General features: G+C 39.4%; 3 protein-coding genes and 1 long non-coding RNA gene across 4 annotated transcripts; 2 read left to right on the top strand and 2 right to left on the bottom strand.

The window, feature by feature from the left end:
• The first annotated feature begins 19,908 nt into the window (after positions 1 to 19,908).
• LOC134644591 (cytosolic 5'-nucleotidase 1A-like) lies at positions 19,909 to 24,276 on the top strand. Its single transcript, XM_063497678.1, has 6 exons — positions 19,909 to 19,935; positions 22,379 to 22,474; positions 22,714 to 22,837; positions 23,288 to 23,419; positions 23,523 to 23,701; positions 23,962 to 24,276. The coding sequence occupies exons 1-6, from the start codon at positions 19,909 to 19,911 to the stop codon at positions 24,274 to 24,276; spliced, it is 873 nt and encodes a 290-aa protein (XP_063353748.1).
• A 2,601-nt stretch (positions 24,277 to 26,877) lies between these two features.
• Positions 26,878 to 28,850, bottom strand: LOC134646222 (uncharacterized). Its single transcript, XM_063500018.1, has 3 exons — positions 28,668 to 28,850; positions 27,709 to 27,801; positions 26,878 to 27,344 (listed from the first exon to the last, which is right to left on the bottom strand). The coding sequence occupies exons 1-3, from the start codon at positions 28,770 to 28,772 to the stop codon at positions 27,024 to 27,026; spliced, it is 519 nt and encodes a 172-aa protein (XP_063356088.1). The 5' UTR covers positions 28,773 to 28,850; the 3' UTR covers positions 26,878 to 27,023.
• Positions 28,851 to 35,359: 6,509 nt separating this feature from the next.
• LOC134645623 (uncharacterized) lies at positions 35,360 to 42,465 on the bottom strand. The gene is made up of 3 exons (XR_010096574.1): positions 42,293 to 42,465; positions 41,781 to 41,927; positions 35,360 to 35,669 (listed from the first exon to the last, which is right to left on the bottom strand). It is a non-coding gene; the product is annotated as an uncharacterized LOC134645623 (long non-coding RNA).
• Positions 42,466 to 43,040: 575 nt separating this feature from the next.
• Positions 43,041 to 65,805, top strand: LOC134644590 (cytosolic 5'-nucleotidase 1A-like). Its single transcript, XM_063497677.1, has 7 exons — positions 43,041 to 43,103; positions 46,780 to 46,825; positions 47,348 to 47,479; positions 47,583 to 47,755; positions 47,959 to 48,200; positions 63,551 to 63,563; positions 65,665 to 65,805. Exons 1-7 carry the CDS (start codon positions 43,041 to 43,043, stop codon positions 65,803 to 65,805), a joined length of 810 nt encoding a protein of 269 aa, XP_063353747.1.
• The last annotated feature ends 6,284 nt before the right edge of the window (positions 65,806 to 72,089 follow it).

The following is a 72,089-nucleotide window of genomic DNA, read 5'->3' as shown; positions in this document are numbered from 1 at the left end:
CACCAAACACTGATTTGATTTAGATTTCTCTTTTGTTCATTCGCTGCATTTTGTTGATGTGTGAAAATGAATGATTAGCACTTCAATTTTTGAAAGCATTCTTTGCTTGCAGCATTTTTTCATGCCTGCCTAAAACTTTTGCACAGTACTGTATGTCATATGTGACCTGATGGAAACAAGCACTTAAATTTATTTATTTTTTTTAGAAAGTTTCTCTTCATAAGAAATGGTTCTTGTAGTTGCTCTAGGATAATGCGGTTGTCACACCACTGCAATGACGACAGCAGTGAAATATGTTATCATGATTCCTGACTCATACTTTACATATGTGTGTCATACTTTACATTCAGGAATGTGCTGATTAAAGGATTAGCACCAGGTAACCTTAAAAAAGTATTTTTGGCATTACTGAAACAGCAGAAAGTAGCGTGCTGCTATAAAAATGGCGAGAAAAGGCCAATCAATAATGGAAGAGAGACAGACCATCACAGCACTTCATAACGTTCACAGGACCATAGCTTCAAGCAGAGCTGTGGTTAGAAGGAGGTTCATTTTATTTGAGCTTAGAGCTTTTTGAAAGATTCAGTTCTATCAGACAAACATCCAGAAACATGCAGGAGTTAAATTAAATTTTTAATATGAAGCTTTTTGGGAAATTGCTCATTATTAATTACTTACTTAATTAACTTTCGTTCTTGTTTGCAGGGCCGGAAGAACTCATTACTGTTTCATCTGTCAGTGAACATCAACTTGTGAGAGAGTTACACAGAAACAATACCCACCTGTACCTGTCTGCTGAACCAGGGTTGAAGGTTCAAGAAGCAGTTAATGAAGGTAAAAGTTTTAAATATGGTGCTAACTTAAAGGGATCCATGTCTTTATCTGCTCTGCGTCTGCTCTGAAATGTAGAAATGGGCTGATTTTTATAGCAAGCAAAGTTTCCTTTCCTCCCAAACAAAACTTTATGTTCAGAGCTGAACAACAGAGGGCGACAGAGATCAACACAAACTGTAGAGGGATTTCTCTGTATTTTTGTGTTTTGTATCTTTGCTTATATTGGTAAATGCAGTGCTGCCAACAGGATTTACGAAGGGGTCACATGTATAAAATAAAGAAAACAGCATCTTTGTGGCTATAGCTTCTGTTCTTTATAACAATAAATAAGTAAATACATAAAATAAAAAGGCTTTGATTTCATTAATGAGAGAAATGCAAAGTCAGTTTTTGGCAGACAATCTATTTATAGTCAGATGGAAAGATGTCACTTTGTTATCAGTGCATAACAATGCAGTCAGAAAATAAAATCAAAATAGTTTATGCTTACAAGCAGAATTTGTATCATGTGCGACACTGTCCGTGCATGTCCAACTTTGTGTTTTCACTTCAAACTTTGGTTATCACTTTATTTCTGCCAGTTATAGAAAGCAAATATGTCAGCCTTGAGACTCAATTACATAAAAAATAATGATCCATGTCTTAGTTTTCTCAGATAACAGATGCATAAATAGAATAATAAAATATAAACATAATAATCAAAAATAACCAGAACACAACTTTAAAATGCTTGTCATTACTGTATTAGGGCTTTATTTAAAGTTACACAATTTGACTGTGTTCATGTGTTTTGTTATTGCATAAAATAAAATAAAATAAAATAAAATAAAATAAAATGAAAAATGCTTTGATTTCATTCACGAGAGATTTGCATCAGATTAAATGCCAGTACGTCAATCACAAGTTTAAATGTCGGAAATCGGTTTTTGGCAGACCATCTATTTATAACCAGATGGCAAGATATCACTTTGTTATCAGTGCATAATAATGCTGTGAAAAAAATAAAATCAAAATAGTTTATGCTTACAAGTAGAATTTGTATCATGTGCGACACTCAGCGTGTGATCACTTTATTTCTGCCAGTTATAGAAAGCAAATATGTCAGCCTTGGGACTCAATTACATAAAAATAATGATACATCTATCATTATTTCAGATAACAGATACATAAATAAATAATAACATATAAACATAACAATAAAAATAACCAGAACACAACTTTAAAATGCTTTTCATTATTTTATTAGGGCTTCATTCAAAGTTGCACAATTTGACCGTGTTCATGTGTTTTGTAATAAAACACCACAGCATTACCAGCAAACAAATTTCAGCCAAGCTTTACTGAAGCATGACGCTGATACTATCGCAACTGTTTCCAATTGGCAGCAGTAAATATATCATTTATTATTTTTTCTTTCTGATTATCATAATTTCTTGGTCTCAGATGAGAGCAGCCAAAAATCCTCCAACAGAGCCCACGGCTGCGGTGGCGGTCCCAGACAGACCTGCCATACCTGCAGAGAGAAAACCGGCTTCAGAATACCAGACAGCTGATCGAGCAGTTAGATCAAGTAACTGAGCTACAGAGAAGACGGGGAGGCTTTATCCTACGATGGAGTATTAGAGCCACAAGAAAAAAAGTTGTTGATATGGACATTACTGTTTGAAGACAAACTGCCATATGCACTATATCCACTAAAAATTTTTTTATTTGGATGAGTTAGTAAAACAAATGGATCGTACACAAGGGTGTAACCATCAATAACCTCGCATCTGTCCATTACCAGCTGTGTCTTTTTGTACAACCTAATACTTATCACCACACTGTGTTTATGGGACAAAAGAGAAATAATTTCTTTCTTTGTTACTAAAACTGATTCTGAAGCGCAATTTCACAAACTCAGAAGAGATATAGTAGCAACTGTGACAGCTTGTCTTGAGACTTTATTCTCAAAATGATCGATAATACTTTTCTTAACGTGGCCCTAATAGTCCGTCGTATTATCGTCACTGCAGCACAGTCGCATGTTATTGTTTCTTGGATCTTTCAGGTTTGCAATAATAAAGGTTTTGAGTAATGGGAAAATTATTATTTATTTTTTTATTGCTGACTGCTGTTAATATCAACACTTCACCGAGTTCTTTTGATTCTTCAGAGGCATCCGATGGAAGACAAAACACTGCTCAGTAGACCATTTAACACTTTATTTCTCTTTCACAATACTTCTAGAAGGGAGATGCATCCTGCATGACACGTTGCAGGGGGTCTCAAAATGGTGGTGTGCCCCTGACAGTTTTATTACAGAAGCTCTCTCATTATATCTAAACAACAGTGTCTCAGTAACTTTCCACTAGAGATGGTCCCCTCTTATCTACATTTTTCCCAGGCAAGTGTGAGTGAGAGTCTGCAGCTTTCTACTCCCCAAGGACACATGGTCTCATGCCTTTATTTTTCAGGGCTGTGTCCACTAAATACTACACTATATAACTTTATAACACTAATCATTAATAAAAAGCATAGCATTATTGAGGCACTGCAAATTATTTAATTCCAACACTGCAAAACAGCCACTGCACTACCTGCTGCCACTCCTCCTCCATTGGCTATAGCAGCTGCAGACAGGAAGGAACCAGCTGCTGTTCCAGCTGAGGTGAAACCTACAGCCCCCAGGACAATAGGAGCAGAGACCACTGCTCCACCTGACAGCAGGAAGAAACACCTGATTACTGATCATCAGGATGCTTCAAAATGAATACATGTATGATATGTGTTTTAGAGACAAAAATAAATAAATAAGCAAACAGGTTTGTTACCTGCCCCGGCTGCGATCGCTGCGGCTGTCACTGAAACACAAGAAAGAAAACAAAAAATCTTACCACAGCTCAGCTGGAAATATTAAGACATTTTCTGTCACACTAGAATCATGAACTTATATGATGTAGAGTAGATTTGAAAAAGGCAGCTGTACTCACACAGACCCATTATTTCACTCAGGATGAGGAGCCTATAACTGGACTGCGTCTTAAACAGAAGTTTGAGGATCAGCTGTTATTTCCTGGGAAATTAAACTCTTAGAGTGGACGTCACTGGGTCTGTAAAGTAAATAAACTTTCTTTAGTCATCATGGAACAAGTGATTGTGAGGTTGGATCTCAGGGGGTTTGACATATCTGTTTATCTGTCATTTTTATTATTATGCATTTCTTTTTGTTTTACTCCTTCTGTTGAATCATCTTGCTTAAAAAGGAGGTTATTATATGAATATTACTTGTTACTTAAGTATAAATGTTACTTGTGTCACTGAAAATGTGTCTGTATTATGTCTGGCAGCAAAAATGATCCGTGGCAGAGCTGTAAGGATGAGAGATGTATTGCACGTCTTTAAACTTCTGACCTACCTCAGAGAAAATTAAGGACAAATTTAAAATAATTAGAGGCCAAAAAGATTCTTCCTCGTCTCTTCTTCCAGGTTGAGACAGACACCAACATGCATCCAAACACATTTTTCAAACTGCTGGATTTTTCTATTTCACTTAAATGCAGCATTTTATATCTGTACCACTAATAAGCAGTGTCCTAGTTACTGTTTTCTCAACAGCAATTAAAATGTCTTTTTTCAGTCACTACTGGAGCAGCTCCTGGAGACCAGAACAGAAACTTCTTTATTGCCTTACTGGAAATGTCTCAGGTGACCTGATTTAAACAAGCACTTTTTGTTGTTAGGTTAAAAGGTTCAGTTTGTAAGAAATGGTTGAAATGGATTTGTTCAAAAGTAACACAGTGGAAATGTGGATTTATCTTTTATATTGGTTTCATTCTGATTTTTGGTGTTTATTTATGAGTGTAGTTTTTATTTGCATGTTTTTATTCTGTTTGTATTGCATGTTTTTAGTGTGTTATTTGATATTGTTTAAATTCACTATGAATTGGATGGGCATGGGACAATTAGCTGATGGTGATCACCTGCTGAGGCATGGGTGTGTCCAGAGGTGACCTATAAGCTGTCTAAAGACCTATTAAAAGGAAGCTAGCTGAGCACTGGAGGAGAGAGACCCCAGACAAGAAGTGGAAGTGGAAAAAGAGGGACCCGTTGCCTGATCGTGGGGGTGCAATGCCTCATCTGGAGACGGACCGGTCAGCGTGACATGGCGACCCAGTCCCGACACCAGCAAGGGCAACAATAGGAGACAATGCGTGTGATTGACAACAGGGCAGAGGTATACCCCTACCTGCATTTGTGAGTAGTGTCTCCACTGTTATTCACCAGGTGCAGCCGTATTGAGAGAGGTTTGGCATGGCTATAAGCCAGGGCCTCTTCCAGGACGATGGTTCTGGCCCCTATTTGTTTATTTACAGGACGCTGATGCAAGGGGAGCCGTTGTGGCATCCCGCGACGGACTCCGGTGCAGGATGCGAGCTGGGCTGGAATGTGATGGGCGCAGTGAAGGGACGAGAGGGGGATAGGAGGCTCCTCCTCGTCTGCCCGGGACGAGGCTGGCATGGACCCTGCTTTGGAGGAGGAATTTCTGGCCTGCTGGTGGACCCATATTGCACATTCATCCTGGGTCGTGGGACAATTACATCAAGGGATCTTAGTGCATGCAGAGATTTGTGTTTTTACCAGTTTTACAATTGTTTTATCTAGTCTTGGTAGGAATTTTAGCGTATTGACAACATTTTATAGTATACTTTTTTCTTATTATTTGGTTTGTTTTATTCCTGCTGTCTGCCTTGGGGAATAAACTGTTTCTGATCAGACCTACATCATCTTTGTGCCCTAGATTGCTGACTCGCTCGCCTCCCCCCTTGTATCTAAAGAACCCTCCTCTTTAGTGAGACATTCTGGCACAACAGCTTTAGTGTCTACACAAAGATAACTTCCTTATTGCCTTACAAGGAATGTCTTAAGTGACCTGATTTAAACAAGCACTTTGGTTGTTATGTATTTGTTGCACAAAAGCTTCAGTTCAGCTGAACTGCGTCAAGAAATGGTTCTTGTAGTTGTTCAAAGAGTTGTCACACCACTGCAATGATGACAGCATTAAAATATGATGTCGTGAAGCCTCACCCGTACTGTACACATGGGCGTCATACTTTACATTCAGGAATGTGATGATTGAAGGACTTTGCCTTTCTTCTTCCAATACAAGTTGTGTGAATTTATTTTCTCATGGTAGCAAAGCTCAAATTCCTCCTCATATCAATGTGAATCAACACAGTGTAAGTTTAAAACATGTCAACCTTTAAATAAATGATGGTTTATAGGCTGTAGCTCTGCCTCGTGGTGCTCTAACAACCTCATCTACAGACTTACATTTATCACAATATCATCATAATTAAAAACATGATTAAAGGTCACTTGATAGCAATCTGCATAATGACTTCAAACTGTTCTATTTATAATGTAGACAAGAGGTCAAAAGTTATAAACAAAAGGGTGTAAAAGTTGTGTTAGAACACATTTTGGTTCAATATCCTTGTGAGCATTATTTAAAAGGTACTGCAGTGTAGAAAGTAGTGCTGCTATAAAAATTTTGAGAAGAAGCCAATCAACAATCATAACTATCACACTGAAAACATCATAACACTTAAAGGTTGAAGACTTTGCTACAAAGAAACTGCAAGTGTTTCTTATCTAACATGCACACACATTCATAGTCTGATGGATGCATCCGAGAGCAACTTGGGGTTAGTATGTTGCCCAAGGATATTTGGGTTATGCTGCTGCAACACTGCAGGTAAGTTTAAAAAAAATAGCCTTTTTGCATTGTTGTACTCGGGGTTACTAAAGGTCATTGAAATTCTGCAGATCACAGCTTTGTAGGGAGGGATGCTACAGTACAGCACTTGGAGAAACTTGAGTTATGGCATGTTAAACAACATCAGGTATGAAACACGTATATGTTTTTTTAACTACATCCCTGTGCTCCCCCTTCTCTGCAGATATTTGAGAAATGGGAGTGACAGTTCATGGGGAAAGAAAGTAAATAACATACATCAGGTTTCGGCAGTTGAGCTCTTTGTGTCATCTGAGTGTTATCTTTGAAAGCACAGACATGGAAGAAGTATGTGAGTCTATATTTTTGTTATAACAGTGTTTTCCCATTATATAGTGGAGTTAAATTATTATTAAGATTAATAAAGATTAATATAAGATTTCATTCATCTTTTTGTATTTCATTAACAGGCAAGGCAGTCCTTGTGTTTGCAGGTATGCCATCACATTAACCACGGCATAATTTTCATATGAAAATCTTTAATATATGTTTTGTTTTGGGGGTTTTTATATCTAGGAGCTAGTGGAACTGTGATTCTGACTCCTGCCATTTTGGCACTACTTGGGTTCACTTCAACTGGAATAGCAGCAGGCTCCATCGCTGCCAAACTGATGTCATTTGTTGCAATCGCTAGTGGAGGTGGAGTTGGAGCAGGAACTCTTGTATCAATCTTGCAGTCCTGGGGTAAACTGAATAATTTGTTATATATTTTTTCTCTCTCTAAGTGTGTGTAAAACAAAACAAATAGGCACGTTTTCTTATAGAGCAGGATCACAACCAGGTCAATTCAGATAATTTAGTCCAATTTGGCTTTTGATTTTTTTTCTAAATGTCAAAAATATAAAATGCTGTATAATGGAAATGTCTTTTCGTTTATGTATTTGGTTACATGCTTTAGTAATTTTGGGTCATTTGGCTTTTGGGCAACTCTCTTATCTTAAATGAAAAGAAAACCGAAATTGTGGTTTTTGACAGTCATATCCCCAGCTAGTTGATACCTTTGGATGCCTTGCCACTTACGTACCACATAAGGATCTTGAAAAGCTTATTCATGCCTTTGTGACCTCTAGATTAGATTACTGTAATTCCCTTTACTTTGGTCTCCATGCCGCTCTTCTCCATAGATTGCAGCTTGTCCAAAATGCTGAAGCGCGCCTTTTGACTGGAACTGGAAGGTTTGCCTCTATCACCCCTGTCCTTGCTGATTTGCACTTGCTTCCCATCAAATACCGCATTGAATTTAAAATTTTGCTGCTTACCTTCAAAATTATAAATAATACAGCACCAGCTATCTCGTCAAACTTCTTAGACCTTACACCCCTGAGAGACCCCTCAGATCATTATCCCAATTACTCTTGGTATAGCCTAGATCTCAGCTTAAGACCAGAGGTGACCGTGCGTTTGCCCTGGTTGCACCTAACCTGTGGAACAACCTTTCCATTGCTATTCGCTCATCTGACTCCATCCAATCATTTAAATCACGATTAAAAACTCACTTATTTAACCTTGCTTTCCCGGTTAGTTAATGCCTGTATTTTATACTTAATTCCAATTTTATCTTCCTATATATCTTTGTCTACTTAATACCCATGTGTTTTAGCAAGTTTGATTTAATATTCACTTTTATTCCTGTGTAATTAGTGCCATCAAACTGTTAGCATATTCAGTACTTTGTTAATGGTCTTATATTCTTCATGTTTTTGCCTGCTGTTTCATTGTGAAGCACTTTGGTATACCGTTGGTTTTTAAGTTGTATTGTATTTAAAAGGTACACATGTGGAAGAGCATTCAGGTTTCACTTCAGCATCCTGAGAAAGTTAGTGGGGGAGAATTCCACAGGTGGTGAAGTCTTTTGTTTGTTTAAGAGGAGATAGAGAGCTGTAAAAATCTCTCCCCTCCCGAGAGGCTCAAGGGGGAATACAGCTGTGGAATGCTTTTGTTCTGACCTGTATTTAAAGAGGACTGTGCTATTCATCAGTAGAGAGAGTGCCCCGCTGAATGTCTCTTTCACTCAAGCGCTCAAGCTTTAACCTCTTAAGCCCCAATGCCCCCTGATACGGGGCAAAAAGCAGGAGAGGCACCTTTAACCTTTAAGAGGTTAAAGGTGTTAAATACTGCTCACCATGTCTGTAGATTTTGTTAATTAAATTTCCACAACAGCTGTTATTGGAAACGTCTCTATAGATAAAGGTTCATATGTAAAATAATTTCTGTACATCAAGGAGATGAAGATGAAAAATAAAAGCTTTTCACATGTTGAACAAGTATAACAAACAGCTAATGGCGTCTAATGTGATTTCGTTGTAGGTGCAGCAGGTCTGTCATGGGCTGCCACTTTATTGTTTGGCAGTGTTGGAGCAGCAGCGGCTTCGGTGATCTCAACTGTATGTAACGTGACTGCGATATATGAAGATTAACACATTAAAACAACCAGACCTATAAAATATTTCCTCCTGTGACAAATTTCAACCTCCTGATTGACACTTTATTCTTATGTGTGAATGTCAAACACTCAGATTAAAGTATGATTGAATGAAGTTACAAAAAATGGTTCATAAAAATTTCACTCAGATTTTTATCCATCATTTTGAAATAAAAAAAGACTGATATAGTGCCTTTGTTCTCTTCATGAATTCAATGTGAAAATTAAAACTCATGCAAAATAAGTTAAGAGTAAGTTGCTTTTATTGTAAACAGCCTAATGTAATGTACAGTAACAATATCAAATATTTCTATAGTCCCTAAAGGTGTCACTCTTATGGAGCCACAATTCTGCCTGGAGACTACATAGGAGACCAAGATAAAACCAAAAAACAAACAGCAAATCAGCAAATATCAACTGACAGAATTTGACTTACTCTTTCCTAACTTCTGAGAGAATCTCATAGATACTGGCTGCACTAAGTGAAAATCTATCAGCATTTTGGAAACTGTTCCACAAGACAAGTGAAAGCAAATGCCAACCACAAACCAACAAAACAGACGATGAAAACAGCTCCTGAGACGTTCAGAAATCTTTCAGTGTTATCTTGGTCTCTTGGGTCGCTGTAATCATGATGATGATAATCTGTGAGGTGACATTAAAAAGGCCAGTCTTCCTTTTAACTGTGAACTAAAAGAGAGAAAAAGTAAAGAGATGCAAGTTATGTTCAGTTCTAACTACACCCTTAAACCTGCCTTATCAGTCTTAAATCTTTAAGAACTTGTACTGAAAATTGTGTTGTCCTTTTATTAATGTTTAAGAGAAGAGTTAGCATTACTAATGCTTCAATACAATATTATAGCTGAGGTCACCTGGAGTTTAAACCTTTGCATTGTTATAATACTTAATTTGAAATAAGACAATGAGGTAGTAATGCATTTTTATTGAAGCTAATATAATTTTCTAATAGTCAAAACACAATAATGAGCATATTAATGAAGACATACCATAATAATGAAAAAGTGTTTGCATAAACTGGTGGGGAAAAAAAAACTTCAGCAGAATAACAAGACTTCCAGTTTTAGCATAAAACAAATATATGAGTTCTTCATGATTTTCAGCTGAAGAAACTCGCCAACCATCCCACTGCAGCACCAGCCACAGCAGCACCAGCAGTAGCTGACAGACCAGCTGCACCTGCAGCACCATGACACAAAGAAGCTGATAAATACTTATACTTTGTGCCTAATAATTAAATATCACTTTAGTCCTGCTGATATCACAGTGTACTGTATCATTATCATCATCATTATTCACAGTTATCGTGATATGATATAATTGATAATTTCATTCTTATATTTATTATCATAATGATACAGCATAGTGTCATTATCTAATCTAAAATTGTGATATTTTCATGAACTTTTTCTTTTTTGTATGTAGTTGCAAATTAAAATCCGAATAAAACGTCTAATTATTAATTTACCTGCTGACTGCAAAACAGCCACCACACTTCCAGCTGCCACTCTGCCTACATTAGCAGCTGCAGCACACAAACTGTAGAGTGGTTTCTCTGTATTTTTGTGTTTAATATCTTTGCTTATATTGGTAAATTGGGTGGTGTTAATAGGATTTACGAAGGGGTCATGTGTCTAAAATGAAGAAACCAGTATGTTTGTGGCTATAGTTTCTGACAGAAATGTTCTTTATTGCATAAAGTAAAATAAAATAAAATAAAATGCTTTGATTTCATTCACGAGAGATTTGCATCAGATTAAATGCCAGTACGTCATTCACAACTGTTTAAATGTCGGAAATCGGTTTTTGGCAGAACATCTATTTAAAACCAGATGGAAAGATATCTCTTTGTTATCAGTAGATAATAATGCTGTGAAAAAAATAAAATCAAAATAGTTTATGCTTACAAGTAGAATTTGTATCATTTGCGACACTCAGCGTGTGATCACTTTATTTCTGCCAGTTATAGAAAGCAAATATGTCAGCCTTGGGACTCAATTACATAAAAATGATGATACATCTATCATTATTTCAGATAACAGATACATAAATATAACAATAAAATATAAACAATAATAAAAACAACCAGAACACAACTTTAAAATGTTTTTCATTATTTTATTATGGCTTCTTTCAAAGTTGCACAATTTGACCGTGTTCATGTGTTTTATAATAAAACGCCACAGCATTACCAGCACTCAGATTTCAGCCAAGCTTTACTGAAGCATAAAGCTGATACTATTGCAACTGTTTCCAATTGGCAGCAGTAAATATATAATTTATTAATGGATGTTTGTATCTGTGTGTGCCTGTATGTCTGTGTCTATATGTCAGGTTGGGTATCAGACGCCACCTCTCTGGGGACATCTCAGGCCCTCCAAGGTTTGGAGGCCTATCTCCCCCCACCACTTCCCCTGCCGGTGGCGAACGCTCTCAGACATCGGTGCGTTGGTGGTTCTTTGTGTCTGGGGGTGGGCGCCCAGGTACCCACCGGCTCACTCCTTGGCGGCTGCTTATCGGGGCCTGGAGCCTGGGGCTCGCTCGGGCCACTTCGGAGATGGGGTGCCCTCGGCCTCTCGGCCACTCAGGCGCAGCTGGCTGCCGGCGGAGCTCACGGGCACGTCACTGCAACCCCCCCTGGCTTCTGCTCCGCGGCTGCTGAGTGACCCCTCATCTGGGACTCTCCTCAGCTCTTTCTGGGATAGTGGCGCGGCTGCCCCTCTGTTGGTCTTCCTTGGTCTCTTGTGTTCTGGGGGCCTCTGGATGTCTGGAGTTTTGATCTCCTCCATAACTGCTTCATGCCCTGGAGGACGGGGCAGTGGCCCCCCACACCCTCTAGCAGATCATTACATGAAGGAACCTTTTAAAAAAAACAAGCGCGTCCATGCTCACAGGTGTACACACAGGTGATCACACACACAAACTACACCCTTTTTGGCTCCTACCTCAAAGCACACTGTGCGCTGTCGATCTCACGTGCTGCACAATAATGTTTAATATTTAGTATTTACTGTCATATTCCCATATATCATTGTGATGTTGTTTATTACTCGTTTTCTTCTGCTTGCTTTCTTTTTTCTTTCTCAACAGGTGATCCAGGTGATCGATATATGTATTTTTTGTCTGCTTATTCTGTTGTTTTTTGTTTTTTGCCCTTTTTCCCCGTCCCTCTTCTCAGTTTTTTTTCTTTCCCTCTTTCTTTCTCCCCTTTCTTTCCACCAGTCAAGTCTGTCCCGTATTCAGCAAGTGAAAATAAAATAAACAATAAAAGGTGAATCAAATGGACCATTACGGCAAAGCTGGGATGGTCCATTTGGTAAAGTAAATCCGTTGGGCATCTTTCTTCACCTTTAGACAATAATTCTGATGGCAAAAGAACCAAACGGGACAGGTGAAAAAAAAATAAAAAATAAAAAAATAATTTATTATTATTATTCTCTATCTGCTTATCATAATTTCTTGGTCTCAGATGAGAGCAGCCAACAATCCTCCAACAGAGCCCACGGTTGCGGTGGCGGTCCCAGACAGACCTGCCATACCTGCAGAGATAAAACAGGCTTCAGAATACCAGACAGCTGATCGAGCAGTTAGATCAAGTAACTGAGGTGCAGAGAAGAGAGGGAGGCTTTATCCTATGACGGAGTATTAGAGCCACAAGAAAAAAAGTTGTTGATATGAACATTACTGTTTGAATACAAACTGCCACATGCGCTATATCCGCAAAAAAAAAAAAAAAAAAAATCCTTATTTAGATGAGTTAGTGAAACAAATTGATCAGCCGTCTTCTAATACAACATTCACTGTAACCTTCGATAACCTCGCATCTGTCCATTGCCAGCCGTGTCTTTTTGTACAACCTAACACTTATCACCACACTGTGTTTGTGAGCTAAAATAGAAATCATTTCACAAACTCAGATGATATACAGTAGCAACTGTGGCAGCTTGTCTTCAGACAACTGTAATCTCCACATTTCGATTTTATTCTCAAAATGATCGATAATATTTTTCTTAATGTGGCCCTAAACTCTTTCGTATTATCCTCACTGCAACACGCATGTTATTGTTTCTTGGATCTTTCAGGTTTGTAATAATAAAGGTTTTTGAGTAATGGGAAGTAATTTTTTTTACCTGCTGACTGTAAAACAGCCACTGCACTACTTGCTGCCACTCCTCCTCCATTGGCTAACAGCTACAGATATCCAGCTTGCAGCATAGGCACCAGCTGCTATTCCAGCTGAGGTGAAACCTACAGCCCCCAGGACAATAGGAGCAGAGACCACTGCTCCACCTGACAACAGGAAGAAACACCTGGTTACTGATCATCAGGATGCTTCAAAGTGAATACATGTATGATATGTGTGACTTCACTTATGAGTGTTAGAGATAAAAATACATAAATAAACAAAGAGGTTTGTTACCTGCCCCGGCTGCGATTGCTGCGGCTGTCACTGAAACATAAGAAAGAAAGGGAAATAAAAACATCTTACCACAGCTCAGCCTGAAATATTTAGACATTTTTTGTGATGCTACAATCATAAGCTTATATGATGTAGAGATGGTTTGAAAAAGGCAGCTGTGCTCACATAAACCCATTGTTGTACTCAGGATGAGAAGCCTAAGACTGGACTGTGTAGGACAACTGGACTTATATAGGAGTGTGTGGATCAGCTGTTTTCCTGGAAAGTGAAATGGGCGTCACTGGGTCTGTGATGTAAATAAACTTTCTTTAGTCATCATGGAACAAGTGATTGTGAGGTTGGATCTCAGCGGGTTTGACATATTTATTTATTTTATGTTATCTTTATTATGGATTTCACACACGGGTTATTTCAAGGGTTTTTCTTTCTGTTTTAATCCATTAATGTGAATCAACACAGTGTAAGTTTAAAACATGTCAACCTTCATATAAATGATGGTTTTTAGGCTGTAGCTCTGCCTCATCTACAGACTCACATTTAGCACAATATTATCATCATTAAAACATGATTAAAACCCACTAAAGGTCACTTGATAGTGATCTGCATAATGTCTTAAAACTGTTGTTTATATAATGTAGACCAGAGGTCAAACGTTATAAACAGGAGGGTGTAAAAGTAGTGCTGGAACATACTGTGGCCCGAACCATCATAACACTTTAAGGTTTTGTAGGTCTTTGCTACAAAGTGTTTTTTATCTAACATACACACATTCATAGTCTGATGGAACTCGGGGTTAGTATCTTGCCCAAGGATATTTGTGTTATTGTGCTACACTGAGGCTAAGGTAAAAAAATAAAAAGCTTGGCATTATTGTACTCGGGGTTACTAAAGGTCATTGAAATTCTGCAAATCAAAGCTTTGTAGGGAGGGACGCTCCAGTACTGCATTTGGGGCAGCCTGAGTTATGGCATGTTAAACAACATCAGGTATGAAATTAGTGTAAAATTCCTAGTGATTCTAGTTTAATCTTGTTAAGAAAAATAGTGAGAAACAGAAACAGAAATAAAATGGGCGAGTATAGAAGGGTTATTACAGCAGACACAAGAGCAGAAGGTGAGACGAGTTATAAGAACAACCAATGTTTGAGGAGCCCTGGACAGCAGATCCTACGAAATGGCAGCACTGGAGTTTCTGGAAAGCTTTATTAAACTGCATTTAATCCCAGTCATTTTCAGAGAGAGATTAAAGGTTGAAGACTGATTTATAGCAATTCCCCTCACAAATACAGATAAACCACTAAAAGCGCCTCACTGATGAGCAAGAAGTGCAATAAATGATTGAGAAGTGATACATGCTGTATGCACACAGGCATCAAATAAGGAAAAAAGAATATCTGAATTGCAGGTTTGAGTTTACATTTGAAATATGACAAAGCGTACCTTCATTAAATTGTGGGAGTGTTAAAATGTTACACACATTATTTTTTAGTTACCAGAGATCCCATCACCATTGTCATGTCATCAGAAGTCCTCTTCAAGAAGAAGCGACAGGGCTGCAGATCAGAGACACTGGTCCTGCCTTTGTTTTGTCAAGCTCAGATATTATGCAGGAGAAAATAATAAAACCAGAGTTAGCAAACACACACACACACGTGCGCAACACGTGCATAAACTCAAGAGCATGCAGTGGTTGTTTGTCAGTGAGAATATATTGCACATAAATGCTGCCTTCATACAGTTATTTAACACTCACTCAAGTTTGATTTCTCACTCAAATTTAAGGCTCTGCAGGCTGTGAATGATAAACTTAAAAAGCATTACCCTGAAAGTGAGGAGCTCTTTAAGGTCATCAACAACAGTTCATCAGACTCACTGAAGAAAGTGATCAAAGAATGTGGTGAGTTAATGATACATCCATTTACTACTAATTCAATTAGGCATGTCTCTTAGAGGTTTGATATGCTCCATGTCATTTGAAATCTACCACTGAGACATACATGTAGGTATGCCCTCTGGAGGATGCTTTAGAACAGAGCTGTTAAAGGTCTCAGCTCTTCTTATTGAAATAACCCTAAATGGAAGCGATTACATTGAGATAATCTTTGCTTTTTTAAGTGAGCCTGGTACATTCCTGCTCACTCCCCAATGCTTTCTAAATTAGATCTAATCCGTGAAACTGGTCTGTGAAGATCAGGCCTCACATCTTCTTTGATGACCAGCAGAAACATGTTGATGCTGCATTGGAGTCTGGCAAAGTGGCACGCCTGGTGCCCTCACCAAACTAACAAGAAATGGCAGTTTGTTTATGGGAGTTCCCATATTGCTTTAAAGACACAAAAAATAAACCTTTTTTTAAATCTCATTTGTTACTTCTGTGAAGTTTTGTTCATAAAATATATTTGCGTGTAATAAAGTAATCAAAAAATATACTGCATGTTGGAGCTGTTGGGATTTCCTTACACAGAAACAATGTTTCAGGATGTAAAGATGAACCATAATATGTAACTATATCACTGATTATGTCATTATGTTCATCCTCAGTCAAAAACATCTGGGTTGCGTATAGCACATGTTAAAATATAACAAATGTGACAGTAGCACATTATGCTGCATGGATTTATTAAAAAGCACCAAAATCTAGGAGGTAACATTTCTGTAACGAGACATACAATCTTAGAAAAGTAAATACTACTATCGCACAACTATTATATAAAGTGCTAACACTTTATATAATATAACTGTTTTGTGAATTGGCGCCATATAAATTGAGTTATATTCACATTCAAAATGAACTTGAATATAATTCCTTGTCAAACCTAAAGTCATTTCTCTTAATTTGGACAACCAGTACAACAAAACATAAGAAAACCAATCCTGTTTAAAATTACACATTTTTAAAGAAGATCACTGTTTCACTGTACGGTTTATTCTTTATTCACGTGAGTCCTTAAAATGCATTCATGTATATGAATATGTTTAGTAGGCATATTAGTCTACTGAGAGCCTCATATGGAGATATTACGCTCTGACTTTTCTTCACCTTGTACTTCATTCTACGCAATAAAATGTTAATATTTGTTAAACAGTGATGAATTTATTGTTTTATGCTGTAAAATATGCTAATATGAATAAATATTAGCATCATGAAGACAGCTGTGCTGTGCAACCGATTGTAGGCTGAAAATATAATGAAGGTTATTGTTGTCAGTGTACGCTCAGTCAGTGATCTTCTTCTTCTATAGACATGTTCCCTATTTAATGGTGCGTTTGGCACCAAACTCAGGATGTTGATCCAACCGTCAGTAAAAGTGTTTTCAGTCACTCCCAACAGAGGGCAGTGCAAGATAGTCAGAGTTTATGTGCCTCTTTCCACTGTTCCCTTGACTGTGATGTTTTAATGCATTTCTACATTAATCTACAGAAACATTTCTCAATGTAAAGCTGTTTAGAAGCTACTTACAATAAGCTGTCTATTCTAAAGAGCTTGGAAAGAAAGCGAATAGACTTCATTAATTTTCATGAAAACATTTGACCTCTCATTTCTCATGTCCTCCTGAGTTCAAATTGTCCCATTTGTACCTGCCTGGTGTGGTGACATCTCGAGGGTGGCAGGCTGAGACGGATACAGAACTTTAAACACTCTGCACAGCTGGGGCTTGATGAAGCTGTGTTTCTGGGAGGATCTAAGAAAGGTCCCACCCTGGAGAAGTTTGCTGTCCACCCATAGCCCGAGGTATTTGTACATACTGACAACCTCCACCTCCTCTCCCTCTATCTTTTTTTTTTTTTTTTAACAAAGATAATGTTGAGAATTCATCTTCTTTTCTCCTCCCTGTGTTTGCGGATTGCGTTCCCAGTTAAATGAGTGACATGAGACTTCTCAAAGCTTCAATCCAGTTTATTATATTTACATGGGGATGTGCACTACTCAGCATCAAAATGGCAAAATCCACTGGGGCAGTCCGAGCGGCTCACATTTATGCACACATGTAAACAATCTTTGTTTCTCAGAACTTGGTGTCTGCTGATCCCTCTCCATCTCATCCCTCTCTATCCCCTGGCCTTGGTGTCTACTCCTCGGCACACTATGTTCTCCCTCTCTTGCCTTACCAGCTCCTTATCAACCCCAAGGCAGCTTTCTGTCTCCTCTGCTTCTCACTCTCCCAATTCTCTGTGTGGGCTACATGGGTATATTTATTCGCTTGACCTATGACCTACTTAAATGAATAATGAGTATAATACTTTATTGATGATTATACAGCCAAATCCCTAGCCTACAATAATCTAATAAATCATGCTTGCTCCTACAATACTACACTACTATACTGTCACAATACCCAACGGATTTGCTTTACCAAGTGGATCATCACAGCTTTGCCGTATTGGTCCATTTGATTGACTTTTGTTTTTATTATTATTTATTTAATTTAATTTTTATTTTCAGTTGTTACAGACGGGACAGACATGCCCCAGACATGTCCCTCTATCTGAACTGGCAGTGGACCTGATCTGGACCTCCTGAAGTCCACAACCAGTTCCTTGCTCCTTTAAGTTCCTCACCAAACTCCTGTACTCCTCTTCTGAGATACACCCCATGATAGCTATGTCAACCGCAAACTTCTGAAATTCAAGATTGAAGATTAAAGATCCTTTTTTTGTCACATGCATAGTTATACGAGTACAACATGCAGTGAAATGTGTCCTGACAAACTCCTTGACTGTGCAAAAACAGAGAACATTATATACATTAGTAAATTATATAAAAGACCACATTATATGTAGTAAGTAAGTGAATTATGTACATGTTCTGGTTTAGGACCTGGATGGCCTGGGGATAGAAGCTCCTCTTGAGTCTCTCTGTTCTTGCCCGGATGGTGCAGAACCTTCTGCCTGATTGCAGAAGGTCATGATGTTGAGAGAGGGCTTTAAGGAGGGGGGTGTCATGATGTCAGGGAGGGTGTGTGTGTGTTTGGGGGGGGGGGGGGGGGGGGGGTTGTGGGCTGGTCAAAGTGGGCTGGTTTCCCAGCTCTTGCTGGGAAACTGTCAGCCCAGACTCGATTCCCCATTCCCCTCATTCCCTTAAACCACCTGTATGCCCTCAAGTGGCAAAGCAGGCCGAACACCAATGCAGATATCATCATCCACAAAACTACACGACAGCTCCCTGGTGTCACAACAGATACACTTGAAATTAGGGCTGCACGATTTTGCATAAAATGAGAATCACGATTTTTTTGCTTAGAATTGAGCAAAAAAAATGCAGCCAGCTGCTTAAAGGTTTCTTGCCAAGAACACAAGTCGGTCAACATCCACCGTTGCTCGACACTGCGTGTATAGAGCAGGTAGTGCAACATTTGAAAAATAGTTGCGGGATGGCACTGTGTAGCATTTGTCTAGGGTGTTGATCATTTTCCTAAATCCCTTGTTTTGCACAGTGTTGATGGGAGCCATATCTTTAGCCAGGTGATAAGTGATAGGCTCCGTAATTTCTTTGTGCCTGCGGGAGTTCGATGGGTATGGGGAAGCGCTGTATAAGGTTCCCGTTATTGATGTTTGGGTGGTTGACCGGGACGGATTTTCTCCTGTCACTTTCTTTGCCTTTACAGCTTCGTCATATTGCACTTTATGGTGACGTTTAAGGTCGTTATACAAATTCGTAGTGTAAGCTTGCGGTGCTGCTACTATGGCAAAATACAGCTTGCAAATGATATCTTTTTGACTCTCATCGTCTGCTTTGAAACCAAAAAACTTCCACACGGAGGAATGAGAACCTGTTCTTGGAATTAATGTTACAGTGGGTTTGTCATTCTCACCGCCATCAGCGAGCTTTTCCTCTGCGCTCATTGTGTTTTCTCCCCTCAGGCAGTTTCTCTCACGTGCTCTCCGTTGTTTTTCCCTGCCAGCTGGCTTCTGTATCACGTGGTATAAGGCTCCGCCCTTGTCATTTGTTGAGCAGGAAGCGTGAGCGCTTGTTTTCATGCAGAAGTCCCGGATCAAAATGCGGTACAATCGTCATCTTTTTTTTTTTTTTTTTTTTTTTTAAATCGTTGTCATTTGGAAATGAGATCGCACATAAGTATGAATTGAGATCGCGATTTTCTAACGTTTAATTGTGCAGCCCTGCTTGAAATGTCTTAAGTGACCTGATTTAAACAAGCAATAAACAAGGTGAAGTTGAAACTTGTTTTGTCATGTGAAGTGGGGCATGTGGGCGTGAAATGTTGACCAGGACTGAGCAAACAGAGATGAAACAAATGACAAAATGGAGTTTTCAGACCACTGCAATGACATTAGCAATGAAATATGATATAGTGAAGCCTCATCCACTTTACATCTACTTTACATTTGGGTGTGATACTCTGAGAACAGCCCCTGTTCTGCAGTCAGCAAACAGAAGTAATACAAGTTTATTTCTAGCTGTGATCCTATTTTGAGAAACATGATGAGTGAGGGCAAAACTTCTACAGTAAGTCAATTTTTTTTAATGTGTGCCCGTGTGTGGCGACTGTGTAGTAGTTTTAACAACTTAGAGAAGAGTATATGTTCTGCTGCTGCATGATGGTGTGTGTTTTCGCTTTATCATTTATTTAAACTGCAGAAAGCTGTGTGCTATTAACAAGAAAATACATCTTTAATAGCAGTTTTCAGGATTATTTCTCTAACACTGTCATCTTTTGAAATAGGGTGTAAAATTTTGTTAAGCATTCAAGAATAATAAAAAAGATACATCGCTATGAAGAGAGTCAGAATGGTTGTTACAGTTACAAACCAATGCAGTATACCCCTGTAAATGTCTTTTCTTTTCACAAATTAGGGAAATTTCTTTATTGTATTATACGGATAGGTGTTAAGTCACACAGCATTAATTTGAATATTAAATCATGACAAAATAAAACTGAATGCTCCAAAAAAAGAGTGGATTTTATGGGCAGAAATCTGTGCCATCAGAAACTGAATTTGAATAAGTTAAATTTGAATTTGAATTGCTCAGATTGAATCTGAATTGTAACTTGTGGAAATTGGCTGCAGAGGAGGTAAAAGTCTCTTGCTCGCACACAAAAAGAAGGTAAAAAAAAATAGAAATATCATATTTTTTATAAGTTTAAAAATATATATTTTTGGGGATATAAAAATTGGAAGAGCAATAAACTGTTGTTAGAGAAAATACAAATGTGTTACATCACTTTAAAAACTGTTTTAATTCATATATCAACTATAAAACAATTTATATTAACTTATTGCATCCAAAAACTTCTTGAACTTCATCACCAGAACCAATTTCAGTGTATTTAAAATGATGATATTTTCTCAAAAATAATACAGTATTAGTCAAACCCAGTTTTCCATTTCTAACTTTGGGAAGAAAATTGCTACATAAATAAAGTTTATTATTATTATTTAACTTGAAAGATTTTTTTTGCTAATGATTTTTTTTTAAAAAAACTGATAAATGTCATTTAAATAAATTTCGAAATGTAATTATTTATTATGTTGCACTAAAAGCTTCAGTTGATAAGAAATAGTTCCTGTAGTTGTTCAAAGATAATGGAATTGTCAAACCACTACAATGACGACAGTATTAAAATAAGATGTCATGAAGATTCACCCATGCTGCACATATGGGCTTCTTTCCTCACATTCAGGAATGTGATGATTAAAGGAGTAGGGCTTTGCCTTTCTCCTTTCAAAACAAGTTGTGTGAATTTATTTTCTCATGGTAGCAAAGCTTGAATAACCCATTTTTCCTCATTTTTATATGTTTCTGTTTGTTTGAGACACAATTCCTTCTGGCACTAATATGAATCGGGAAGTGCAAGTTTAAAACATAAAAGTGGTGTTGGAACGCATTGTGACACAATACCTTTGTGAGCATGATTTAAACAGTCCCACATAGCAAGCAGGTCTGGCCCGGATCTGGTATCAAGCTGGCACTGCTGGTTGACTTCTGGCATGATAAGACGTATGTCATCCAGATATGGGCCAGGCCTGGCATAGATGGCACTGTCAATGTGATGGCATGCCATATCTGGCTCGATTGTGGTTTGGTTTATATGGCCCAGGCCCATAGAAAACAGGTCTGTCCCACTACAGTTTAAAAGTGATCGTAGTAAGCAAGTCTCAGTTTCAACCGTATAGAGAAGAATTCAAATTTCAGCTCTGATGGGTCAAGTTGCAGCAAAAAAGTAATTGCAGCTTTCTGCACCATCTTTTAAATGTCTTTATACTCTGTGGTGGGGCGTGGTCTGCCGTGCTGCTGCAGGGAAGGCGGACACACCTGAGTGGCATCCGCAATCACACCTCGCCGACTTAAAAGCTGAACTAAGTCTTGCAATGTTTTTGTTGTTAGTAATGTGTGTTTGTGAACAGCAAACAAGTGTTAATAAAGAGATACTGGAAAGCATGTCATGAAAGTCTGTAGTGTGATGTTTACATACTCATCACCACAATATATGTATGTGTTAAATCATATCCTTCCTTGTGACTAAAACACAGTTCTGAAGGGTGATTTTCACTAACTCAGATTGATTCCTGTTAGGAAAAATTGTGGGAAACAGAAACAAAGTGGGAGAGTATAAAGAGTTATCACACCAGACTCAAGAGCAGAAGACAAAATTAAATGACACTACGGGCAACTCACTGCTCAATGAATACATTTTCATGAAGGTCTTATAGGCAGAGAGAGATTAAAGGTTGAAAACTGATTCATGACAAGTCCCCTCACAAGTACAGATAAAGCATTAAAACCATCAAGCAAGAAGTGCAAAAGAAATAGTGAGATAACATTCTGTATGAGTGCAGAGGTCAAATAAGAAAAATTGTTGACAATTTATCTTTAAACTATGCAAAAGAATATCTTTATTGAATTGCGGGAATGTTAAAAGGCTAAGAACATTTTTTTTCTCCTTCAGCCTGAACCAGAGATCCCTGTCACCATTGCCATGTCTTCAGGACTCCTCTTCAAGCAGGAACAGCAGGGCTATGGCCCTGCCTTCAACTTTGTCAAGGTCATATATTATGAGGGGAAAGCACACACACACACACACACACACACACATGCACGCACGCACGCACGCACGCACGCACACACACAATTGCATGTAGTCATTAGATGTTAATGACTGTGGAAGATGAGCATATACCACATAAGACAAAGCACCACAGAAACCTGCACATAAATACTGCACTCACACAGTTCCTCAACATTCACTCAGTTTTAATTTCTCTGGTTCTGTTTTGCTCTCAGGCTCTGAAGGCAGTCAATGCTGAACTCAGAAACCATTACCCTGAGAGTGAGGAGCTCTTTAAAGTCATACTCATCAATGACAGCTCATCATCAGACTTTCTCATGGATCACATCTGTGAACATGGTGAGTTTATGATACCTCCAATGAAACTTAATATTAATTCTAATACATGTGTCTTATGAGGAAACTTCTTAATTTTGAGAAAATGGATAAATGGAAACAATTAGACTGAGACCGAGATAGTCTTTCCACTTCTAAGTGATTCGGATTAACTCTTGTTTACCCCAATACCCTTTCTAAATCATTCAGGCTTCATTTGTACAGCACTTTCATGCACTACAAAGTTTTACATAGATTAATGACAGGCTTACAATAAGAAAACAAAAAAACTAAAACAGAATCTTATAAAGTAGAATACACTTGAAAGTGTAAGTACTCTAAAAGCAAGTCAATACAAAAATAATAGATATAAGTAAGTAATAGTAACACTATTGCTAACACTACTCTGATGAATCTAAACAGTTTTGGTAAAACAGATGGTCCAGCAGGCTTTTCATTCATTCTTGTTTGCAGGGCTGGAAGAACTTATCACTCTGTTACCTGTGACTGAAGATCAACTTGTGAGTGAGTTAAGAAACAACACCCACCTGTACCTGTCTGATGAACCAGGGCTGAAGGTTCAGGAAGCTTTGAATGAAGGTAAAAGTGTTAAATGTGGTGCTAACTTTAAGATGAAGTGCACTTTCTGCTGTTGTACTTTAATGACTCTGTGTGTTTCTGTGAATGAATGTCCCTGCATCATGTGTAGCAGCTGCTATCATGTTCACACCAACAAACATCATCACAGAGTCTGAGAATCAGCTGCGTGTTGCCTTTGATGGCGACGCTGTCCTCTTCTCTAATGAGTCAGAGCTCGTGTTCAAGAGTGGTGGACTACAAGAATACTTAAAGAATGAGAAGCAAAATGTTGAAATTCGAATGAACGAGGTATGAAAGATAGATGATAGAAACACATTCCATCTTCTTTTAATATTTTTCAAAAAAACAGCTCATTTAACTATATGGTTATAGTTATGTTGGCCTTCTGCACTGTCATAAGCAATATATATTTAATAATAGAAAAGAAAATGTCTGTTAGATTACATTCAAATAAACTGATATCAGCTAAATTATCCAAATGCACTTTCCTGCTTTGACCAGATTGTCATGTGTTGAGTCACTCCTCTTCTTCTCTTTTCTTTATTCAGGGACCATTCAAAGGATTCTTAGAGGTTTTAATAAAACTGCAGAAAAAGTTGCATAATAAAGGCCTGTACAAGAAGTGTCCCATTCGTACCTACCTGGTGACATCTCGAGGGGCAGGCTGTGACGGCTACAGAGCTTTAAACACTCTGCACCGGTGGGGTCTGGAGCTTGATGAAGCTGTGTTTGTGGGAGGGGCTGACAAAGGTCCTACACTGCAGAGGATCAAACCTCACATCTTCTTTGATGACCAGCAGAGACATGTTGATGCTGCACTGGAGGTTGGCACAGTGGCATGTCTGGTGCTCTCACCAAACTAACAATAAATAGCAATCTGTTGATTGGATTTTATAACTGCTGGAAATATATGAACTTGAAAAGTATGTTTCCATAATGCTTCATAAATGCAAATAAATTAACAAACAAACATCTTTATCTCATCTGTGGTCTGTTGTGTTTTTTTCTACAGTATCACTGTTTTTATAAATTTTGAATTCTATCAAATGCTTCTTAGTAAATCAGCTGTTTGTGAAAATCAGCTGATGGTTTTCTTTTCACTGTTGAGTGAAAAGCAACAACTGAATCAGCAGATCAGACAGGCACGGCAGAAGTGATGAAAGCATTTTTTGTGACATTATGTTCATAAAAAATATTTTATGTAAAAAAAAAAGTCTGTACTATGTGATAGAGCTGCAATAGCAGACTTGGATTTCCTCACACAGAAACAATATTTCAGGATGTAGATGTAAAGTATTATTATTGAAATATGTGCTGTTAATCAAAAGAGAGTAAGTAAGGTTTATTTATTAAGCACTTTTCATAGACAAGCAGTCACAAAGCAGTATACAGAAAGGGCTTAAATAAAAAGAACTTCAGGTACTCAGACAATAAAGACAATACAAAAGGTCAAATGTAAATTAGAGTTTAAGATTTAAAAAAAAAGTCCATCTATGAGCCCATCTATTACAGTGGCTGTGATCAGAGTTACGTTACATCAAGTGAAATAGAGATGAATTTGAAGTTAAGCTGATGATGCTTAGATTCATTCACTGAATTCTACCTTCACACCAACTTTATAGTGTCTAGTATAAAGACATAAACAGGCATAAAAAGATACAAAGGCATTAACAGTATACTGAGTATAGAGGATGGAAATCAGCAATGACAACTCATGAAAAGTACAGAATGTCTGTACCTTTGCAACCTCTGAAGGTTTCTTGCTTTGGTAAGACAGACTGGATTGTTGATCTGCAGGACGGGCACCTCTATACAGGAAGTCTGGTTCAGCTCTTTTATTGAAGTCCAAGGGCGTTTCTCAATATGCGTACTTGTGCGTACTTGCGTTCTCGTGTACTCGTGATACGTCATCAGCCGGAGACCAAGTACTGTTCCAATTCGAAGTACGCATCACGCCGAGAACGCGAAAAAGTCCCGGATGTGTTCTCGCTTCGCCCGTTTTATCGAGCATGCATCGGTGTGGACTTGGTACAGCTAAATATCCCAGAATGCATTTCGTCCAACAAACTCAACAGCGGACTCCCGGCACATCATTTTCAACCCCCCCTCCCCGCTCGCGGTCTTCTCACCACTCAGGTTAAAGAAACCCCAGCAGCTGTCTATAGTATTGAGTGTCCACTAAAATAAAAATAAAAGCGTTCTAACATCTCACCTGCTTGTTTTTATTAAGGTATGTACACGTATGTACATGTACACTATTTTTATTATTAGAGGTTTCACTACTGAGGTTAAAAATGATATATAAGTCACTTAGATCACTTCTAAATGTTAATGTTTGGTTTAGTTCAGTGTTTTATTTGTTCCTGAGTAAACCGGTTTGGCTGTGATTAAAGTTAGGCTTCATAACATGTTACTCACAGTTACATTAAGAGGGGACGGCAGTAGAAACTCCGGACCTGTGACATCATCACGTACGCTGGTGTTCCAATTGTACAAATCGCGAGTCCGTGCTCGCGTTCTCGGCGAGTCCGTACTCCCGTGCGTTCTCGGCCAGTACGTACTCGCTGAGAACGCGAGTACGTACTCGCGTACTTGAGAATTGAGAAACGGCCCAAGTGTATCCCCTGCTTTCCCTTATATGATAAACCCTGAGAAGCACTATAGGTTAGATCTTATCAGTCACACCAGTTAGCAGCAGCTCCCCTCTTGATCGTTGCACTTGTTCACCTGGGGTGATTTAAGAGGCCTGGACAGCAGGCACCAAGGGACTGTAACATTAGAACACTGTAAAAAGAAAAACCCTATTCAACTTAAAAAAATTGATGTCCAATGTTCACATCCAAAATATTTGACTTCATAGAATCCAAATTGAGTCACTTGATATGACCTGATACTTTTATGTTGATATAAACAATATTACTAGACTTGACTGAAACTTTAAATTTTGCATTGATCCAAATTGATTTTTTTTACATAGAACCATATTTTAATTATTGAACCAACCTAATGTATTCACATCGAACCAAATTAACATGAATTAATATGTTTGTGTTGAAGCCAGGTAATTGATTTACATATATTCAAACTATATTTTTTACATTTCATTTTATTTCAGTTCAAAAATGCTCTGCATTTCCTATAAAAAACAAGACAGTTGGCCAACCAATTATTTCAAAATTATTTATTGTTCCAAACCATTTTAACTATAATCAATAGAGAGGATTAGTAATATAAAGATTTAGGGCTACGGCAGAAATGATTAGAGAAATGTTTGTTTTATAAAACCTGCAATCTTTTGAAAACCAGGATAAAACCTGCAATCTTTTTAGAACTGGTATAAAACCTGCAACCTGTCTAAAACTGGCATAAAACCAAAACTCTTTTTAAACCAATTTGCAAGTACTCAAAAATGTTTATATGTGCACTGTGCCTGTACAATGTAAAAAAAAATCTACACATGTATCAATGAAATCAACTTAAATCTCCCTTTCAAATGGGTGTTCTTATAATTTTTGAATGTAGAATACCACTGCAGGCCAACCAAGCAAAATAACCAAGCACACATGCACATGCATGTGCACATACACATGCACACATGCATGCAAACACACTACTGTGCAGTGTTAAGTTCACAATTAAGTTTGCGAATCTTAGAGGTCATCTTGTTAAAGTCAAGCTCCATCATAATCTTTTGAAGAGCCTCAAAGGTGAACCTGAATCCTCGTGGATATTCCATATTAAGAGCATAACAGAGTCCAAAGACCATTGCCACTCCAGCTGCCACAGAAGGCAACTCATTCAGGACTTCCACACCATCAATGATTATCCCGATGTCTCGAGGCTGATGTAGGAGGCTTGAGTTGTCCCTGAAGACGAAGAGTGCCATGGTGGTACTCTGCAGCTCTTCCTCAGCTTCATCTTTCTGGGATATCTTGAGGTAAAATATGGAACAAAATGTACAAGTGAAGAACTGAAGTCTGGCACACTTGATAAATCTTTGACCATAATAAACTACTATTTTGATAGTTGTTTGGTCACAGACTATTAGAACAATTATTTAACTAATCAGATTGTGAATTGCATAATCATTAAATTAAACCAATGGTGGAACATTTTCATAAATGTTCCACAAAGCCCAAGAAAAAAAAGAAAACAATACAGAACCCTAAGATATTAACTTGATGAGTTGATTAATCGTTGCTGTTCTACATTAATCACTGCATTTAATAGCAGAGTTGTCAAATTTACATCAAGAGACTGCATCTCATGTAGAGACAGAACAGATATGGACATACCATGTATTCTTTTATCAAGTCCTCAACACGTTCTCCAAGGTAGATAATGAGAGATTTAAGTATACACTCCCTCCTAATGTCAGCATCAGCATCCTGCAGGAACAGTTAAAATTGTTACTATGCAATATGGTGAGTATGCTGTGTGAGAGGAATTTTTTTTTCACCTCTCTATCCTCATGAGGTGACTAATGCCCCTTTTCAACCGACAAATCGGCACGGTGCGCTTGAGAGCAGTTCAGTTTAGCGCGGATGAACTCGCTTGTTGCGGTGGAAACATAAAACGGACGTAACTGGGAACAGGGGCGAACCCATCTGGCTATGAAAAGTCGCGCACAAAAGTCTTTGTCCGCAACGTCACAGCCCGAAGAACAACAACAATTGCGATATATGTGTGTTTTTGTACTTTGCTCTGTCTGTGGTTCATTTTGATTGGTTTGATTTTTGGTTCTTGTGGAGGAAGTCGCCATGGTCCAAAGTCAATGGAGTATGGTTGCTGGGAGTTTTTTTTAAAGCCTTTTGTGGGAGTGCTTCTATATCACATCACGTGGGCACCACATACACCCGGGCCAATGAGGTGTAAAGGCGGTGGAAAAGCGTCCGCAGGGGGCTAAAGTGAACTGAGCCACACCGTGTTCTATCGGTGGAAAAGCGGCATATGCTTTCTTGTCCCTAAATAAAAGTTTATACGTATATATGCATGTATGTGTATCTGGCAAGTGAGAGTGAAAATGTGTCTCCAAAATAAATTTTGTTGTAGTTGTGCTCTGTACTTGTATAATGACAATAAATCTCTTCATTCATTCAAGGACAAAGCCCACACTTCCTTTCAACATTTTAAAAGGTCACAGCCATAATCACTGACGTTACCAAAATAAAACTGTAACAGGATACAAATTCTCATTAGATACAGGAGTTAAAATGCTAACTGTCATGTTAATAGTTAATTATATACACCCTACCTGATCAAGAAACTCTAGGATTATGGCAGTTTTTGCTTTGGTTGTCCCTCCTTTCTTTCTGATTATTTTAAGTAGCTGTGGGGAGTGCTTGTCCAGCTGGGCCATGAATCTGGTTAGCAGGGGAACTGCAGTAACCCGCAGAAACTCTGCATTAATCTGTACATGAGTAGACAGTGTACAATACATTTTTTTAAAGACCAACTTTCAACAAGAAAAAGTCAAAACATATATTTCCCATTTCCAAACTATGATAAAAGGCATTAGTACAAAAAAGTTAAAGTTATACCTCTTCCATCTGAAGTAGACCTGGCCATCTTTCCAAGAGGTTCTTGATGTCAGGCTTCTTATCCACAACCTCTTTCCTCCTGAATTCGAAGGTCAGTGTATGATTTTCCTAAGCGCACCACTTCGAAGTGTTCCTGTGGCCAATGTAAACCATGTGTAAGAGTTAGACCAAAAAGGGTAGAATTTAACAAGTTTACACAGAAATGTCAAAAACTGCCCAAAACTGAAAGATTGCATTGTAAAAACCCATTATAACAGTTTCTAAGCAAAACAAGTTGTTAGGCTTCAGTTACTCTTTAAGTAGTTACACTCCAAAATAACAGGACACAACCAAAATGAAATGTTCCCTTTGCCCTCCATAGAAAATGTTGCTGCATTTATAACTGGACAGAGGAAATTAGTGGACAAGGATCTCCCACTAACTCACACAACGGATGTAACTAATGCAATAGCAATATTACTTACTACTACAAAAGTGATTTTCAGAGTGCTTTTCAATTACGAAGACTAGAAAAGGGGAAATGGGGCACATCTCCCTACACAACCAGCACTGAGCACACACCTGGGTGAAGCCGAGAGAGCAATTATTGCACACAATAGTGCCAACACATCAGCAAGGTGAATGAGAGGATAATGAGGGAGGGTCTAGACTATTATGAAATGTTTAAAAAGGATGTGCAGTGTAAATGCAAAATGATACCTGTTCAGATTAAATGAAAATGTATGCTTCAGCCATGGAATGGATGGAGCGATCTGTGGTTCTGAAAGCATACAGAAAAAAAAAGAATAATGTTACTTCTCTATAAAACACATAACATAGAAAAACCAAGAAATACGTAACATGACATACACATCCTTGTAAAAAGCTAGTACTATAATTTGATTTAGGTTTACCAAACAGTCTGCAGACCAGCCATTAGAGACTAAGTTTGGCATAGGGTCAATTTTTTGCTGTTAAAATTAAAATTTCTTCAGAAAATGCACATTTTTCCGAGCCGCGCCTGAAAGTCAATTGAAGGAATTAGTCTTATGTCATTGATCTTATATGCTGGCGTGTTATTTCTGTCTCTAAATCATGCACATTAATAATTATCTTTTGCGCTCGGTGTACACACACATAACACACAGATATTTATATGAAGAGAGACAGAGACAAACGTGCGCGCACAAACACAAGCTTGTGTCTAGAAACCGCGAGCTCACCAGAAAAATTCAAAAGAAGCGGAGCACGGAGTTATACTATGAATGTTATGAACTATGAACTTATGCTAGCTAGCTGTATCCACCACCGATGCATCGTGGTAACGCTAGCTAGTTAGTATACTGGTAAAAAAATGGCTTTTTGCCTAACTTGCATTCCCGACTGTGATGGTCGGTTGCTGGTAACCAGTTCTAACATCGCGCCGGATAGCTAGCTAGCTTGTAGCTAGCAGCTACAATCATGCAAAAATTGGGGGTGGCTGTCGACCCAGCTTAAATGGGGTTATTTTCTGCAATTTTGGCAATACAAATTATAAAAGCTTTTGTAACACACTTGGCTTTACTTACGTTTATTTTCAGATGAAATTAATCAAAGATGTGACACGATGTTTCCAGCAGCCATGCAGAATAAAAATGGGTCCCAGTCTATTTCTGGTGGGCGTGTTCAAGTGCAAATCACTTTGACTCAAATTAAAGATATTATCTGTTCAACATGAAAAGAAATATATGTTTTGAGAGAAATCAAAAACTTTGCGTTGTGTCCTTTGTATAGATATTTAGTTTCATCCAAATCAAAAGTGGTATTTTAAAAAAGAAAGGGTTTCACAATCAAATCAATGATTTTATTCTGTTTTGAATGGCACTTATTAGATTGAATGAATGACTGCATGTTAGACTTTTTTCAGTGAAGGTGGAGTACCCTTTAGGAGCTTTTTAAACTAAAACTACTTAATACACACACATTTATCCCTTTACCCTTTCATAAAGGACTAAGAATGTCCACAATTTAGATTTTAATTGCAGGAAATTTTGTTAGAAGCAATTTAGCAGGAGAAAAGCAAAAACAGAATTAAAAATAATAATCATCACCAAAAAATTAATCAATTGATAATCAAATCAACCTATTCTGAGCTAATGCTGATGCTGTTTTTATCTTTGGGAGAAGCATTGTTGGAGATGAGATGGGAACAACCAGGCCTAAAAAAGGTGTTTTTTGTCAGTGTTTGGTGTTAAAGAAAACCATATTTACATTAAAGATTTAATTAATATTCTGAATACAGTGGATCCCCAAATCTTCTCAGTTATCACATTTTGATTAAGCATATTTATGTCCAGAAGTTTTGATCTGGATTGATGGAAAGACCTCGCTTCCACTTTACGGTTGGGAAGGAAATTGATTTATCAGTTATAAATAATAGCTTCTACATATCACTAGCCAGTTGAGGGTTCAGATACTTAAAAATGTTGTAACCCAAGTAGGCATTTCTAGATTCAATTGAGTGGGATTGAGTTTTTCCTGTATGATGGATTTCAGTTTCTGATATTCAAGAAATTTATTGTTGCTGATTTCATATTTTGATACAAGTTCTTCAAATGAAAAGCTTTCCATCTTGTATAGCATATTCTAGATTTTTTTTAAAATCAGTTTCTTGTGCCATGATGAAAAACAGATATTCTGCCATAACCATTTGCTAGGATTAGATTTGTCTGAATGCTGAAAGTTATTTTGATTGGTTAGAATAAGGTTTATTTTATTTGAGTGTACAGCTTTTTGATAGATTCAGTTCTATCAGACAAACATCCAGGAGTAAACCTTAATTAAAGGAGGGTCTTTAATGCAAAGCTTTTTGGGAAATTGCACATCTGAAATCAACTGAAATGGAAAATAATGCCAACACAATATTTAGAGATTCTCTCAATTATTCCACCAACAGAAACAAAATTTTAAATCTAATATAAGGCATAAACTCATCCACTTCAATTTATAGCAATCTTCAAGCTGAATATGCTGCTGGCCATTGACCGTTAATATCGTTTTTACGGACACCCATGTGTCGTGATAACTCGAGAAGGTGAAGTAGGATTTTGAAATTGATACTGTGTATATCTTCTTGGATGCTGAGGGGTAGCAGTAGCAGCCACCAGAAGTTTTCTTTTTTTCTTTTTTTCACATCATCTTGCTCTCCTAGTAATCATGTAATATGATGATGATAATCTGTAAGGTGACATTAAAATGGCCAGTCTTCCTTTTAATGCAAACCAAAAGAGAGAAAAACTAAAGAGATGCCTTAAACCTGACTATCAGTCGTCCATCTTTAAAAACTTGCACACAAAACCATGTCTTGTCCTTTTAACTGTGTATTGAACACAGTTAGCTGTACTAATGACACACACAAGCTTTGCACCATAATAGTTAATTTTAATATAAATGTATAAAAATTAACATGAAAACACAACACAATGACGAAAACAAGCTTGAGAGAATAACAAGACTTCCAGTTATGGCATAAAGCAAATATATGAGTTCTTCATGATTTTCAGCAGATGAAACTCGCCAACCATCCCACTGCTGCTCCAGCACCAGCCACAGCAGCACCAGCAGTAGCTGACAGACCAGCTGCACCTGCAGCACCATTACACAAATAAGCTGTCAAAAGCATACAACAGAGGCAATTATCTAATCTAAAATTATGATATTTTGATGAACTTTTTCTTTTTGCATGTTGTTGCAAGTTAAAATCCTAATGAAACATCTAATTATTCATTTACCTGCTGACTGCAAAACAGCCACCACACTTCCAGCTGCCACTCCTCCTCCATTAGCAGCTGCAGCAGACGACATCATGCCTGCAGCGTAGGAGCCTGCAGCTATTCCTGCTGAGGTGAAACCAGCAGCTCCCAGAAGGGCAGGAGCAGCGACTACAGCGTCTACTGCAGGAAGACAAGACATGGATCAGACCTGGATCGGCCTTTGATTCAAATGAGGTAAAGTTAAATAAACTGCTTACCTCAGGTTACTCCAGGCCTCAAGGGACGGTGTCATGCAGGTTTTAGATATCACCCTGGGTCAACACATCTGAATCAAATGACTAGTTCATTACCAGTCCTCTGGAGAACTTCAAGACATGTTGAGGAGGTCATTTAGCCATTTGAATCAGCTGTGTTGGATCAAGGACACATCTAAAACCTGCAGGACACCAGACCTTGAGGCCTGGAGTTGGACACCCCCGGCTTAGCTGCTCCTGCAGCAGTGCACACAGCTGCCACTACAACACAACATAAGAACACACATTAACAGCTAACTGGGACATAGCTCAGTTGGTTTTTATTAAAGACAATCTCCATGCACAGGAACTCAAATGACTCACCGGGATCCATGTCTTTATCTGCCCTGTGTCTGCTCTGAAATCGGCTGATTTTTATAGCAAGGAAAGTTTCCTCTCCTCAGTAAGAAAACTTTATGTTCAGAGCTGAACAACAGAGGGCGACAGAGAGCAACACAAACTGTAGAGTGGTTTGAACTGGAATCTTTTTTCTGGCACAGAAATGCTCAGATGTCATTAATGAGAGACATGTTTTCAGACATGTTTTGGCAGACCATCAATGTGTTTAACATGTCTGAGATGATGAGATATCACTTTTTTATCAGTGCACAATGATGCAGTGAAAAAACAAATATCATTTGTATCATGTGCGACACTCAAAGTTTGTGATCACTTTTTTTTTCACTTCAAGCCTTGGTGATCACTTTCAATTTCTGCCAGTTATAACAAGTAAAATATGTCAGACTTGGGACCCAATTGTGTAAAAGCTATGATTTATGTATGTATCTGTTATCTGAAAAAATAAATAAATAAATATAATAATAAAAATAACCAGACCACAACTTTAAAATGCTTTTCATTATTAGGGCTTTATTCAAAGTTGCACAATTTGACAGTGTTCGTGTGTTTCATAATAAAACACCACAGCATTACCGGCACTCAGATTTCAGCCAAGCTTGACTGAAGCAAGACACACTATTGCAACTGTTTCCTATTTGCAGCAGTAGATATCATTTATTATTTCTTTTTTTTAATTCTAATTTCAATAATTTCCTGGTCTCAGATGAGAGCAGCCAAAAATCCCACAGCTCCACGGCTGCAGTGGCGGTCCCAGACAGACCTGCCATACCTGCAGAGAGAAAACAGGCTTCAGAATACCAGACAGCTGATCGAGCAGTTAGATCAAGTAATTGAGCTACAGAGAAGACGGGGAGGCTTTATCCTCGCTGCAACACAGTAACATGTTATTATTTGTATGGCCTGTCAGGTTTATCATACTAAGGGTTTTTGGGCAATCACTAAGAAAATAGTTTCAAGGCACCCGTGATTATGTTTCTTTCTTTTGTTTTTTTTTTTTCTTTTTTTTTTTACCTGCTGATTGCAAAACAGCCACCAGACTTCCTGCTGCCGCTCCTCCTCCATCAGCAGCTGCAGACATCATGCTTGCAGCGTAGGAGCCTGCAGCTATTCCAGCTGTGGTGAAACCTACAGCCCCCAGGACAACAGGAGCAGAGACCACTGCTCCACTTGACAACAGGAAGAAACACCTGGTTACTGACCATCAGGATAATTCAAAATAAATACATGTATGGTATGTGTGACTTCTTGTATGAGCCTGAGTGATAATAAATAAACAAACAAACAAACAAACAAACTGGTGTGTTACCTGCTCCGGCTGTGATCGCTATAGCTCTCAATGAAACACAAAAAAGAAAGAAAGAAACATCTTACCACAGCTTAGCTGGAAATTTAAACATTGTCTGTAATGCTACAATCATGAACTTGTATGATTTAGAGATGATTTGAAAAAGGCAGCTGTACTCATACAGACTTGGGTGGGGAGTGGGGGTGCGGGGTTGACATATTTATTTATTTTATGTTATTTTCTTTGTTATGCAAGAAAAGATCTGGCAGACCCAAAGACACAGAATCAGAACACAAGTTTCTAAGAGTCACAGAACCACAGCTTCAAGCACAAAAGTAAAAGTACATAATTTCCATAGGGATTAATAAAGTATTCTGATTAATCATAGTAAGGAAGTCTCGGTTTCAAGTGCAGCATGAGTTGCGCTTTTTGGGTTATAGTGCTACACTTAAGCCACGATGAAAAAATAAAAAGCCTGGGATTTTTGTACTCAGGGTTACCGAGGGTAATCTGAGGTAGTCCATGTGAAACCTCACAGTGAAGGTGAGAACAAAGTGAACAGGCTTGTTGTGTTTGCTTGGTCACAGTCACAGTAACCTGTGTGTTAGTCTGTGTGGCAACACGAGGTGGAAATAAAGTAATTACTCTTCACAGTTTTAAAAAGACAACGCCACCCTGGGAATTTCACCCAGAGAATACTGGAGGCAACACTAATCACTACGAAGGCAGTTAGGTTTGTTATACTCAATACAGAAACGAGGTTCAATGATAAAATAAATTGACAATTTATTAATTAAAACAACATTTAAAAGCACAGTGATAAATATCAGTGTAAAAGTATGCAAAAAAAGGTATCCAGAGCTGAGGCTTACCAGTGGAGGGCAGGGATGCCACACACAAACTCAAAAAAAAGAAGAAAATACACCAAGACACAAGTGCAGCACACTATCACACACTCACACTAATAAATTAAACAAGGCAGGTGTGTACACTCAGAGGATCCCACCACCAAGGCACCCTGGTCTCCTCCACGTCAGCACTCTGCATCTGAATAAAAGAAACAAAGAAAATTTAATATATTACAACAAAACTAATATGCCGTGCTGGGGGATAACCCAACTGCAGGACCACACTGGTGATCTGCAGCTAGAAAAAGGGCCTCCCACCAGTGGCGTAACAAAAATCCAAACTACAAATCAAACAGTAAAAACATACAATCTGGGTAAAACTCTAAAATATGGAGCAAACGGAATCGCCGTATTGCTCCAACTTGCCGTCTGCACGGCTATAAGTTAATTATCCAGTCAGTCAATCAGTATGCGCGCCAGCCGACCCGCGTGGCATGCATATGGCCGTTGTCAACGCCGACGTCCACTTTAAAGGCTGGCAGCAGTAGGAAGCAAACTTCGCAGCCGGAACAGACAGTAAAAATAAAGTAAAACAAAGCAAAGCATCACAGCAAAGCAGCAGCCCTTCAGTTTGCGTAGCTTGGTGCAACACTAAGGCCCACACTTCCTGCAAAGCATAATAAATAATTACTATAAAAGAACAACAGAAGGCAGAGAGCGTAACAGAAGTTGATTACATACCAAGTAAGCCGTGTCATAAAACGTAAGCGGAATGGCTCAGAGGAGGCTTCTACAGCTACGACCTACAAACAATAGCTGTTTACCACCAAGCAAGGTAATATACACACTACAATGAGTAAACACCTACCAGCTGCGATGGAGGCTTCAGAAGAGTAACTAATCTCAGCAACACCAACAGGAAGTCAGGTGACCAAGAAGGAGATCACAGGTAAGCGATCCAGGGACACTCAAATGGCCACTATTTATACTAGCGCCCCCTAATGGGCCAGGCTGAAAGTGGGTTGGACCGAGGGATAACATTCATCCTGCCACAATCTACCCCTCCTTTTTGCATCGTCGCCCCGACGATGGATTACAAAGACACTCAGGTTAATCCCAAGGCCTAAAAAATGCAGAGACAGCATGTATTCTAGGCTCAGAAATAGAGTTTGCAGCCCCTTGTGCCACCTCCCCTGTTGGTCTTGGGAGATGATGGATGTTTGAATGCTGGCCGGCCGTGGACCGTGTAGTTCTTCGCACAACAATATTTCTTTTATCAGAGCTCGTAGTGGAAACAGGAAGAGAGCTAGATGGAACTGGTGCTGCACTCTGAGTAATTGTACAAGTGGCTGGAACATCGGAAGTTCGGTCTTCTGGTGAGAGCAACAACTCAGAGCTACTTGGAATCACTACTGGGCAGTAAGATGGTGAAACATTTACGTGAGGAGCTCCTATGCTCAGGAATAACAGGTCACTGTCACTTGATGAGTCATGTTCTGGTTCTGCGGATGATATTTCTGGGCCATGTGGGCTACTGCACGGAGCAGGCCCTTCTGGTGGTGTAGGTGCCATTACCACAGCCTTCAGCAAGGTACGATGAACATGCTTCACACTGCTAGGATCATCTGCAGGTGCAATGGTATATACTGCCCCACCTCCTTTAGGTGCCTTCAGGATTCTATATACCACTGGTTTCCATCGATCTTTGATTTTACATCTCCCTCTTCCACTCAAATCGCGCAGGAACACCAACTGCCCGTCGTTCAATGGTGCCTCTTTCACCTTTTGATCATGGTGCCTCTTTCTGCGGTCGGCAGCCAATTGCAGTCGTTCCTTGGCTCCTTCATGTACAACCTGTAGCCGGGCTTGATGCTCCTGAATCCACTCGTGCACATCTCCACTGATGGGGTCTGGTACTCTGCCCAACAGAAAGTCCACTGGCAACCTGGGTTCTTGCCCAAACATCAATAAGAATGGAGTTTCCCCAGTAGCCTGATGGGGAGTGGTGTTATAACAGTAGAGTAACTGGGGCAAACATACATTCCAGTCTCTTTTTCTGGATACTGGCAGGGTCCGCAACAAATTGTGCAAAGTCCTATTAAAACGTTCACACTGACCATTTCCAGCCGGATGATAAGGAGTAGTATGGGACTTCTCAATACCATAAAACTTGCAGAGCTGCTGGATCAGGGAGCTTTCAAAGTTACGACCCTGATCGGAATGAATACGGGCAGGTACACCAAACTTCGAAAACCACTCAGTTACAAGAACCTGGGCCACTGTAGCAGCACATTGGTCACGAGTGGGGACAGCCAATGTATACTTGCTGAAAACATCAGTCATTACCAAGACATTCTCCAGCCCATTCCGGGAGGGTTCAAGCAGGGTGTAATCAATGGCCAAGATTTCATTTGGTCGAGAGGCCAACAAATGTCCCATGAAACTTTGAGCTGCAGGTTGGGTGTCTTTTGCAACTTGGCAACGTTCACATCTCTGACACCAGCGAGCTACCTCAGCAGACATACCTGGCCAGTAGCACCGTGAGCGGAGAAGCGCTAGGGTCCTTTCCACACCTTGATGGCCATGGTCCTGATGAACATGAGTCAACACCTGCTCAATTAATGCACTAGGCAGCAAAAGCTGAAGTACCACCTCGGCACCATCAGGGCGATGAACCTGACGATACAGAACTCCATCCCTTTCAATCAGACGATCCCATTGTCGTAGCAGCACCAGAGCAGGTGGGGAAAGCTGCTGCCGCTCCTCAAAGCTGGGTCGCTGCTTCCGTCTCCAGAACACCAGGATCTCCTCTACCACTGGGTCGACCTGTTGGAGGGTATGAAGATCAGGAGTAGTGAGATGGGGCAAAACTGTAATGGCAGCTTGGGATACCTCAACTGGTCCCAGCCGCAAGGCTTGTTGAAGAGGTTCAGGCAAGGCTGTACCAGGAACCATGGCTTTAATTTCCTGAAGATCGGGTGGATGCTGGCGAGATAAAGCGTCTGCATTCTTATTACTCCTTCCTGACCTGTACTTTAAGTCGAAGTCAAACGAAGCGAGCTGAGCTGCCCAGCGCTGTTCAGTAGCCCCAAGTTTAGCAGAAGACAAGTGACTAAGAGGATTGTTGTCGGTGTAAACAATACACTTGTGGCCCAACAAGTACTCTCTAAACTTCTCAGTCATGGCCCACTTAAGTGCCAAAAACTCCAGCTTCATTGAGCTATAATTTAGCATATTGCGCTCAGTAGGCCTCAAACCCCGACTGGCATAGGCTATTGGCCTCACCTTACCTCCCTGCTCCTGGGAGAGCACCGCCCCTAGGCCGCCATGGCTGGCATCCACTTCTAAAATAAAAGGCAAAGAGAAATCTGCATAAGCAAGCACTGGTGCTGTTGTCAGTTTAGTCTTTAATGCCTCAAAACTTTGAGCACACTCTGCAGTCCAGTTCTCCACTACACCATGCTCTGACCTCTTCTTTGATTTTGTGCCTCCCCACTCTGCCACCAGTCTATGCAGAGGTGCCGCCAACTTAGCAAAACCCTCTACAAAACGGCGATAATAGCTGGCAAACCCAAGAAAGGAGCGTAGTTCCGAAACAGTCTTAGGAGGCTGCCAGTTAGCTACCACTTCCACCTTGCTAGGGTCCGTGGAGACGCCCTGATCGGAGATGACGTGGCCCAAGTAGCGAACCTCCCGCTGGAAAAAGGCACATTTGGCAAGCTTTGCTTTCAAACCCTCCTGCTGAAGCCGACCTAGCACCACATCCAGCCGCTCAAGATGTTGCTGTACTGTCGATGAGAAGATTACAATGTCATCAAGATAGAGAAGCAGAGACTGGCACTGTTGATCACCGAAAAGGCGTTGCATTAGTCTCTGGAAGGTGCTAGGGGCATTACAGAGCCCAAATGGCATTCGGTTCCACTCAAATAGGCCGAAAGGAGTACAGAAGGCAGTCTTGGGCCTATCCTCTTCCGTAACTGGGACCTGATTGTAGCCACTTGCTAAATCCATGGTGGAGAACCAACGGGCACCAGTCAGCGCATCTAGGGATTCTTCAATGCGCGGCAGGGGGAATGCATCTTTCCTTGTCTTGTTGTTCAATTGCCGATAATCAACACACATGCGTGGGCTGCCATCCTTTTTCTTAACGAGCACGATGGGAGAAGCATAGGGGCTGCTACTCTCTCTAATCACCTTGGCCCCTAGTAACTGATTAATATGCTCTTTCACAACCTCATACTCTGAAGGGGGGATGCGCCTATAACGCTGCCGCACGGGGATATCATCTAAGAGCGGAATGTCATGGGAGATCAAGTTAGTGCAACCCAAATCAGTGTCATGAGCAGAAAAGACCGAGCTGTATTTCTTAAGGAGAGACCTCACCTGTCCCTGTTCCTCTGCTGACAGTTTAGACAAATCAATTCTTGCCATCTGATCCTGCACAGTAGGGGTTGCGGTGTGAGAGGCCATTGTTGCTACATTCGGGGGTATTTCTGTCACACCAGCAGGCAAACTGACCACGTAAACATCCTCCAGGGTCCCTATAACAGTCCTGGGATGAAGCAAAACCGCCATGGTCCCTACATTAACAACTGGTATGTATGCAGTACCTCTAACCACTCGAACCAATGCAGGGGACGCTAAAAGTCCAGCAGGCAAGTTAACATCATTGGGTTCAAATAACACGGTGGCACCTGAATATTGCTCAGAACAGGTGGCAGCCACTATTTTCATTACACCACCCGGAATGCAACATGCTCGCTTACCTCTCACTCTCACATGGCCAGACAAATCCAGTGGGGCTCTTATACTAACATCATGGCACTTTTGCAGCGCATGCACAAGGGGTTTAGGGGCCTCTGTGACAGAGCCCAAACTAAACAATGCTTCACCATGTTGCCCAAAAAGCTCGTGGTAACACTTCCGAATTACATTCATCCCCAATACACCCGGAACCGTGGAAGGTCCTGCACCTGGAAGATCTTTAACGATCAACACGCCACACTGTGGAAGAAACTTACCACAGAGCTCTACACTTAGCTCGATATAACCAAGGTAGGGAATAGACAAACCATTAGCCGCTTTAAGCTGCAACCAAGGACAAGCTTGGAGGCGCTCTTGACCCCAGGACTCAAAATGCTGGCAGAAAAAGCTTTCAGTAATGGTGGAGACCATAGACCCCGTATCAACCAAACAAGATACTTTTACACCGCCCATGTCCACATCTATATGCGGACAGGATGAAATTAATTTGGAGGCTGCCTCTGGACCATTAGAAACAACCCTTGAGCCAATAGACACCCCACCCGAACTGTGGCTCGGCAATACGGAGGGTGCTAGTTTTCCGAAGCCGTATTTAAAGGAGAGTGCCTCCGATTATGCAGAGGGGCCTGCGAAGGAGGCCGGGAACGAGGAACACGTTCCCCATCACACTCCCGAGCAAAATGTCCAGGTTGCTGACAACGTCGGCATATAATGGAATCGCTCCGTCCTGAGCGAGACATTCGATGGGGGCCCTGCAATCGAGCAATGCTCTGAGTGAGCTGATTAAGTTGCTCCTGCTGGCGCTTTAACAATTCCTTCATCTCACTCATCTCAGACAAATGGGTGGACTGGGCTATTCCTGAAGGACCACTATGGACCCCATACTGAATGCCATAGACAGAAGGGACAGAACTGCTTCTATGTCTAACACCACTAGGCAACCCTTCACGTTCCCACCTAATAGCTTCCCCTCTAATCTCCAGCAATGTTAGTGTTGGCTGCCTCCTTACTAGCTGCTTTAACTCCCGCCGCAAGGTACTATCTAAGACCTGTTCAACAAATTGATCTCTTAATAAAACGTCTGCATTGGGCATGCCATTGGGGGCACTCGATTTAACTTTCTCCATAAGACCCAGGAGAGCGAGGGAAAACTCTTGCAGTGTCTCATTTTCCTGCTGTTTTCTAGAGAAGAAAGCTTCCTGCAATGCTACATAGGAGTCTGAACAGCCATAAAGTTCTTGCAATATAGTGATTATCTTAGCGGGATCCGACCTCTCTGCACTAGAGCGATATTTGATCTCCTCATGTGCTTCCCCTTCCAGGTGGTCAAACAGGAAAAATGCTTTATCAGCCAAAGACAAATGACGTGCTCTAGCGCAGCCTTCTATTTCCTCCAACCATTCATCCAACCCTATACCTGATTTTCCTCTAAACATAGGGCATTTTCTGTCACGGGGCACAAAAACTAGTCTCTCTGCTACAGAGACACTAGCAGTTGGGGGGTTAACAGATGATGCAGTTGAAGTAGAAGGTGTATCACTAGTACCTGACCCAACAGCCCTCTCCTGACGCAGCCTCTCATTGTCTGCTTTCAGCTGCGCGATCAAGTCCCTTAGTTCCTGTAACTCTTCCTCCATCTCTGTAACACAGCTGTGGAATCCCACACCAAAGTAGCTGCTGCTTTGCTTTTATCCTGTACAAAATAAATTTTAAAAAACAGTTTACGTTACACCAGAAAATAAAAAGGAACACACGTCTCTGTTTTTAAAGAGTATATCCTGTCGACCAACGCCAAGTTTGTGGCAACACGAGGTGGAAATAAAGTAATTACTCTTCACAGTTTTAAAAAGACAACGCCACCCTGGGAATTTCACCCAGAGAATACTGGAGGCAACACTAATCACTACGAAGGCAGTTAGGTTTGTTATACTCAATACAGAGACGAGGTTCAATGATAAAATAAATTGACAATTTATTAATTAAAACAACATTTAAAAGCACAGTGATAAATATCAGTGTAAAAGTATGCAAAAAAAGGTATCCAGAGCTGAGGCTTACCAGTGGAGGGCAGGGATGCCACACACAAACTCAAAAAAAAGAAGAAAATACACCAAGACACAAGTGCAGCACACTATCACACACTCACACTAATAAATTAAACAAGGCAGGTGTGTACACTCAGAGGATCCCACCACCAAGGCACCCTGGTCTCCTCCACGTCAGCACTCTGCATCTGAATAAAAGAAACAAAGAAAATTTAATATATTACAACAAAACTAATATGCCGTGCTGGGGGATAACCCAACTGCAGGACCACACTGGTGATCTGCAGCTAGAAAAAGGGCCTCCCACCAGTGGCGTAACAAAAATCCAAACTACAAATCAAACAGTAAAAACATACAATCTGGGTAAAACTCTAAAATATGGAGCAAACGGAATCGCCGTATTGCTCCAACTTGCCGTCTGCACGGCTATAAGTTAATTATCCAGTCAGTCAATCAGTATGCGCGCCAGCCGACCCGCGTGGCATGCATATGGCCGTTGTCAACGCCGACGTCCACTTTAAAGGCTGGCAGCAGTAGGAAGCAAACTTCGCAGCCGGAACAGACAGTAAAAATAAAGTAAAACAAAGCAAAGCATCACAGCAAAGCAGCAGCCCTTCAGTTTGCGTAGCTTGGTGCAACACTAAGGCCCACACTTCCTGCAAAGCATAATAAATAATTACTATAAAAGAACAACAGAAGGCAGAGAGCGTAACAGAAGTTGATTACATACCAAGTAAGCCGTGTCATAAAACGTAAGCGGAATGGCTCAGAGGAGGCTTCTACAGCTACGACCTACAAACAATAGCTGTTTACCACCAAGCAAGGTAATATACACACTACAATGAGTAAACACCTACCAGCTGCGATGGAGGCTTCAGAAGAGTAACTAATCTCAGCAACACCAACAGGAAGTCAGGTGACCAAGAAGGAGATCACAGGTAAGCGATCCAGGGACACTCAAATGGCCACTATTTATACTAGCGCCCCCTAATGGGCCAGGCTGAAAGTGGGTTGGACCGAGGGATAACATTCATCCTGCCACATCTGTAATGATTTCCCAAGTGGACAAAGTCAATACTGCACTTGGGGGAGCTCAAGTTATGGGATGTGAAGCAACATCAGTTATGAAACACGTATGAGGCACAAAATAACCAGTCACTACCTATAAATCTATACATTTAACTACTCTCCAAAGAGATTAAAGACTAAAGACGGATTTTGTCATGTTCGCTGTGTGCCAGGCAGGATGAGGATCCAAACATGAAAAGGTCAACTCAAGGCAGCAGCTTTATTTGCTGGAAAAAAACCCGAACACTGAATACAAGGAGCAAAACATAAAAACTAGATGCTTGGAAACTAAGACTCTGAAAACTAGGAAACCAGACACAAAAAACTGATGAGAAGCAATAACAGGAATCAGAAGCAGAGAGACAACACACAGCACTAAGGGTGTATGACACAACAAGGGGCAAAGGAAAAAAAACAGGGCTTAAATACACAAGGGAGTAACAAAGGAATAGGAGACAGGAGGGAAACCAGCTGGGAATAATCAGACATGATGAGACGGGGAAGAAGCAAAACTGAATACACTGATATAGGACATGGGACTGTCAAAGTAAAACAGGAAACACAAGACATTCACACAGACGCAGATTTAACTGACTGGAGAGACAGAGGGAACATGGAGACAAGAGTGACTAGACATGAAAGGTGGAACACGGGGAAGGCAAAGAAACAGAAACCTAAAGCCTAGGAACTAAGAATAAGCTCAAGCAGAAAACCATGAATGACAATAATCTAAGAATATTAACCAATAAACACGAAACACTGGGTCTGTGACCCAATACCATGACAGATTTATAACAAGTCCCCGAACAAATACAGATAAAGCATAAGAAGCACATTACCAACAAGTGGAAAGTGCAATAATCTGATCCATTATGTCTGAGTGCAAAGGTCAAACAAGAAAAAAAATATCTGAATGGCAATTTCGTGTTATGCTTTCACAATTTACATTTTAAATTGTGAATACATAAACTGAATTGTGGAGAGTGGCACAGTGGCATGCCTGGTGCCCTCACTAAAGTAACAATAAATAACAATTTACTCATTGGAGTCATAAACTGATCATGTTATAACTGATGGGAACATGTAAACTTAAAAATTTTTTGTTCATAAAAAATTCAAAAACGTCCAATTATACAATCAGAAAACAAAAACAATTACAAAACCAAAGGACTTTATCTTAGGTGTGTGAATGACAAAAAGTTTAAGCATTTTTTTAACATCTCTGAGAATCTCAATCATCAATTTAAATGCCACGTTACACCAATAGCCAGAAAAGCTACAGACTTGTTCAGCCTGTTTAGGTCTAACACTCCTTTAAACCTTCATTCACAACACTTGAGTCATAACATTTTTCAAAAGACTCTTGGATATAAACAAAGAAACAACAATGGAAAACAATGAGATGTGGAGCTAACCAGCTGAGATGAGTTGCAATAAAAATCAGCGTCGTCATGGTAAATCAGCCTGGATGCAAAGGCCCAGAAACAGAAACATATGAATTTTTCCATATTTAATTAGATCAATTTAACACTGATAAATTTTGAAACATTTATAACTTGATTGATCAGCTTATTGATCACCAGCTCACTATGGGAAAATCACAGATTAATTATAAGAATGATAGTAATAGTAATGATAGGCAGAGATGGGCAGTAACGCGTTACTGTAATCTGATTACTTTTTTCAAGTAACGAGTAATGTAAGGGATTACTATTGCAAAAACGGTAATTAGATTACCGTTACTTTCACGTAGGAACTAAAACCGTGATTTTTTGCGAGAATGTCTCATGACAGTGACGTAAGCGAGTGCGACGTTCGTGACAACAGCTGTGTGCAGATCAACAATGGACAGTGCGGGAGAGAGTATGAGCATGCAGCGTTTAAAGCGTGGAAGTACTGACCTTATTTTGAGTTTGATTCCATAAAAAGTGACAAAAACATTAGTGTCCGTTGTGCGTGGGAAGAAAACTTCTTTTTACAGCGAAAAAAACCCCTAAACTTCCAAGCAAGCAGCGAGTGCGCTACGACGTAATGTGAAATTCACAGAGAAACTCGCGGATTCTTCGACTGACCACTGTGGCACACCTGCACCAGGGTAAACCTCCGCCTACCCCAGTCCTGCTTTACAGGTGAAAATAGAGCAAAAGGACCGCTAGTCTTTGATTTTATTTATTTTCTGCTGTGTTTTACTTTCATCTATTTGAAAGAGTGAGTGTAAACACAAAAAAAATATTTTATTTTATGTGCTGGAATGTGCAGAAAATAGGTTTAAATGTTAAACAAATTTCTTCCAGTCAGAGAATGTTGCATATAATTAAGTTTTTGCTTGATGCATAAAGTTAAAAGATTTAAAGTTTAAAGTTTTAAAAAGAGACGTTTCCATTTGATTACATTTTGTATGATGGATTATGCAGAAAAAGTAGAATTGGGCTGAAAGATCTATTGCTTTATCACCTATTCAGGTTGTAAATCGTGTTTTTAAAAAGTAACTAAGTAACTAAGTAATTAATTACTTTTGAAAATAAGTAATTAGTAAAGTAACGGGATTACTTTTTGGGGGAAGTAATCAGTAATTAGTAACTGATTACTTTTTTCAAGTAACTTGACCAACATTGATGATAGGTGATGTGAACATCTAGTATTCAAACTTTGGCTCGTGCTGCATTTTTGTACAGGTACTTTTATAATTTTTCACTAACACACAAGAAAAAAACAATACAAACAATAAAAACAAGGTGGAGTTGAAATTGGTTTTGTTGTGTGAAACAGGGCATGTGGGCCTGAAATGTGGACCAGGACTGAACAATTTTCAATCACACAGACACACACACACACACACACACACACATATATATATATATATATATATATATATATATATATATATATATATATGTATATATGTATATATATATATATATGTATGTGTATATATATATATATATATGTGTATATATATATATATATATATATATATATATATATATATATATATATATATATATATATATATATATATGTATGAAGAATTCATGGAGATCAGAAAAGGGACTTTTTGATCAAAGTCTCTTCTTTAAAATTTTGTTTATTTCTTCATTTATTGGCAAAAAATAATAGATATAAGTAAGTAATAGTAACACTATTGCACTAATCCTGATAAATCTAAATAGTTTTGGTAAAACAGATGGTCCAGTAGCCTTTTCAGGGACAGCAGGGCTATGGCCCTGCCTTCAACTTTGTCGAGGTCGTATATTATGAGGGGAAAACACACACACACTCAATTGCATGCAGTGGTTAGATGTTAATGACTGTGGAAGATGAGAATATACCACATAAGAAAAAGCACCACAGAAACCTGCACATAAATACTGCACTTAGACAGTTACTCAACCTTCACTCAATTTTCATTTCTCTTCCTTGTCGTGCTCTCAGACTCTGAAGGCAGTCAATGCTGAACTCAGAAACGATTACTCTGAGAGTGAGGAGCTCTTTAAGGTCATATCGATGACAGCTCATCATCAGACTTTCTCATGAATCAGATCCGTGAACATGGTGAGTTAATGATACCTCCAAACACACTTACTATTAATTCAAATGCATGTGTCTTATAAGGAAACTTTTAAATTTTGAGAAAATGAATAAATGGAAACAATTAGACTGAGAAAATTTTTCCTCTTCGAAGTGATTCTGATTAACTCTTGTTTACTCCACCACTCTTTCTAAATCATTCAGGCTTCATTTGTACAGCACCTTTCATGCACTTCAAAGTTTTACATAGATTAATGACAGGCTTACAATAAGAAAACGAAACAACTAAAAACACAATCTAATAAAGTAGAATACTTTATTAGTGTAAGGACTCTAAAAGCAAGTTATTAAAAAATAATAGATATAAGTAGTAGTATAGTAATAGTAACACTATTGCACTAATCCTGATAAATCTAAATAGTTTTGGTAAAACAGATGGTCCAGTAGCCTTTTCATTCATTCTTGTTTGCAGGGCTGGAAGAACTTATCACTCTGTTACCTGTGACTGAAGATCAACTTGTGAGTGAGTTAAAAAGAAACAACACCCACCTGTACCTGTCTGATGAACCAAACAGGTTGAAGGTTCAGGAAGCTTTGAATGAAGGTAAAAGTGTTAAATGTTGTGCTAACTTTAAGATGAAGTGCAGTTTCTGCTGTTGTACTTTAATGACTCTGTGTGTTACTGTGAATTAATCTCCCTGTATCAGGTGTAGCAGCTGCTATCATGTCCACCCCAAAAAAGGACATGCCAGTGTTTGAGAATCAGCTGCGTGTTGCCTTTGATGGCGACGCTGTCCTCTTCTCTAATGAGTTCCAGGGGGTTGGACTAAAAGCATTCTTGAAGAATGAGAAGCAAAATGTTGAAAAGCCAATGAAGAAGGTATGATTTGCCTTTAAAAAAAACAACATTTTAAAACACCACATGCCATAAACAATATATATGTTTAATCAAAGAAAAAAAAAAAGTCTGCTAGATTACATTAAAATAAACCGATATCAGCTAAATTATCCAAATACACTTTCCTGCTTTGACCAGATTGTCATGTGTTGAGTCACTCCTCTTCTTGTCTTTCCTCTATTCAGGGACCATTCAAAGGATTCTTGGAGGTTTTAATAAAACTGCAGCCAAAGTTGCATAATAAAGGCAAGAAGTGTCCCATTCGTACCTACCTGGTGACATCTCGAGGTGCAGGCTGTCCTGGCTACAGAGCTTTAAACACTTTGCGCACCTGGGGTCTGGAGCTTGATGAAGCTGTGTTTGTGGGAGGGGCTGACAAAGGTCCTACACTGCAGAGGATCAAGCCTCACATCTTCTTTGATGCCTGGTGCCTTACCAAACTAAAAATAAATAGCAATCTGTTGATTGGATATTATCACTGTTGGAAATAGGTGAACTTGAAAAGTATGTTTCCATAATACTTCAAAGATGCAAATAAATAAAGAAACAAACATCTTCATCTAGGGCGTTGTTGTGTTTTTTTCTGAAGTATCAATGTTTTTGTAATTTTTTTTTTTAATTCTATCAAATGCTTTTTAGTAAATCAGCTGACTCCAACTCTGACATAGCATGTAATATATCACATTTTATCCTCAGTCAAAGGCCTTTGAGTTGTATTTCACAGGGAGAGAACAGAATGAGAGCTAACTTCACTCAGAGATGGGAAAAAAATATAAGAAAGGAGAGGAAGAGGATAAGGTAAAGACTGCTGAGTGGCAATTGATGAACTGGAAATTTAAAGCTTACATGAAAGTCATTTTTTATACTTTTTATTTAAGAACATTTTTATACAGCAAAAGGGAAAAAAGGGGAAACAAAAAAACCCAAAATATTATGAGGTCATGTGAAGACAAATATATGCACGCATATACATCTGCACATACATACATATACACATAAATACTATAGTATTGCAAGTTCTATGCATTAAATAATGCTCCCACAGTTTGTAAAGCCCAGCCATTTTCTCCAGCGTCTCCTTCCCAAGTCCCTCTGAAGTTGCAGGGTGAAAGCCATACATTCCACCAATCTGATGTTTTCCACTATAGAAATAAAAAGACTTATAGTGGGAGGATAGCCTTTTTCGCAGATGCCAAAAGAATTCTCAGGAGATAAACTTCATCTGTAACTAAATCTTCTGCAAAACATCCCAGATACATTGATGCGAATGTACAGCTCACATTGAATCCTGGTGCTTTTGGAATTTTTTTTGAAACTTCCAACCAGAAGGGTTGTATGGACCGGCAGGACCAGAATATGTGTCCATGGTCTGCCATGACTTCCCCACAGTTTCTCCAGCACAGCGCAGGTGTAGCACTGAATTTAGACTTTTGTTTAGGTGTTATGGAAAAATGTATAATGTTCTTCCAACAAAAGTCCTGCCACGTGTTGGAGTTAGTTGTGGTGAACTGTGTTTCCCAAGTCCTTGTCCACCCATCTTCTGTAATCTCAATGTCCTTTCTCTTTCCAATTTCTGTTTTATGTAAATTGTTGAGTCCTTTTTAGCTTAATCATACATTTGTACAGTTTACTTATCAGGGCTTTGTTGCTCCCGGAGTCATAAGCGTCAATGAAGATGTTAACAATCGAGAAGTCTCCAAGGACACAGCTGTTTATTCTTTTACCAATATAGTCCCGAAATTGCAAGTATCGGAAGAAGTCTTGTTTCTCGAGGTCGTAAGTCTTACATAAGGTATCAAAAGCCATCATTTTTGATTTTGTGATAACTGTACAGCAGTAATACCATGCCATGCCGATTGTCTAAATTTGCTGTCATGGCAGGTAAAAATTCAGGGTCGTATGCTGGCCACCTCAGACGTTTTATCTCCTCTTCAAGTTGTGCCTGCTTGACCACTCCCCTCCATATTTTTAATGTCAAATTGACCCATTGGCTGGTTGTCAAAATATTGTCCAACTCAGAGGCTGCGTGGCCAAGCCTAGACTGGATCGGGGTGTCCGAGAGAGACATCTCAATCGCCTTCCACCTTGCACAATAATATGGGTTACACGAACACACCAAAGATCTCAACTGAGCAGACAAGTAGTAATCCCTTAAAGAAGGTAGAGCCAAGCCGCCTTTTTCCCTCAGCAACTGCAAAGTAGAGAAGTTCACCCTTGGTCTTTTGTTGAGCCAAATGAATCTTGAAATCTGTTTATTCCATTCCTTGAATTGCTTCTCAGGAATCGGTATGCGTAAAGCAAGAAAGAGATACAGTAGTTTAGGAAGAATGCTCAATTTAATTATTTGTATCCTGTTGCCGAAGTCGAGAGGGAGCAGGCTCCAAATGTTAAGGTCACTGTATATTTCTCTATTAGTATGACTGTAATTAACATCGCATAGTTGTGACAAGTCTTTAGGTAGAAACACTCCTAAGTATTTAATAGTAGTTGCCTTCCATTTAAACTTGAATTTTGACAATAGTGTCTGATCTGGAGAAAAATTAAATGCCAGAACATGTGTTTTATTGACGTTAAGAACATAACCTGAATATAAGCCATATGTTTCTAACATCCTCATTAATACTGGTACACCTGAGCTGAGATCTGTGATTGTTACTAAGACATCATCTGCGTATAGACATACCTTATACTACTCCCCTCCTATTACAATCCCTTTTAATGATGTTTCCTGACCTATGGCCTGAGCTAAGGGTTCGATAAACAAATTAAAGAGATAAGGGCTTGCCGGGCACCCCTGCCTACATCCGCATTCTAAAAATATGACATTGGAGAGACTATCGTTAATTTTAATTCTGGCACTAGGAAAGTAATAGAGGGCTTGGAAACATTTTATAAATTCACTACAGAAACCAAATCTTTTCATTACTAGAAAGAGAAAGTCCCAATTCACCGAATCATAAGCTTTTTCAGAATCTAGGCTAAGAATAATTGAGCTATTTTTCCTTTTATTAATGTGTTCAATGATATGTAAAGCTCTCCTAATATTATCGTGAGTTTGTCTATTTTTCAAAAAATCGTTTGGTCTTCGTCGATTAATAAAGGCATTACAGCATCCATTCTTTTTACCAAAATAGTTGTGTATAGTTTGTAATCCGAGTTCAGAACACTTATTGGCCTATAAGAATGCTGTTTATTCTGTCCTGTCCCCCCTTTGGCAAAACAGATATGAAGGCCTCCTTCCAGGATGGAGGTACCGGTCCTCTTTCAAGATATAGTTGATTTTCCAACAGCTGCACGAAAGTGTCCTTAACTCCAATGTCCCAGCATTCTGCGTCGGCCATGTTGTCTTCAACTTGCTTTAACCGTCCAGCCACCTCCTCTATCTGATCCGTAGTCTCACGTAGTCTTTGGTTAATTTCTTTGGAGAGTTCATCCATTTGCTTCTTTATATCCTCCCGAAATTCTGTACGGAATTCTTTGAAGTCACCTTTCAGTTCAGCTCGCAGTTGTCACGGTTCTGGGTGATTTTGACCCAGCATTTTCTGTTTCTTATATTTTGGTGTTTTTCTAGATTATGATTTATGTTCTGATTCTTGAGATGTGCTGTTTTGCTTATTTTTATTTTGGGTTTCAGTTTAGTTCTGGTCATGAGTTTAGTTTGATGTTAATTCTTCTTTAAGTCTCTGTCGTCTCTGGGTTCCATGTGTTATATTCTTTCAGTCTGCCTCTCAGTGTCAAGTCTGCATCTTTGTGATTTGTTCCGTGCTCCTGTTTTATTTTGATAGTCCCAGTCTGATGTCAGAGTGTTCAGTTTTACGTCTCTCCTGTCTCGTTAGTCTATTTCTCCCAGCTGTGTCTCCCTCCTGTTTCCCATTCCCTGATTACTCCCCAGTGTATATAAGCCCTGTGTTTTCCTGTGCTCTCAGTTGTGTTGTTAATGTCTACTCACCCTCAGACTATGCTGTGTGTTCCATTACCTGTTTTGCCTGCCTGTTAGTTTTTTCCCCCCAGTATAGTTAGTCTTCTGTTCAGTCTGCAACCTGCAATAAAGCTGTTTATTTTGAGTTCACCTTTGCCTCATTGAGTCCTGCATTTTGAGTCCTTCCTCCCTGCCTGCCTGCACACACCCTGATAGCAGTGTTGCCATTTCAGCCATCAAAACATTACTCACAGCACCCCGAAGCCAGTCCAGGCCTGCGCCTATTTCGCCATCTTGTCCCGATGCGAGGCTTGCCTCATTAGCCGTGGCTTCTTTCTCCATTTCACAATATGGGATGTTTCGTAGTTCGTATCCTCCTTTCTTAGATTTATCCCCGCTTCTTATTGTGTCGAAGTATAGCACTTTAACCCTAATAAAACTCGCGGCCATACTGTGTTATGTGCCACTGGAAGTCCCATGAAAGTCCTTTTTTAAGTCAGATATTACCTGTGTATGATTTGAATTTGTTTTTTATATATAGAATATATATAGTGAAACATTAAGGAAAACAAACTGAGGTATGCTAACTTTATCTAAAGGCTACCTGAAAATACTTTATTTAGGTTTGGTGCACTTTGGTGGATTTAAAGTAAAGAACAGTGTGTGACTGGTGCACAGTGGCTGTGATGTTCATAGTCAGAGTTAAATTACATCAAGTGTAGTAGAGATGAATTGGAAGTTAAGCTGATGATGCTTAGATTCATTCATTAAATTCCACCTTCACACCAACTTTACAGTGTCTAGCATAAAGACATAAACAGATACAAAGGGATTAACAGTATACTTAGTGTAAAGGATGGAATCACAATTCATGACGGAACATATATTATGAACTTTTGCAACCTCTGAAGATTTCTTGCTTTGATGATACAGACTGGATTGTGGATTATTGATCTGCGGGACGGGCACCTCTATACAAGAAGTCTGTTTCAGCTCTTTTATTGAAGATGTTCTAATCTCTGATCATATGAGTCTTACCCAGCTGCTAGCAGAGTGTACATAAAAGAACACAATGGATCATACAGCACAAATCCTGTTAAAAGCCACTCTAAATAAATTAGTCCCCAGCCAACATTTATATGTGGGGCCCATATGGTTTGGAAATGGGCTGAAAAATGGGCCCCATATAGGATTGTCCGCGGGTTCCGTAATGGCCCCATATTAAATGCCCATATAGGTGTTATATTGGTAAAATCTGGGATCTAAATGGGCCCCAACTGGGCAAAGTACACAGAAACCCACCCGGGCCCCATCTTTCAAGTTTTTGTGGGTACCATGTGGGTACCACAAAGGCTAAAAAGTGGGTTTTAAGTGGGATTGTCCGCGGGTTCCATAATGGCCCCATTTTATAAGCCCATCTCGGTGTTATATTGGTAAAATCTGGTTACTAAATGGGCCCCAACTGGGCAAAGTACACAGAAACCCACCCGGGCCCCATCTTTCAAGTTTTTGTGGGTACCATGTGGTTACCACATAGGCTAAAAAGTGGGTTTTAAGTGGGATTGTCCGCGGGTTCCATAATGGCCCCATTTTAAAAGCCCATCTCGGTGTTATATTGGTAAAATCTGGGACCTAAATGGGCCCCAACTGGGCAAAGTACACAGAAACCCACCTGGGCCCCATCTTTCAAGTTTTTGTGGGTACCATGTGGGTACCACAAAGGCTAAAAAGTGGGTTTTAAGTGGGATTGTCCGCGGGTTCCATAATGGCCCCATTTTAAAAGCCCATCTCGGTGTTATATTGGTAAAATCTGGGAACTAAATGGGCCCCAACTGGGCAAAGTACACAGAAACCCACCTGGGCCCCATCTTTCAAGTTTTTGTGGGTACCATGTGGGTACCACAAAGGCTAAAAAGTGGGTTTTAAGTGGGATTGTCCGCGGGTTCCATAATGGCCCCATTTTAAAAGCCCATCTCGGTGTTATATTGGTAAAATCTGGGAACTAAATGGGCCCCAACTAGGCAAAGTACACAGAAACCCACCCGGGCCCCACCTTTCAAGTTCTTAGTGGGTACAACATGAGGAAAACATGAGCTAAAAAGTTGGAATGGCATTATCAGTGGGTTCTGTAGTTGCATCTTACTTCTAGTTTGAATTGGCTAATTTCTGGCACTGAGTGGGCCCCATGTAGTAAAACACTCACAAAATCAATTTTTCAGACAGCTAATACGGGTTCTGTGACACAAAGACACCAAATGTATTAAAGCTGACCACAAACAAAAACTAGTTTGTAAATAAAACCATTTCAAAAATCACGAGGGTACACAAAACAACATTTTTCACATTTATTTTTTCCAACAACTGTGATTTTACGTAACTGTATTCCAAAGTGCGTAAACTTTTAAAAAACTAGAAATGTCAAACTACATCAAAATTCCTTAGATATTTGGAACTGTTGCAACAGTGAGAAAAAGTCAGATGGAAGACTCAAAAGCTTATCTTGAATCAGCAGGGTTTCTTTTTTTGTTTTTTTACAGAGCCGTACGTCTATTTTGTACCCTTGCAGCCCTCGGTCCTCCTCTGTCTTTAGCTCCAGTGAACCACTTGGAGAGAGCCTTCTCTGCTTCTTGCAAGTTGACTTTTGATGTTAAATAATTCTTCAGTGCCTCTGCAAATGAAGAAGAAAAATGGGCAAGCCAAAGTAAAGTTAATCTTAGCTTACTTAATTTGGTGATGATTTGCAAAGAACAATGTTTATTTCACTTTATTGCCTCAAAATATATATACAAATTGCATGATAACCAATCTCAGTTACACTTTCAAACACTTTATTAAAAAAGTTTAGTTTTCTAAAGTTCAAATGTCTCAAGTGAAACTAACTTACCATACACAACATTAAAAAGACGTAAATCTCTGAACTTTTTTTCCCATGTCGGCCAAGCATGTTGTACTCCACAGCCAGCTCAGGTCATATGAGGAATTTCATCATCCTTCTTGTGGCATCGTCTACACTTGTTCCCCCTGTATCTGCTACCATGGCAACCTGAGGGGAACATATAAAAAGGACAGATTAGATAATGGCATCTGGTTAGGATGCCTCCCTGGTGAGGTGTTTTGGGCATGTCCCACCAGGAAGAGACCCAGAACACCCAGGACATGCTGGAGGGACAATGTTTTTCGGCTGGCCTGGGACTGCCTTGGGCCAAGTGCCTGGAGAGAGCGAAGTCTGGGCCTCTCTACTTAGTACCGGATTGGGTTGAGGGGCAGCAGCCTAAGCTTAAGATAATGGACCGGAATGGAGGATAAATGGACGCTTTACATATTACTTAATGTTCACTGTGTGGTGATAAAAAAAATATGGTAGTAAACACAAGCTAAACTAAAAAAATTAATTGCGGTTCCTTAACCCTTTATCCCCAATAATGTTACGCAGGATAACCGGAATTATATATTGTTTTAGCTGTAAAAGTGTCATAAAATCAGCTGTGACTGTGTGTGCTTTTGTCCCTTTTTTCAGTATTACTACTACTTTACACATCTGGTACGTTTTTTTTCCTCTACTGTATACTATATGAATGTAATCAAGGATTAATAACAGAAAAAAAAAAAAATGAAATTTTGCCATTTTTACTGAAGGCAATCAAAATGTACATGAATAAAATATTTAAATTAGTCAATTCAAATTAATAACTCTAAAACACTGAACAAAATCAAGTATTTGACCCTGTGGTTTATTTTTGGACATCTCTTTTCTTCTAAAAGTCCAGGCAGTGTTGGGCCCCTGGTAGAGCTCAGGTTTGAGGAGACAGGTTTGGAAAAACCTGTCGCTGGCGACTTTTTGGGGGCTGAGGGTTAAAATTAATATGAATTGGCCAAAATTTGTATAAACTATCATAGCAGAACAAAAGTAAAAAAAAACTTTATCTGTTATCAGAATCAAATATTTGATTAGAATAAAAAATTTAACTTTCTGGAAGATTTCTCGTTACATCCGTCACAAAAGTAACAACATCTCAGAAAAGAAATATGATAGCAACAGAAAAATATGATAGCAGTGTGATGTGATGGTCCATGGCCAGATTTATACACATATTATAAGCCCTGTGACACAAAAACCACTGAACTCTGACACGCACAGACTGTTTTCCTTCTTGGTAATGAAGAAAAATGCTGGTCTGGTATGTAAAAGGGAATTTATTCTTCCAGGACCTGAAGCTCTGTAATGCAGCCCTCCAACAGCCAAACCTATCTGTTGTCTGATTGTCTTGATGCATGCTCAATCATCCAGGTAAGTAAATCTGCAAAAGTTGATTCTGTTCATCTGGACGTAGCACTTTCAGCATTTTCTCCCACTGAAAACGCTACGTCCAGATGAACAGAATCAACTTCTGGAGATGTTCTCTGATTGGATTGTTTAATTGGTGATTGACATGAAATTGACCAATCAGCTGAAAGGAAGAAAAATAGGGTCAAAATTTGGATGTGTAAGTACAAATCCACACACAGCCAGGAAAGCCGAGCGCAGAGTTGTTTGTAGCACCAATTCAGCCAGAGTGGAGCCAGATGGATTTTCCATCCATCCACACTGTAAAGTCTATAGACCAGCAAGTGATAAATTAACAGTGTTGTTGGTATTTTCTAAAACAGTTGTATGCAACAGGAATTGCTGTTTATAGTCCTCCTGTATATCTGCATGTTGCCTCCCAATTAAAACCTGTGATAATGGAGATTCAAATTCATGTCATACTTACACCAACAGTTATCAAGTATCTGGAACGACCTTTACTGATGTGCTTAAAGGAAAATTGTTATTTCCATGTATTTTCCTGTTCTGCCTTCAATTTTGAGGACTTCCCCCCACATTTCTAGTTGTGACAGTGCACTACAACAAAAAAATCTGCTGTGATTTACATTTGTTGAATGAGCAATTTTGTAAAATAGTCTATTTTTGTATGCACAGTTTACAAATCTGTCCTGTACAGCATGGACTGATTGCATGCTAAAAAGTTGTTGCTTAAAAATAAAACAATACATTTTTAATTAATAACATCAGCAGAAAGTCTTGTTATTAATTAGATGTACAATTTCTATAGAATACAAAACAACTCAGTTCATTTTTGATCATATCAATACCAGCATATTACACAACTAGTGATGGATTTCCGGCTCTTTTTAGAGAACCGGCTCTTTCGGCTCGGCTCACTAAAAAGAGCCGGCTCTTTGGGCTCCCAACCGGCTCTTCAGGTTGTTTTGTTGCTTTAATTAATTTATTATAACCAACAATATAAAATTATGCACAAAAGGAATTACTAATGTAAAAAAAGAAACGTGGTTGTATTTATATATGTTTATATATAAATATATACGGTGGCTCCTTGAGACAAAACACGTACAAACCCTAAAACACATTTCTAGCGTTAACTGAACTTCCAAAACAGAGCTACCTAGATCACTTAAATTACACAATTGAAAGCATATGTGTATTGTTTGTGTATTTATACACAAGCACTCAAATATATTCAAATAATTCCAAAAACTGTTCATTTACCTGTTACTACCACACACCAAATCCGGTCGTTGGTACTTCCTGGCTTGTGTAGCCACTAGGTAACAAAAGCTCAACACTGTGCCTAGCATCCTGGAGCACTTCTGTTGTGTTTTGTAAGTGCTTCGGAGTTTGTACGTGCTATGGAGTTTTTACGTGTTTTGGAATTTTTTTACATGTTTTGGGGCTTGTACGTGCTTTGTCTCTAGCGGGCACCGTAAATATACTTTTATTTATTCTCTCCACATAAAATGTAATAAATAAATCATATAATACAAAAAACAACTATTTACATTTCAACTTTTAACTATTTAAATTTTCAGCTTTTTCCTTTTAAACAAATTTAAAGTGAAACAACTGCAAACCACAACACAAATATAAAGTAAAATATGAAAACAAAAAGAAGATGCACATTCTCTGTCATATGGGCCTGCATGAATAAACTTTCTGAATCCTTTATCATCCGCAATTGAAAATAGTTGTGGATGATTACTATACCTTTCTAATGTGACGTTGTTGTCCCTGGCTCTCTTTCTCTCTCTCTCCCTCCCGCTCTGTTCCTGTGCTACTGCTAGTGTAACTACCGCCCCTCCCCCCTCTTCCCAGCGCAAAGCACAAGGCTCGGGTGCGGAGTGAAGCGGAAAAAAGTGCGAGAGAGAGGGTGAGAGAAAGAAAAAAAAAAAACACGCTCGCGTTGTTCACTTCAAAGAGTCGGCTCTAAGAGCCGTTTCGTTTCGACCAACACATCACCAACAACTATGATGAAAAACGCTCATCTGCTTCCATCACGATCAGCTGATTAACATTGAGCTGCTGCAGTCAACACCATCAAACTAACTTAGTGTTTAATGTTATGTTATTTAATGTTTTTATTTTTAAATCTTTACCAGAGCTTAAAGACTGTAGATGTTCACACCTGGTGTTAGAAAACCGAGCTCACAGCAGTATTTTTTTTTTTATAACAGGAAATTTAAATTTTTATTGGTTACCGTGTTTATTACCACTTTTATCAGTAATGTACTTCCTATAAAATATAGATTTGATAAGTTACCGGTTTATTGAAATCAGCTAGTGAACACATCGATCACTTTATTGAACTACATGCCTTGCACTCTTGTGAGCTCTGGTTACTAGCAGCAGGTGTGAATATTTGTAGTCCAAAACGCAGATAAAGATTAGAATAACAAGGCAATGCAAAATCAGTTTAATGCAGTTTGCAGTAGCAGCTCAGATGGAAATCAGCCAATTGTGAGGAGAGCAGAGAACCAAAAACGGTCAGAGTTGTGGGACAAGTGAAGAGAACACTGTTGGCATTATTGTCAGCATAAAAGATGGAAATTTAAATAAATGTTAAATTAAATTTTAAAATTGATCATTGCCTCCTGTGCATGCATATATATATATATATATATATATATATATATATATATATATAGTGAATACCAGTAAAAAAAAATGAAGTAATGCACCCCTTTCAAGGATGCACCAAAGACCATCACTTTTCAAAAATAATAATAATAAGTAATACAAATAATATGAAAGTTACTTACATGTTAAAGATGGTGCTTGTGACCTTGAAGAATCTAAACGTGATAAGGAAATGAAAGAAAGTGCATGAGAAAAAAAAATACAAACATTTTCGTTTTTTCCCAGGATAATTCAATATAAAAGATTCTCTTACTAATGCACAAAATGAACAGCGTAATTAAAAGTTTGAAAGGCACTGCATGTGGTTATATGGTAAACTGACTAATTCAAGCAGCAAACACTAGCAGTGCAAAAATGTATCTAACTAGCTGACAGACTTTAAAGTCACAGGAAGATATATCAAAATGGTGACTTATGCCAGAACAAATGTCTTGACAGACATAATTCCTAAATTCCTTTAAGTAAAAAATTGATGACATAGTAATAAGTGGTCCCTAGTGGTTTTCAAATTATTACATGGCTTGTTAATTTTTTATTAAATTATTAAGAAGCCAGATGACTTCAAAACATTTACAAATTACTATAAAGCACTATCCAAACTTCAAAACAAGTGGCAAAATCTCCAAATTAAAAGTACTTGCAAACTATACAAATTTGATTATACTTAAAAATATCCAAAAACTAATTTAGTGGATTTTTTACCTGCTCAAGAATACATTAAACATGCACTATTTAATTGAAAAGAACAAAATTTTTGTACTTTTAGAAAGAATTATTAAATATTTGGGGATACTAGCCATAAAGAGGGTCTCGTACATTTACGGGCATCTAATTTCCTGGATTTAATGGTTTAAAAGTTTAATAGGTCTTTGAACTTGATAATAAAATTGAGTCCATTATTAACAAAAAGAATTAAAAAAGAGCAAAAAAAAAAATGCTTAATATATAATAATTGTTTTAAACTTAAGCTTTGTAAGTGTAGCAGATTTCATTATGTCTGTAATTTTTTATTTAGCCCCACAGTAGTAAAAGCCATAAATGGGAGTTAGATTTATTACTAGTATTTTTACACAGCATTCAGCTATAGTAACATGTTCTGCATTTTCCTACTTCACCATCTGATCTGAACAGCTGCACTCTCTTAATTAATTAATAACCTAACATTTCTCAGTAACCAATAACTAGATGGAACAGCACAGTATCTAAGAGATCAGACAGTGTTTGAGCTAAAGAAGCTGTGTGTTTCTTTTGGGGGCTTTTTGCACACTGATCCACCACCGTTTTCCTATAGTACAATGCATATCTGGTAACATTACCGTAAACGTGACCAGTAGGTTCACGTTCAGATCAGAAAACTGTTTCAGCTGCAGGCATCTACTCCTGTAATTTAAACAATCACCTCATACACCTCATGTTTTACACCCCTATAAGGTGAGCTTGCTACACTGCACATGAATATTACGTGACATGGTATGACTAGCTCATGTTCAAACATTTAAGATACTGTTCAGCCATTTTGTTTACTGGGTAGTGCATAATGGCCGAGTTAGCTGAGCGGGAATCCACTAAAGCCAAAAAAATAATATATATATTTTTTAATTAATTACAAAGACCTTATAGGAAAGCCTAAGAAACAGTTGCAGAAGCACAGAAAAAAAAACTGCCGTGTATGTTATAATATGTAAATTCAAAAACTGTATAGAGAGAATGGCAATGAAAACAGAATAAGATAAGATGAATTTTTTCGAGTAGAATATAGGCAGTAAGAGTTTTGTAATTAACTTTAAATTATGTTTGCCAAAGACAATGCAGTAAATTAACCCAGTTCTACCTGCTAGCTAAGGATGTTATGCTTCTCCCCCTTATACCGTTTAGGACGACTATAGAAAGTTACTAAAATAACCATTGATGAAAACGTAGAAAACTTTAAGTATTTACCTTTGTCATAGTTTTCGATTCTTTGGTATCCTTTCGTCCTCCACATTTTCAAACACCAGGCAGAGAAAACGCGCAACTGACGAAAGACCGCGAAGACTAGACGCTAGGCGGTGCAATCTGCTCCTCCCTCTTTTTAAACGAGCCAATAGGAGCTGCTCACATTAAAAACAACTTTATTTAAAAAGTCATTTTACACCTGATACAAAAATTTTCATTCAAGTCAAACAATGCACAAGTTTAAAAGAACAATTTTATTTATTTAAGCATAGGGATGGTTAATATGTTTAAAAAATTAATACATAATATTTATCAAATAATTGTCACCCAAATCAACATCATAATAAAAATATAATTAATAAAATATATAATAATGATAAGAAGAATAATAACAGTTTACCTAAAAGCTCTTCTAACATTAGACTGCTTTTGAAAAGTTTCAGTAGTGTCAATACACCATAAGGACAAAGGAGTTTCACAGTTGAAGTGTGACTGCTTTAAAGACCCCATTCCCTCTCCTTTCCACTAGTTCAAAGAAAATATAAATTATTTCTGGTTATATAATTTGAGATCACAAGTTTGAAGAGTAACATTTTAACAGATCGGTAATATACTTCAGGAGCTTTACTGGATCTGATTAACCAAAACTTCCAACTTCCATGTAGCTAACTGTCTTTTCTCTAATACAGTAGAGTGTCTCTGATCTACTAAAAATCCTCAATTGCATGTTTGCTCAAGTAAATAGTCTTAATTGTTTGAACAACCAGTAGTCCTTAATTTGCAAATGCCAAATCTGGATTTTGTCTGTGTAATTCACTTTTATCTTAGGTTTTTTAGTTGTATTTTTTGCTTTTCTTTTTTTCTACTCTTGTGTCCGTTTTAATCACTTATTATTGCTGCTGTGACAAGTGAATTTACCTAAGAAGAATCATGAAGTCCTTATTTTATCTTATCTGAGCCTCACCATGCAGAGCGCTGAAAGTTCAAATTAAGTACTTAAAATGAAATCTAAAATTAAAAAGTAACCAGTTTCAAACCAGTTATTTGGAATAGTGTGCAGAGTGTTTTGAGTAACATTGAATGTTCAAAAACATCAAAGTTCCTATAGTCTCACTTGACAGCTGGGTTGTAGTGTCTGATAACACATAACATCTTGAGGTCTCAACGTGGACTTTAAGTACATTCGTTAGCCAAGGCTAAATACTGAGAGGGTCAAAAATGAAGGGTAAAGAACATCTGACTGTACGTAAGGATAGCAAAAGTGATAGACTGAGGTTGTGCCAAATATGTTAAAATTAGGGTGATTCGTTAGAGAATGGTACCCCATGGGTGCCGTCTGCAGGTTATAAAAGAAAGTTATGTTCATACTTTCTTTTGAGATTCTTTTTACAATTTGACTTTCAGAACTCCCTGGGTTGTGTGCAATCTGTGATGGGCTTGTTTGGAATAAATCCTCCTTTATTCAAATAACACTTTCTCAGGCTCTTCACAGAAGAAGAATCCTCACATAAGCATGTGCTACCATTTTGAACCAATGTACACATTTACCATCACTGACCCAACTAGGACCTACATTGGATGCCCACCCATATGGATTTAATGTTAGAAACCCATGTGGGTCCCATATATACTAAACAATCTTGAGCCCATGTAAAATATATGCCCATATTAACTTAACATAACCCATTTGGGGCCCACATAGACATGTTTTCAGGGTCTGACTTGCATTTGCCCATGTGTGACACATATAGTTTGACCAGGTGGGCCCCACCTATGTCATCAGTACCAAAAAATATATACTGATTACCTAACTTTGCCCCACCTGGGGCACACAGCAAATGCTTTTCTTTAAATGACTGTGTTTGCCCATGTCTAACCCAGGTGAAAAACCCAAGTGGGTCCTACGTGTGTTTCCCATTTTGAACCAAGTGAAGTGTTTCCCATGTTTGACCCAGCCAGGACCTACTATATGTTTCCACTTGGTTTTGCCCATATGGCTTTCATGTGAGAAACCCAAGTGGGTCCCATATATACTAAACAATCTTGAGCCCACGTAAAATATATGCCCATATTAACTTAACATAACCCATATGGGGCCCACATAGACATGTTTTCAGGGTCTGACTTGCATTTGCCCATGTGCGACCCATATAGTTTGACCAGGTGGGCCCCACCTGTGTCATCAGTGCTAAAAAATATATTGACTATCTCACCTTTGCCCCACCTGGGGCCCACATAGACATGTTTTCAGGGTCTGACTTGCATTTGCCCATGTGTGACCCATATAGTTTGACCAGGTGGGCCCCACCTGTGTCATCAGTGCTAAAAAATATATTGACTACCTCACCTTTGCCCCACCTGGGGCCCACATAGACATGTTTTCAGGGTCTGACTTGCATTTGCCCATGTGTGACCCATATAGTTTGACCAGGTGGGCCCCACCTGTGTCATCAGTGCTAAAAAATATATTGACTACCTCACCTTTGCCCCACCTGGGGCCCACATAGACATGTTTTCAGGGTCTGACTTGCATTTGCCCATGTGTGACCCATATAGTTTGACCAGGTGGGCCCCACCTGTGTTTTCAGTGCTAAAAAATATATTGATTACCTCACTTTGCCCCACCTGGGGCCCACATAGACATGTTTTCAGGGTCTGACTTGCATTTGCCCATGTGTGACCCATATAGTTTGACCAGGTGGGCCCCACCTGTGTTTTCAGTGCTAAAAAATATATTGATTACCTCACTTTGCCCCACCTGGGGCCCACATAGACATGTTTTCAGGGTCTGACTTGCATTTGCCCATGTGTGACCCGTATAGTTTGACCAGGTGGGCCCCACCTGTGTCATCAATACTAAAACATATATTGATTACCTCACTTTGCCCCACCTGGGGCACACAACAAAAGCCTATCCTTAAATGACTGTGTTTGCCCATGTCTATCCCAGGTGGAAAACCCAAGTGGGTCCTACATGTGTTTCCCATTTTGGACCAAGTTAAGTGTTTCCCATGTTTGACCCAGCTAGGACCTACTAAAAGTGCCCACTTGGGATTGCCCATATGGGTTTAATGTGAAGAACCCAAGTAGGCCCCATACAAAAAGCCCAGTTTGAGCCCATGCCCACATGGAACCCATCCAGCCCGAGCAAAAACCAGGTGGGGCCCATATATACATGTTGGCTGGGTCTTTGGCTGCTGTTTAAAAGGATAAATACAATCAAGGCAATGTAAAGATGGAGGCAAAGCATTTTACAACCTGGGGGCCACTGCTCTAAAAGATATGTCTCCTCTGGTCTTAAAATGTGTTCGTGGGTCGACCAACAGCCTTTGATTAGATGATCTCAGGCTGCGAGAGGGAGGTTCTAAAAGATCAGTGATGCAGCGTCACGACTCAGAGCTTTAAAAGTCAGTACAAAAATTTTGATATAACTTCAAAAATGTACTGGAAGCCAGTGCAATGAGAATAAAACCGATGTAATGTGCTCTCTATTTCGTGTCTTTGTTAAGAGCCTTGCAGCAGTCTTTCTGGACTGACTGGAGATGGTTAAGATTCTTTTTGCTTAATCAAAGAAAAAGGCTGATACAACAGGTATAACAAACTAGTGTAACAGGTCTGTATCAGGAAGAACCTGTTACACTAGTTGATTTCTGACTCCTCTAAACTGCTTGCAAAACATAGATCAGGAACTAATTCCAGTTACAGTCATAAGAAACTGGGTAGAGTAAAAAAAAAAAAGAGAAATAAAACCCCCATACCTTTTATCCTATCAGCCATAAAAGGCTGACAGGGTACTGTCACCCCACCAGGTGTTGAAGCGATAAATAATGTAAACCAAAAGAGAGAAAAACTAAAGCGATGGCTGTTATGTTCAGTTCTGACTGCACCCTTAAACCTGACTATCAGTCGTCCATCTTTAAGAACTTGTACACAAAATCATGTCTTGTCCTTAAAAAAGTGTATTGATGGTTAAGAACACAGTTAGCTGTACTAATGACACACCTGAGGTTTAAAGTTTTTGCATCATAATACTTAATTTTAATATAAATGTATCATGATGAAGATAATTAAAACACAACACAATGATGAAAACAAGCTTGAGAGAATAACAAGACTTTCAGTTTCGGCATAAAGCAAATATTTGAATGCTTCATGATTTTCAGCTGATGAAACTCGCCAATCATCCCACTGCTGCTCCAGCACCAATTCAATTCATTTCAGTTTTATTTATATAGCGCCAAATCACAACAACAGTCGCCTCAAGGCGCTTTATATTGTATTATTGTAAATCCTACAATAATAGATACAGAGAAAAACCCAATAATCATATGACCCCCTATTAGCAAGCACTTCGGCGACAGTGGGAAGGAAAAACTCCCTTTTAACAGGAAGAAACCTCCAGCAGAACCAGGCTCAGGCAGGAGCGGCCGGTGAGAGAAGGAAAACAGGATAAAGTCATGCTGTGGAAGAGAGACAGAGATTAATAGCAGGTACAATTCAATGCAGAGAGGTCTATCAACACATAGTTGTTAGGTTGAAATTGTTAAATGTTGTCATTGTTTTACCTAAATTTGTACACCTTGCCTTAAACTGCATGATCAAAGACATTCTTCTGTTTTCGTTCCCCTCCCCGGCCTGTTGAATGGTGGGGGAGGTTATAGTGTTTAATTGCAGGCACATCCTATGTGAAGGTTCTGTTTTCTTGTTTAGTAAACTTCCTGCCCTTTATGTCCTCACCTGTGTTTGTATATAGTAAACCGTTAGAGGAAGCTAAGCCATATACAGGGGTGAGGGGAGATGATCACCAGGGAGTCACGCACACAGAGAGAAACACTCACTCACGTGCACACACACACACGCACACACAGTGTTTTAACCTTTTGTGACCATAGTTGTTTTTTTTTTTACAATGGGTGTTTGTGTAAACTGTGTGTCACAGAATAAAAAGGGCACTGGGGAAGCCGAGGTCAGAGTGGTCTGACACCGAGGGCAGAGATGCTGCCGAGCGGGCTCCCCTTGCTAGCAAGTAAAACCGGTTGAACTGTTCTGTCTTGCTTTCTTCAGTCCGAACTAGCTGGCCTGCTGAAGGGCAGACCCAACATTATTTGGTCCTTTGAGCCGGAGCCCAACAAATGGCTTTCCACCGAGGAGGGGGAGACGGCGAGGCCGCAGTCTGCTAGCACCCAGGATGTCTGGGACGCCTGATGAAAGCCCCGGGGCCAGGGGCCTTAAACTGGGGCCAGGCCAGTGATACAGTGTCTGACCTCTCCTCGGGTTGGTTAGTGGTTGACGGGATCCAGAGACTCTCCCCGTGAACGAAAAGCAACACAACAGTAAGTAAAGTGAGAGGGCCTTATGCGTCACCATGACTGCGCGTGTAAACGCAAGTCCAGGGAGCGCTGGTCGCGCAGGTGCACGTGGACCTAAAACAATAGAGAGCGGCTCCTTGACTGTGCGGTTAAATGCAGGTACGGGAGCGCTCCAGCCGTGTGGGAAGGATGCAGGCTACTAAAGAAAAGAAACGGCTCCGTAGCTGCACAGTTTCACGCGAGCACGGGAGTGCGTCGGTTGCGCGGATCCACGCTGATAAGAGATTTTTTAGGATTTTGGGATTTTTATTATGCTATGCTTAAAAGTACGTTTCTTTATCTAAATGTGTTTGCTCTTTTCAGTATTCAGCTTAAACTCTGCAACTCTGTGCAGACTCCTAAATGGGGAAGTTACACAGGAAGCCTGCAGTTCTATTTTCTCTCTTCCTGTATGTGCTCTCTGAATAAAGACTGTTTCTTTTTACTGCAGGGTGCGAGTCTCCCTGAGTCTCACCCGTGTACACGTTAAACATGTCTGAGCGTCTTTATTCTGACCTGAGTTGCAATACAGGAAAACTCCTCACACACGCGAACCTAGAGGAAGCGGCTCTGTGACTGTGCGGGCAGGACGCAGGTCCAGGAGCGCGTTAGCTGTGCGTGCAGACGCAAGCTATAGGCCTATTTTGTTTGAGTGTGAGTGCACATGTGAGTGCCAGTGGTGGACGCAGCAGCACAGAAGGAAACCTAAGCGGTGCGAACGAAATTCTGTGGCCTGTTGTGTACACAAAGGGTTTGGGGTGAGGCACTATTCCCCACCGCAAACTTGAAAGTTGTCTTGTAATGGGGAATAAACAGAGTAAGACTGCCTTGAAAGGGGATACATTGCAAAGTATTCACCGGGCAGCACGTAGTATGTAGATCATTGAAAAAAAGGAAAGGAAAGAAGTGAAATTGTGCACAAAGCAGATGGAAAAGTGAGTGTGAATGTGCCTGACGTCACTGTGTGTGTGTGCGCCCCAGAAGAGTGTGAAAGTATGTGTGTGAAGCGGTCTCCAACTGGGGAAGAGGGTGATTCTGCAGGTCACCAACTACCCTACTGGACACAAAAGAAATAAAATAGTTGCATTGTTGATGAAAATAAGCAACAATAATATGAAGAGTGTTTGGTGTCTCTCAGCCTAAAACAACTACAATCTCACTTTCTGTTTTTAAGAAAGGAGAGTTCAAAAACCAGAGAGAGGAGATGTGTGTTATTTAAGCAGTGATGAGAATAATCAAAATGTCTCTCAGTGTGTCACTTGCAGGTGAAGAGCAGACCTGGATCAATTTTCCACGTGCAGCAGTTGGAAGAAAATTATAGATTAAACATCATTAGAAACACTTAGGCCAAGTTTTTGGCTGAATGGTGTTTACAGCTTCACTCCTGTGGTCCTCATCCTGAAAAGTGAGCTCCAAAGGAAGTTCTACCTGAAGACAAGGAAAGCAGTTCCAAAGAGCAACAACATGGCAGTCAAAGAGACAACAGAGTCCTGAGTGAAATACCCAGCAAGCAGGAGTATGTGCAAACGGCATCAGAGAGAGAGAAAACCCATCACCTTGACTGGAAGGAGATGCGTTTCCAGCAAGCTGCAACTTCACTGTGTGTGAAGAGGACTTTTGAGGAGACTGTCTGAGTTGACATTTGCCACGTTTGGAGTAGAATGGCAATGAAAGAGACAGTGGGGGACTACACAGGACAAAGATTAAGGAAACTGATCAGCTGCTGGACTGCAAACTGGAAGAGGGGAACAGAGTGGAAGGAGCAGGTGAGAACACAGAGGAATGCTGTTGTTTGATGTGGGAAATCAAATTTGGGTTAGCAAACCTGGGAAAAAGGAAAAATGCTTAAGTGGGAAAATTGAGAAGGAGTCTGGACCACAAAATGAGAAAGGTGCACAAAATCACATACACAAACAGAAAATGCATTAACCCTACTAATACCTACATACACATACAATGAAACTCATGAAGACCAGACAGTATCTTAAGCATGTGTTTCTGTTTATCATCTTGTCCAGTTCAGTTAGTAAGATGAAAAGTGATACATAGACTAGTGGACTAGTATTGTTTGGGGAAGGATGATTGAGTTATAGCAGGGGAAAACAGAATGCTGACGAGGGGTCTTGAATGAATGAGACCGATAGGCTGTTGAGTTTCTTGTTTCTGGTGTGTGAGAAAGGGTCAACATGGCACACCTTTGGTTACATGGGAAGACTCATTATGTGACAGGACATCAGGGTTATGTTGTGTGTTGTGTGGCTGATGGATGAATGTTTTGGGATTAATCTGGCTGATGATTTTTCTTTTGTTACAAAGTTGAACCTGCCAATTAGGTTTGGTATGATTTATCCTCCTGAGATGAAAAGTGTGTCATAACTTAACTAGGTCTTTTCCTTTCTTAATTTTTTAATTTTCTAATTTTTTTAACCATAACCTTATTCCTAACCTTATCCAGCTCTGTAATGACATGAAATAGTGTTTTTCCAAGCGATTTTAAGGAAAGGAGCAAACATGTGTAGATTGAGTCCAAACGGTTCTCATATGTCCTCAGTTTTCCGATGTCGTCACGCAGGAACGTGTTGGGTGCCCGAAAACGTAATATGTTGACGATTTGTCACCTAGCGTAAAATGTTACGCTTTGGGAGTGAGAACGTGTTGGTTGTTGGGAAAATGATGAATATTACAGTGGGAAAATGTGAATACAGTCTGAGACATACTGCGTTTGAAATCAGTGTTACCCTTTTTACAGCAGAGTGTTAACTTTATGACCTTTTACAGCACCTCTGGAATCTGGTGACCTAGGCCTGACCTCCAGGATGCAACTGCTACCTTTTGTTTTTCTCTAAGAGTGCTTGTGAAGGATTCAGCACAGACAGACAAGTCACAATAGAGCAAATGTGCAGTGATTATGGAATAGTTTGATGTTGGGCTCATTACCTGACCACTATTGAGCTCATAGAGATGAAATAAGTGGAGTGACAAACTTACAGAAAGTCACTGATTACAATGTGGAATGAACACAAGGGGTGATGCATGATTTGGGGCAAATTATGGCAAAAAGCAGTGGTTTAATGATTTAGAACCTGCACTTTACACTTGTCTCTGTGGTGCTGAATACTTTATTGCTTTTATGATACAGCTGGTTGCAGATGTGAAGTTTATTTCAACTTGCAGGTTTTGTCTTTTAGCATACAGACTCCAAGAGGAGCTAGGAATTGAACAACTTAACATTTAACCACTAGCTAATGTTTTTTTGACAGGGTTAAAGGCCTGGAGTGGAGCTACTCCAGGGGAAAAGCCCTGGGGAATTTTTCAAAGAGAATGTGCAATTTTCTTGTGCATGTCTACTAGTGTGAGTTGACACATGGCAAGGACCATGTGGCTAGAGCAGGGCGATATGACCAAAAATATTTATCACGATATACATTTGAAAATTTGCGATAACGATATAACTGACGATATAATTGACACTAGACAAAATACTTTACAACTCCACAACTTTATTAGTGCAAAAAAAAAACAAACAAAAAAAACATCAATGTATTTTCACTTAAACAAGCAGGTGTTTTATGTGCATTAAAGTTATATAAAAATTTAACAGTGTGTCAATAGAAAATTGTACTTAGTAGTCAGTATAAGCTTTTAATGATATAAGTTTGCATATGATAGAATACTGCATGATGACCTTTTGATGTGTTAGACTGTTGTTCACTACAAAAACTTGTTCTGTTCTCTTTCTTAGTTTCTTCTCACAGCGATAATAAGAGCTGAACCACTCTTATCTTCACTCCCTTCTGAATCCCACAACACACACATACACCTTCATACGCACACAGTGGCGGTCCTAGCCTGTTTGGCGCCCTGGGCGAAGACTCCCTCTGGCGCCCCCCCCCCCCCCCCCCCCCACACACACACACACACACAGGATTGTACATTAACATAGAACTTTTGTCGGAACCCTACTAAATTTCACAAGAGAAACACACACACACACACAGATATGAAGAGAGAGAGAGAGAGAGAGTATGCATAGTATGCAAACGGCTACCAAACAGACATCATAATTCGTCATACAATGAGAACAGGACAAATCAACAATTGACACTGACTAATTAATATTAAAATCTGTAACATAATGTATTGTTTGGAGTTTAGTCTGTTACTGTTACTATTTTTACCATTTCTTCTTGGAGCAACTGTAGCCCACATAATTTCCTTAGGGATTAATAAAGTATTCTGATTCTGATTGTTTCAGGATACATGACCTGCCATTATCCAATGACACATCTGCTTACCTGTATCTTTTGCTCATTTCTCCTCCTCTTCTTTTCTCTTTTTTCTAAACTGAGGACCTGATGGCTTTGAACCCAGGATTCAAATCATGAATACATAATGTGCTTGGATTTACAACATTATGAATGAAATGTGCTCTATTTGGAAGCAGCAGGTCTCCCTCCCTTTTCCACGGGTTGTGTGTGAGACTTTAAATCATCAAAATATAAAATATAAATTTTAAATTGTTGTTGATCCCTTTACCCCGAGTCCTAAAGTGTATATTTATTTTCTTACTCTTCTTATATTTATTGTTTGTTTTGCTTGCACTGCTGTAAATGGAGCCTCGTCGTCTCGTCTCTCTATATACTGGACTGTATGTAGCGGAGATGACAATAAAGTTTACTTTGACTTCAGCAGCGAGCAGGCGCACCGAGGAAAAACATCGGTGCAAATTATAAGTCTGTATCATAATGTCTGCTGTTTTCGTGTTTGTTGTTTTGTTTTTATTTTTATTTTGTTTTATTTTGCGAGTTGATTATTAGACGCTGCTCCAGCCAGCCAGAGAATCCCCCGCCGCCCCGCCCTCTCCTCCCTGTGCCGCAAGCAGCAGGCGCACCTCGCAAACGGAGGGCGCCCTTACTCCCAGCAAATGGGCGATAGAAAACCGATCAGTCCCTATGCCATCCCCAGTATGCGCTGGCATGACGTCGCGCAGCATGAGTACGAGCAATTTTTTTTTTTTTTTTTTGCCGATGCTCGTGATGCCGCCCCCCACCACGATGCCGCCCCAGGCAACCGCCCGTGTCGCCCGTATCTAAAACCGCTACTGTACGCACATACATACGCACTAACATTCCTCTGTCTATGAACAGACATATTCACTATTGTATTACTCTTGTATATAAATAAAGACCAGAGCGGTAACAGAGCGCACTTCACAGGGCCCCCACTCTGATGTGAGCGCTCTGTGACTGCCCTTGCAAGTAAAATCTGCAGCGTGTGTGTCTCCACTCTCTGACTCTCAGCTGAAGAAGTGTCTTTTAGAATAAATCTCTTGACACAGTGCAAATGCAAATTCCTTGCTGACAGTTTAACCAAAAGGCATTTCCAGTGGAAATTGGCTGACATATCCTCAGCATAACCATGCACAATATCCACAAAACTTAAAAAGACGTTATACATACACAATACGGTAATATTATGTTGAAGCACAGTACGTATCACTCCGCCAGGCTCCTGACTACGGTAGCCGTAATGCTCCGACAATCCATCAAGCAGTCCGGGTTCGTTGCTTAGCAAAGTAGCACTAAAACATTTGACAGATTTTCGAGCGCCGTGTACCACATAAAATCGTTTCGAGGTCAGTAAACACAACCAGAATTCATACATAAGGCCCATTGGATTATAAGAGGCACTGTCGATTTTCAGAAAAATCAAAGGATTGATTTTAAGTGCGCCGTATTTTCCAAAAAACACGGTAATAACGACGGCCCGCTAGCATGCTCTACCAAAAATAGTGCTTTGTTGTGTATCTGACGGACGAAAGCTAAACCGAAAGCATTTTTACAAACCAATTCTGGTTTATCCGTTTCATTCAACGATTTGCTTTCGCCACCATGCTTTTTCCGACGTGTTCGTATGAAAACAAAGGCACTGCGCATGCGCGTTTTACCCATATTCTATCGCGATATTTCATTTTTCTATTGTTGCCCAAAATTATACCGGTATTACCATGAACGGTATGATATGGCCCAGCCCTACATGTGGCAAAAGAGGAGTTTCGAGTTTTAACTTGCAGGTGTCGTGAGGTGCAGTGATGGAAGGAGTGACTGAAGGAGATCACCCACAAGATGGAAGCTGAGGCCA

The sequence above is a fragment of the Pelmatolapia mariae genome, linkage group LG16_19 (genome assembly GCF_036321145.2).
Source record: "Pelmatolapia mariae isolate MD_Pm_ZW linkage group LG16_19, Pm_UMD_F_2, whole genome shotgun sequence".
In the NCBI taxonomy this organism is placed as follows: Eukaryota; Metazoa; Chordata; class Actinopteri; order Cichliformes; family Cichlidae; genus Pelmatolapia; species Pelmatolapia mariae.
The sequence above is the reverse complement of the archived record's forward strand: the minus strand, read 5'-3'. Positions and strand labels throughout refer to the sequence as shown.

Bases quoted from the DNA above. Each gene is read 5' to 3' on its own strand.
- LOC134644591 (XM_063497678.1), top strand. From the start codon at position 19,909: ATGATGAGTGAGGGCAAAACTTCTACA. The intron at 19,936-22,378 runs GTAAGTCAATTT...TTTCTCCTTCAG, and splicing joins GTGAGGGCAAAACTTCTACA to CCTGAACCAGAGATCCCTGT. The intron at 22,838-23,287 runs GTGAGTTTATGA...TCTTGTTTGCAG, and splicing joins GGATCACATCTGTGAACATG to GGCTGGAAGAACTTATCACT.
- LOC134644590 (XM_063497677.1), top strand. From the start codon at position 43,041: ATGGCTCAGAGGAGGCTTCTACAGCTACGACCTACAAACAATAGCTGT. The intron at 47,480-47,582 runs GTAAAAGTGTTA...TCCCTGTATCAG, and splicing joins TCAGGAAGCTTTGAATGAAG to GTGTAGCAGCTGCTATCATG. The intron at 47,756-47,958 runs GTATGATTTGCC...TCCTCTATTCAG, and splicing joins TTGAAAAGCCAATGAAGAAG to GGACCATTCAAAGGATTCTT.
- LOC134646222 (XM_063500018.1), bottom strand. From the start codon at position 28,772: ATGGCCCAGCTGGACAAGCACTCCCCACAGCTACTTAAAATAATCAGA. The intron at 27,802-28,667 runs GTAGGGTGTATA...CTGTTCCTGCAG, and splicing joins TCCTAGAGTTTCTTGATCAG to GATGCTGATGCTGACATTAG. The intron at 27,345-27,708 runs GTATGTCCATAT...TTTTACCTCAAG, and splicing joins ACTTGATAAAAGAATACATG to ATATCCCAGAAAGATGAAGC.